The 72,089-nt window shown below is 41.6% G+C and overlaps 3 protein-coding genes across 4 annotated transcripts; 1 reads left to right on the top strand and 2 right to left on the bottom strand.

The window, feature by feature from the left end:
• Positions 1 to 3,416: 3,416 nt before the first annotated feature.
• On the bottom strand, positions 3,417 to 5,936 carry LOC122011491 (auxin efflux carrier component 2-like). The gene is made up of 6 exons (XM_042567883.1): positions 4,623 to 5,936; positions 4,320 to 4,557; positions 4,172 to 4,257; positions 3,930 to 4,087; positions 3,758 to 3,834; positions 3,417 to 3,665 (listed from the first exon to the last, which is right to left on the bottom strand). The coding sequence occupies exons 1-6, from the start codon at positions 5,887 to 5,889 to the stop codon at positions 3,599 to 3,601; spliced, it is 1,893 nt and encodes a 630-aa protein (XP_042423817.1). The 5' UTR covers positions 5,890 to 5,936; the 3' UTR covers positions 3,417 to 3,598.
• Positions 5,937 to 46,018: 40,082 nt separating this feature from the next.
• LOC122008936 (amino acid transporter AVT6E-like) lies at positions 46,019 to 48,089 on the bottom strand. The gene has a single exon (XM_042564863.1). It carries the CDS (start codon positions 47,897 to 47,899, stop codon positions 46,484 to 46,486), a length of 1,416 nt encoding a protein of 471 aa, XP_042420797.1. The 5' UTR covers positions 47,900 to 48,089; the 3' UTR covers positions 46,019 to 46,483.
• A 141-nt stretch (positions 48,090 to 48,230) lies between these two features.
• Positions 48,231 to 51,574, top strand: LOC122008937. Of its 2 annotated transcripts, none has more exons than XM_042564865.1 (3): positions 48,231 to 48,640; positions 49,354 to 49,430; positions 50,805 to 51,574. In XM_042564865.1, the coding sequence occupies exons 1-3, from the start codon at positions 48,443 to 48,445 to the stop codon at positions 51,355 to 51,357; spliced, it is 828 nt and encodes a 275-aa protein (XP_042420799.1). In that variant the 5' UTR covers positions 48,231 to 48,442; the 3' UTR covers positions 51,358 to 51,574. The 2 variants fall into 2 exon arrangements, with proteins under 2 accessions (XP_042420799.1, XP_042420798.1); XM_042564864.1 differs by having other exon boundaries at positions 49,354 to 49,454.
• Positions 51,575 to 72,089: the final 20,515 nt, after the last annotated feature.

Here is a 72,089-nt window from a genome sequence, read left to right as displayed (position 1 = left end):
GTCGTTAAAAATCGAGAGTCGCGCCGACCGGCTATAAATATCCGCGCCGTCGAGCTCCGACGTTAAAAATCGAGAGACGAGCCGGCGTCTATAAATCCCCGAGCGGAAGACCGACGAGCCCCGTCGTTAAAGATCGAGAGCCGCGCCGACCGGCTATAAATATCCGCGCCGTCGAGCTCCGACGTTAAATATCGAGAGACGAGCCGGCGTCTATAAATCCCCGAGCGGAAGACCGACGAGCTCCGTCGTTAAAGATCGAGAGTCGCACCGACCGGCTATAAATATCCGCGCCGACGAGCTCCGTCGTTAAAGATCGAGCGAATAAATTTGGCATGAGGGCCGAACGGCTCAAGGGATATCAGCAGCAGCGATAAGGCGACGACCGCCCGCTCGGACACACAGTCCAGTCAGTCGGACTCACTGCCTCCTTCGACTAGACTTGAAGGGGAGGTAAGTGATCAGGCGGTAAAAATGGGGGACCCACAAATGGGGTCCCGTCCGAGCAGAACCAGAGATTACTCAGCCAAAGGTTTGGGTTTCCGACGCCAAAACAGAAGAACCGGAGCCGAATGGCCGAGCGGAGGTGACCGCTCGGCCGGAATCGAATGGCCGAGCGGAGGTGTTCGCTCGGCCGGAATCGTGGCGAGGGAACAGTGGTTAGCCGAGCGGCCTATTCGCTCGGCTCGGGATATGATATGTCAGCAAAGGCATGATGATTAAACTGTACGCAAGATGGCACTATTAAAGGCCCCACCATCACGTAACGGAAAGGTTGATACTGTAGCAGTATTGTCTTATGGATGCCCTTCTGACAGGCCCACACCTAGGCATGGTCGAAAGCAGGTGATCGCTTCGATTGGTGTGCCCATGCTCCTTCGAGAGGTCTATATAAGGCCTCCATTTCTTCAACCGAAGGTACACAAGTCTATATTTTTGGAGCCGCTTTCTTATTCCCTCGCCTGACTTGAGCGTCGGAGGGCCGTCGCCGGGACACCCCCCCCCCCCCCGGCTCGGTTTTGTTGCAGGTTCGCCGGAGCACTCGAGGATCCAGCAGGGAGCGCCACATCCCCAGCGTCCATTGACCCAGGTTCGGACAGGATCATAATGTATGTAATATTTGATTACAAAGGTAATTACATTCTTTTGTTTGGTGTCCATTATTTTTTATAAGGAATGTAATTCATATTATTATAAAATGACAAAAATATCCTGTGACCTCTATCTGCATTCGCTACACCTCTGCCGGAGTTTGCGGCAGCCATCGGCAACCAGCTGTCGCCGCCACCGTCGGTCACCGCAGCAGGCCACCGTTTTCGCCAATCGGTGGCGATGGGCGACGACAGGTGGGCGACAGCAGGCGAGGACCAGCGGCCAATGGTGGCGGAGGCGGAGGCGGACGGCGATCAGCGGCGGCGGCCGGCGGGCGGCGATCGGCGACCGGCGGCCGGCGACTGGCGGCCGGCGATCGGCGACCGGCGACCGACGACCGGCGACCGGCGGCGGCGACCGATGAAGAAGGTCGGCGACCGGTGGCGGGCAAAGGTCGACAACAGACTAGGGGTATATTCGGCATTTAAACTTTGGTGAAACAATGACCTCGTAATGTAATCGGATTACATAACATTTGCTTTGTAATCCAGATTACAAATCTTCACTACCTTTTGTAATCCAGATTACATTACATTACAAGTTTTAAATCAAACCAAACAAAATAATCGACTTTGTAATGTAATCTGGATTACATTACAAGTTAAATTACAGACTATCAAACACAGCCTTAGTTTCATCACATCCTACTTTAAGCAATATGCCGAATTAAGTCCCCAGCAAGAAGGAAAGGTGCAGAAGCAAAGGCGACAGCGGCCAATGATAATGATCGGGGGTTTTAACTTGGATCTGGTACATGTTGGTGGCATCGACGTGTTTACATGGAGGGATTTTGTTTAATTTATTTTTTTTTGAAAAAAAAAGATTAATAATAATTTATTTATTTATTTTCCATGTGTAACAATTAAGAATAAAATATATTAACCATACACATCATAATTTGCTCATACACATCAAAGAACAATGTACAAATATATAAAAAAAAAACAAAATCGATTTATTATTAGTTTATTGCTGATTTCAAATATAAAGGAGACTACCAACTGTCTAATTATCATTGAGTCGAGCTGGCTGAGCTAGATTTAGTCTGGTTCAATTGAAAAAAGGTACTCGATAGTCAATCTAATCCGACCCCATATGGTCTCATTGTTTCAATAGGATGAGAATGACTTTCGATTATTGTATTATATCTAGGGTTTAGGACAATCACTGATTGAACGAGCTAGAGGATGTAATTTAAAATTGATGTGAGACAATTGCTGCTTAATCATCATCATACATTGTTACAAGTAGAGTTAAATTAGAGGACAACGTTTGCGTCTAAGATGACTCGAAGTTTAGTGAGAGACCATAATCGTCTGACTATAAAGAGCGAATAAATATGTATGGTTGAGCAATTAATTAAGATTCTAGATAGACCTAGAAGTCGTAAGAGTAGTCATGGTGCAGGGCAACATTACTCATGCATCCAAGATTCGATTTTCATACACGGCAATATTACACCAGCAATGTTCGCACTACTGGGACTGCTGGACTGTCGCGTAAAGAGTCTCTCACACTATTGAATTTATCCAGTGAAAGAAAGGGAGAAAGTTCACCTCCAAGATTAGTTAGACCCAAGACTCAAATACTTAAATTATCACAAAAAAAAAAAAGGTATACTATCATGAAATTAACATTTGACCAAAATAATTTTTTTTTAAAAAATGCCCGAGGGTAACTAGACAGAGTTCTAGATAGACTTAGAGGCCAATCTAGAAGGAAGAACAAACTAGAAAAGGATTAAAAAAAAAAAAGCAAGTGAACATGTCTAGATACAAGGCGAGCATTGAATTCTCCCTTTTCGTTGAGACAATGACTATAAGTTTTTTCGAGAAGCATATATGCGAATTGTCCAAATCATCTAAAGGGGCCCCTAAAGTTGTCCAAATCCATACCATTGTCTTGTTCGATGGGCTTCTTTTGGCAAGAAATAAAAATAAGATCATTTCTCGGACAATCAATAAAAAAGAGACACCTCTTGGCATATTACCCAAATAAGTATTCTTTTTTTTTTCATATATCTATATTTCATTATTTTATAAAAAAAGACCAATTTTTTTTTATTAATTTTAATAAAATAATCATTCCCCCTTTCTGTTTTTTTAATCATAAAACAATGACATTGATAATAAATGCATGCATCCCTTGCACAATTAGGGTTCCAAGCTCAATTAAATTTAGATTTTTTTTTTGTAAAAAAAATAAATCTTGAGTTGCCAATTCACACACTCACACTGTCACACATCCCAAAATAATTAATAAAAAAAACAAGGTTTATATATTAATATATATTCTAATACTCCTCACATGCATGCATCATCAGCTCTCACACTAATAATAATCGAGCAAATTAAATCCTAATCAAATTAATTAATCAGGACTACCTTAATTAATTAATCAATTAATCACTGTCACTTCCTTTCCTCTCTCGAAGCTATAATTAAGCTCTCTATACTCCGAGAAGAACGTAGTAGAGGATGGTGATGGGGAGGGCAATTAGCATGCCAAAGATAACCCTGAATGCCAACGTAATTAAGAAATATTAATATCGTAATTTAAAAAAAATGTTTTATTAATGAAAACAAAAATTAATTATATTATTACTTACGCAGTGCTAAGGATGTCAGCATGGCAATTGTACTCCTTGGCAAATACAAATGGAACAATGCCTTGAGGAAGAGCTGCCTGAATATATATATTTATCAAAAAAAAGGAAAAAAAAATTAATGAAAATAATTTACTGTAATTTTAAAATTTCAAATCTTAATTTTTTTCCGTACCTGCACGATGGCGACATGGAGCAGAACTCCTCGGAGCCCGACGGCGATGGCGGTGGCTGCGATCACCGCCGGTCCCGTTAGGAACCTCACCGCCATCGAGAACGCCGCCACCGCATTCCCGCACGCAATGATCTTCGGTTGCAATGCCATGAACAATCCTAAAAAAATCATTTTGATACAAAATTAGTATAAAAAAACTTTTTAGTGTTCTTCAGCAAATTAATTAAAAATGGATCTTTTACCTAAACTGAACATGGCCATTCCCAATCCTGCGTCCGACAGGATCGATATCGATCCCTTGATTATCGTCGGCATCTCGATGTTCCACCTGGATTTTTCACACATTTTTAGCTGATCGTGAGATCGCGTGGAGTTGATGAATGACCTGACCTGAAGGAGACGAGCGACCAGATGAGGCCGAGGAGGCTGGAGTAGGTGTTGGGGTTCCTGATCAGCTTCCGCCACACCATGATGAGGATGAGCCTCGTCATCACGCTCGCCGGAGGCATCCGGTGGCCGCCCTCCACCAGCCCAGGCTCCGCCGCCGCTTTCTTCGGCGCCGCCACGTACGGTGATCCGTTCGCTGGGAACTTGCCGGCCTTCAGGCCGTCTTCTACGTCCACGTCGCCTGATTGCGGAGGGTGGATTTATGAGATGAACGGCGAAGAAGAGGGGTGGCGGTTGGTGGTGTACCTTTGGGAGTTGGGATTTCTTGGAAGCGGGCGGCGATTTTGGAAGGGTCCATGATGCCGCCGGAGGCTGCTCTGTTCACGGCGTTCCTTAGATTCGCCTCCGATCCGGGGGAAGCGCTGGAGCTCCAGACGAACATGTGGAGCTCTTTGTTGTTGCTGGCGTTGTGGGGCGTGGCGGTGCCGCTTTCTTTGTTGTTCCTTTTTCCGCCGGAAACGCCGGTGGTGCCGTTGTTGGTGATTCCGGAGAGGACAGGGTTGGGAGCAGGGTACGCGGCGGCGGAGCTGAAGAAGTCTCCGCTCCGGCTCCTGCTCATGTTGTGCTTCCCGCCGCCGGCGGGCGGCTTTTGTTGGTCGTCCTCGGGGGCGGCGGCGGCGGCGCGCGGGCTGGTGACCTTGCTGGAGAACATGGCGTAGAAGTCGGTCTGGTTGAAGCTGGAGGCGCGCGGCGTGGGCTCGCGCGACGACTGCAGCGAGTAGATCTCGACGCCGGTGAGGTTGGAGGCGCGCGGCGTCATGCCGGCGGACGCCGCGGACCGGTTGTTGTAGTTGTTCTGCGACGACGCGGCAGCGGCGGCGGCGGCGGCGGAGCGCGCGGCGACGATGGAGGAGCTCGAGCGGCGGACGACGACGTGGAGCTTCCCGTCGCGGCCGATCTCGGTGTCGGTCTGCAGCAGCTCCCGGCCGTTCAGCGAAATCACGTCGGAGTCGACGCGGAAGGAGGTGATGGATCCGGCGATGTCGGCCGGAAACTGCTCTGCGATGAGCGCCTTCGCGCCGCGGTACTCGAAGAGGAAGAGCATGAGCGTGTACCACACCACGCTCTGCATCACCACGATCTGAACCATGAGGCCGCCGGAGAACTCGCCGTACATGGCGCTGAGGAGGGGGATGCCCATGACGAGGGTATTGGGGAGGGTGGCGAGGGAGAAAAGGGTGATGCTCCAATCAAGGCCGCCGCCAGCGCTGCCGGGGCGGAGGAAGCGGCTCGGGAGGAGGTTGTGCCAGAGGAAGAGGGCGAGGAGGATGACGAGCTTCTGAAGGGAGTCGGCGGCGATGAAGTGGAAGTTCATGGCGTAGATATTGTTGATGGAGATGAAGTGGAAGGACAGCAGGGGGACGGCGAAGACGGCGACGAACCGGTTGATGCCGGAGCACTGGTTGGGAGTGAAGATGTTCCACCACCGGACGGAGCCGTAGGCCAAGATCATGGCCACGTACAGCGGAACCACCGCCGCCAGCACATCGTAGATGTCCTTGCCGTTGATCATGGCCGCCAGCGAGGTGGAGAGAGCAGCGAGAGATGACTCTGTTCCAGACTTCCAGTTCTACAAACAGAACGTAAATATATATAATTTTTATTTTTAAAATATGATTAAAAAATTATTTCCAAAATAAATAAATAAACGATCCAGATTAAACTCGTCAGAATCGTGTGTCTCGTAGAGGCGATTTGCCGATTTCATGCAAATTTGCCTAAAGCTCCCTGCAGTTTAGCTTAATCTAATTGATGAAAAAAAATGAATTGCAATTCGAGCCTATAAATTTGAAATTATATCAATGATTATAAATTTGTCAAGTGTTTATTATTTTATCGTACGATGTTAATGCGATCGGTAAGAAGTAGAACAACGTAAAATGAGAAGAAAAAAAAAAAAAATCATAACTAGATAATTTCATTACATCCTGAATTGACCTAAACTAACTAACACTTCTCCAACCCCTCAAACATGATCACAATTAGTCATGAGATTTAGTGGTTAATGCATAAAGTGTTATCATGATAATATTTAGAGTTCAAATATTGACAAAGTTGAGGTAAATACATCCTTTATATATTAGTCATTATTCCAAAGCTAGTAATTGTATGTGATTTAGTATATTCACCTTTTGTCACCTTGATCACAAGTAGTCACTATTCCAAAAGCTAATAGCTGCCTGTGATTTAGCGTATTCATCTTTTGTCATCTTGATCACAAGTAGTCATATCACTCTCTTGTATAGGTCTAAACACTTCGGCTATACCCTAAATTGCCCTAAACTAGTACCCTTTAAACCCTCAAACTTGATCATTAATAGTTATTTGTAGGTCCACCCTAAATTGCCCTAAACTAGTACCCTTTTGATCCTGTCCGAGTGCTGAGTTGATGGACGCTGGGGACGTGACGCTCCTGTTGACTGGTCGAAGACTCTAAAGACGTAGATCCTCTATCGTCGTGAACCTGCAAACACAGTGCTGAGCTAGGGAGGGGTTCCCCGACAATGATCCTCCGACGCTCAAGTCAAATCTCCGACAGAAAGAAGTAGAGCGAAGAAGAAATGAGACTGTAGCTACAGTGAATAGTAGCGCATACCTCCATCGACGTCTGGGGGTCCTTATATAAGGCTCCCCAGAGGTGCGTGCATGCTCCCCGAGGCATGCACGCTCCTCAAAGCATACATGGAATGGATGTGTCAGGAAAGCGTGCAGGGCGTCATACTTTAATAGCACGAGCATATCTCTGACGGTACAGTGGAATTCACCCGTACGATTCTCTGTCTGATCAAGTCGCCGACCATGGCTCTTGTCGGCAGCACTATTTCCTAGGAAGATATCACCAACTGCTCCCTTTGTCCTTTACCGGGCCGAGCGTAGGAATCGCTCGGCTAGCACCTTTCCCGGGCCGAGCGGAGGAACCGCTCGGCTAGTACCTTTCCCAGGCCGAGCGGGGGCACGTCGGCTGACGACCTCCAGGCGGATGTCCGCTCGGTCGAAAGCCATGTCTACTGTTAGCCGAGCGGGATGACCGCTCGGCCTCCGTTTCTTCCCACTTTGCCTTATGAGCGTCGGAAACTCGGAGTCAAGCCTAGCTATCGAGATGCCGGGTCGACTAATCCTTCTGCTGATCAGGAAGGCAACCCTGCCCAGTCGAACGTCTGCCGGGTGTTGACCACTTTGACCTTTTGTCGGGCGGGCCCCCTCCTCTTACCACCGGATCAAATACCTTCCCTTTAAGTCTAGTCAAAGGAGGCTGAAAGTCTGACTGACTGGACAAATAGCCTGGCGAGTGATTGGTAGGTCGGCCATTAAATGAGTGGGACCCCGCTCGGTCTCCATAGGACTGATCTTTCTCCCCCGGTCGGCGATTCATGCCTTTGCACTTGGCTATTTTGGATACTTTTCCTTACCTCTGTCGGAGGGGCGTGGGTCGATCAGCTAATACTGACGCCGTCCAAATCTCCTCGTGATACGTGCAAATCCCCTCCATTAAGGTCGAGCACGCGCCCATTAAATGTCATCCTGTGGGATGACGCCACGTGTCGTTGGCATAGTCGCCGCATGTCCGAGGTGACAGCTGCTAATGTGGCGTTTGGCGGTTCGAATTCAACGGTCGGATGTGCGCTCCGATTCCTGTGACCTAAATCGGACGACCCTGATCAGCCGCGCTCATCTTTATAAAGCTTCAGCGTCGCAGCTTCTTCCTTCGCGTTCTGTTTCTGCTCTCTGACCACTTGCTCCGGCGACTCTGCTTGCTTCCTGCGTTCCGTCCCGGCTTTCCGGCGACCCCCAGCTTTCTCCTCCGTCAATCCATTTTCCTGTAACTTTTAACTTCTATTTCCTTGTCTTTTCTTCTGGCCTTTGTCGTTTTTCGGTGTTCCGTCGTCCCGTTTAGCGAGCCCCTTGTCGATCCTTCTTTGATTTTCCATCGAACCCCTTAGCAAATCCTTCTGTTTCTCTGTTTTCCAACTATGGCCAATTCCTCCCAGCCAGTCGACCCGACCCCTGGTCCCTGGTACACCACCATGGAGACCAGGTTTGATGCGGGCGACGTGGCACATCTCATCAACGCTTTTGACCTCCCGCCCAACCATGAGATTGTCTTGGCCGGACCGTCCAATTGGCCACATAATCCACCGATCGACACCATTTGCATCTTTCAGGACCAGTTCGTGGCCAGCCTCCGGTTTCCCATTCATCCGTTCATAACTGAAGTTTGTAAATTTTTTCGCATCTCACTCGCCCAGCTTGCTCCTAATTCCTTCCGATTGTTATGTGGGGTAGTCGTGTTATTCAAAGTGCACAACATCCCGCTGACCCCTCGGGTCTTCCATTACTTCTACTACCCCAAAAAATCCGAGCTGGGCACCTACCTATTCCAATCCCGCATCGACTTGGTCTTCTTCGATAGAATGTCTTCCTCCAACAAGCACTGGAAGGAGTATTTCTTCTATATTAGACTCCCCGAGCGGCCAAGCTTCCGCACTCAATGGCAGACCGCTCTGCCACCTCTGCCCGAGCTGAAGAGATACAAGACTCAACTGGATTACCTTCATGTTGCCAACATGTTGGCCGAGCTGAAGTTTGATATTCACAAATTGCTTCCAGAGGGCGTAATGTACATCTTCGGGCTGAGTTCGAGCCGAGTGCAGCTCCCGAGCAGCCTAGGTATAAAATTTCTTAAACCTTCTTCCTTTGACTCTAACTAATTCTGTTTTTCTTTTGCAACTGACATTATGATGCGCGCCCGAGCTGCCGGGATAATGAAGGCCAAGCAGGCCGAGATCGAGGTGGCTGCTGCCAAGGAGATGGAGCGGCTCGGCTTGACCCTGGTCGGCTCGCAAGAGGGCACAACTAGGGAACCTGCAACTGCTGGAGAAAATACGACTACGAGTGTTGGGACCGCCGAACGGACGCCCAGCGCGGGAGCGACCACCGAACCAGGCTCGGTTCGCGGTGTGCAACCCGTCATTCCTGCTGAGGGATCAGGATCCTCGGGCGACGAAGTTTCGCTCTCCCGCAAGAGACACCGAACGGAGGTGTCGTCCCGCTCCGCTACTTCAGCCATTCAAGCCTCTGCGGAGGGAGGCGTCCCGTCCTGAGCCCCCGTAATAGTGGAGGCTACTTCCTTCGATCGGACTCCATTCGTTGCTGAGCTGCAAGAGCCGCTCATCGTTCAGCCACTCACCTCCCTTCCTCCGGCCGAGCGGAAGATAAGCCGCTCATCCATCATCTTGTTCGTCCTGCCCAATCCTCCGGTTCGTCTGCCTCTGCCCAATCGGCACCGGGCGGAAGACGATTTGTCACCGCCACCCTTCATCTGTCGGCTGAGGATCTTCACCCGCCGGGGCGACTAGGCCGAATCTCCCCAACATCAAGTCTGCATACGGGGTCGGCTCGGCCGTGTTTGGGAGGAGGCGAGGGCGTGAGTGGCCATGAAGTCCCTGGGCGCGCTGGCCGACAGTCATCTGGAGATGTCCACAAGGGTTAGTTTTCTCAGTTTATCACTTCATAAATTATCTCTGATCGGCATTAATATTTGTTTACAGTACTGGGTGGAGAGCATTGCCATGTGCTAGCGGTTGGCATAGGTGGAAGATGAGCTGAAGAAACTTAAACTTTCTGAAGAAGGCTCTTCCTCCCGGGGACCGTCGTCCACTCGGCTGAAGGCCGAGTTGGAGAGGGCCCAACTTCTAGCGGAGGAGCAGCAGAAATCGGCCGAGCAGGCCAGTAGGCTGAGTCAGATTGAGGCTCAATTGAAGACTTACGACCGGAAACTCGATCTGGCCACTATAAAGAAACAACGCGCTGTTGCCGATGTAACGACCCAATTTTCCCTATTTTGAGTTCTAAATATCCTTAAAAATATTTAGAAATACTTTTAAAATATTCTAGAGATTTTTAGGAATTTTTAGAGTATTTTTACGTAATTTTTGGAGGTCGTTTAGTAGGGTTACAAAAAGAAAGAAGTTTTAAAAAAAACAAACGTTGAAGGTGAGATTCGAACCCATGACCTCGGGTAGGACGAACCCAAGCAAAACCGGCCCAACCAACTGAGCTACACGGTTTTGTTAACCTTATATGGTGAGAATTAAATTTATAGCATAGTTAATGATTAGAGAATAAATTGAGAAAAAGTGCGCGGCTGAGGGATTGAAGCCGAGACCCTTCGATTCAGTTAAAAGTCGGCTGACCAACTGGGCTAGCGGCTGGTGTTAATTAAGGAAAGAGTGAATAATACTTAAGCAGTAGTTAGATGATAAAAACCCTAGTTATAAGAAGAGGACTTAAGTTCCACCCGTGACCTAAAAAACTCTCGATTCCTCTCCTCTTCTCACGCGACGGCGCATCTCTCCACGGGGGAAACCGCAGCGAGCAAAGCTAGGGCATTGCGGTGGCCGGCGAGCACTCTTCTTCGAGAGGTCATCACACCACCGAGCTCCTCTCGTCAAGAAGAGGCGCGAGCACAAGAAGAAGCCGAGTATTTCAAGCCTCCGAGCCCTAGATCTTCTTCCTCTCCTTCGGTTGTAAGTCCAAGCAAATCCCGGTGAGTTGCTTCTCACCTGCAGTAGGAGTAGTTCCGAGCTTCGATTTGTTTTCCTTGCTTTCAGATTTGTTTGAAGTTTCCTTGTGTTTACTGCCGTGTACTTCAAAGAGGGGAAACTAATGGTATGAATTAGGCATGTTTGTTCTTTTTGATATAGGGCAACTGATCTGGAACAAGGGAAGAGTTGTGGTTTCGGGTTGCTTGTAGTGGTTGCTGCCATGACCATTAAATCCGAATTTGTTAGGTTGATTATGGTATCATCTTATTGTTGAGTAATTTGGATTTGGGTTTGTGCCATGCAATGGGTGTGGATAACTCTAATTTGGGAGTTCTGTTGGATTTTTAATGGCTTGGTTTCCTTGCTTTAGTTTTGTACAGCATTAGGATGAATAGAAAGGTAAAAGAAGTAAGTGTTTCTTGTTTTCTGTTGCTGTTGCTGGACATCAGATCTGTTTTAGAAGGGAATCACGATTCCTGCTGGGTTTCAGGAATTTGGAAGGATAGTAAGGTTGTTAAGAGTTTAATAGGAGTCTTTCTTTTAATCGCTAGAGAAATTATAGGTTTCACTTGCTATTGATATTGCTGGATTTTATTTAGTTGCCTTTCCTATTAGCAAGTGCAGAACCAGCAGTTTTCCTGGCCAAAATAGGGCACGAACAGCTATATATAAAGTGTATTTTGTGACATGATTAGTAAGATTAGATGTGCTTTCTTTTCCTTTGTTTTACAGTATGTATAGGAAGCTCAATGTTGCATTCTTTTGCTCTATTTTACAGCATGTGTTAGAAAGTCCAAGTTAGCTTTCTTTTGCTCTATTTTACAGCATGTTTAGTAAGTTCAAAGTTGCTTTCTTTTGCTCTATTTTATAGCATGATTAGTAAGCTCAAAGTTGTTTTCATTTGCTATTTTAATAAGCATGAACAACCATGTATTCCAGTGGAAAAATAAGAATCCTATTAAATACTTTTAGAAGTATTAACAAGTAAAAGAAAGAAAAAGAAAAGAAAGAGAAAGGCCAAGGCCTTAAGTAAATTCCAAAGTCCAGACTTTAGGGATTTTTGCACACAAGGTGTCTATTAAAATGCCAAGGCATTTAAAGAAGAAGTAATTAAGATTATAAGTATTTTACTTTTAAAGGGCATGTACCGGACACAAGGTCCAAGGGATGGGCTCCAAGATGCCCCTAGGCACAAGGCCTAGAAGTATCTTAGTAAGTTTCGGGATTAGCTACCTCGATTCTTATTAAGAATGCGCGCAAAGTGGTACGATGCCGGGCCCAAAAGAAGTTTATTATTATTTTAAAGTATTAAAGTATAAGTTTTGAAACAAATGAAACAAGCTTCAAATATATTTAGAATTAGAAAGTTTAGTTTCTTGTTATTTGAAGCATGTAGTAGTAGTTTTATTTGTTTCTTGCTATTAGATTATTCAGCATGTTTAGTTTTATTTGCTTTCAGCATGCCGTTATAGTTTTATTCTTATGAGCATGTTTAGCTTTACATGTTTAGTAGTTTTACATGTTTAGTAGTTTTACATGTTTAGTAGCTTTACATGTTTAGTAGCTTTACATGTTTAGTAGCTTTCCATGTTTAGTATGCTTCCCTTATTGGTTTATGAGCATATTTAGCTATACAATGATTAACATTTCAGTTAGCATGATTTCCTTTGCTATATATGAGCATGAGTAATTTTATATGTTAGCATTCAGTTTTAGCATGTTTTTATTTATATACATGCATATCGAGTTTTTTGTGAGTAGATAGCGCTCACTAAGCTTTATGCTTATAGACTGCATTTCCTCCTACTGCAGATAAAGGGAAAGAAAAGATACAGTGAAGGAAGGCGACAAGGAGATGCAAGAGGAGTGTGTGATGTGTGGACTATGGAGGTCCTTGAGACTTAGCTAAAGAACTCATTTAGTTTAAGAAATTGTTTAGTTTAATTTTTTATTAAGTTGATAAGAAAATTATGTAGTAAGAAGTATGTTTTCGGTTTTTCATTATCTGCATGATTTGAATTATTAAACTGCGTGGTTGTGGTTAGTTTTCATTTCTTATTAAACTGCGTGGTTGATTGAGATATATTTCCAGCCGCCTGTGGCTGAGTATATTATGCTTGTATTATGGAAAATGGTCACCGGTACAAGGGAGACTTTGCCAAAATTTTTCGGTAGGATTTTCCTAGAGATTTTTAATAAACCGGTTAAGTAGAGTTAGTAGATAAGTAACGGTCACCCTTAGAGAGTAGTAAGAAGGGTGGTCGTTACAACCGATCTGGAAGACAAGAACAAAGAATTCGCTAGTTGACCGAACTGCCGAAGATCTAAAGAAAGCCAAGGACTCCTTATTGACCGAGCGGGAGAGCCGTTCAGCAAAGGAGACTGAGCTTCAAGGCCAAGTTAAGCGCCTTGAAGAGGAATTGGAGGCTTCGCATGCTTCTCTGAAAACCTACCAGGAGGTCGAGCCAAGTCGATTTGCTGCCCTGAAACATCAATACCTCTGCTCGGAGCCATTTTTGGAGAAGGTGACCAACCGTATCGTTCAATCGTCCGAGCTGGCCATCGACGCCACGCTCGCCCAACTGAAGGCGAACGACCACCTCCCTGAAGCCTTCCCCGACAAGGATGTCGACCGAGTCTAGCTCCTGGAGGGTATTCCCGACGAGGCCTCTGACTGCATCGAGTGAGCGAGGCCAGTAGTGTTTTCTTTTTTGCAAGCCTTAACTGTAATTCTGCCGCCCGACAGCTCTTGTTAATGAAATCATTTTGCGCCCTCTTCATATGTTGTTTGCTTGCTAAGTATTTGGATGCGTAGTCCCGCTCGGCTGTGGCGCCCATGCCATTATTGAAGTATTCGTTTAGGATCATACCTCCGGGGTTTAGAGTCGCTGCTCGACTTCAATTTCAGTATATACGTTAGACAATTTTCTAAGGTCGGGGTTTAACGTTGCCACTCGACGATCTTCAAGGCGGGGTTTTTATAGTCGTCCCTTCGACTCTATGGTTTAACGTCGCCGCTCGACAGTCTTCAACGCGGGGTATTTATAGTCGCCGCTCCGATCTAGGGTTTAACGTCGCCGCTCGACGGTTTTCAGCGCGGGGTATTTATAGTCGCCGCTCCGACTTAAGGGTTTAACGTCGCTGCTCGACGGTCTTTAGTGCGGGGTATTTATAGTCGTCGCTCCGACTCTAGGGTTTAACGTCGTCGCTCGACGGTCTTTGGCGTAGGGTATTTATAGTCGCCGCTCCGACTCTAGGTTTAACGTCGCCGCTCGACGGTCTTCTGCGCGGAGTATTTATAGTCATCTCTCCGACTCTAAGGTTTAACGTCGTCGCTCGACGGTCTTCAGCACGGGGTATTTATAGTCGCCGCTCCGGCTCTAGGGTTTAACGTCGCCGCTTGACGGTCTTCAGCACGGGGTATTTATAGTCGTCGCTTCGACTCTAGGGTTTAACGTCACCGCTCGACGGTCTTCGGTGCGGGGTATTTATAGTCGCCGCTCTGACTCTAGAGTTTAACGTCGCCGCTCGACGGTCTTCGGCGCGGGGTATTTATAGTTGTCACTCCGACTCTAGGGTTTAACGTCGCCGTTCGACGGTCTTCAGCGCGAGATATTTATAGTCGTCGCTCCGACTCTAGGGTTTAATGTCGCCGTTCGACGGTCTTCAGAGCGGGGTATTTATAGTCGTCACTCCGACTCTAGGGTTTAACCTTGTCGTTCGACGCTCTTTAGCGCGGGGTATTTATAGTCGCCGCTCTGACTCTAGGGTTCAACGTCACCGCTTGACGATCTTCAAGGCGGGCCAGCCGCTCGACGATAACTTTGTAAACCTTTGGTTCAGATTTTAATCCTGCAGCCAAAGGACGCAGAAGAAACGAAGATTACATTGTATAAATTACATCAACGCACCTTTCACCCAGCTCGGTACGGCTGGAGGTGGTTTCCGCTCCATGGACGTTCGAGTTTCTACCTCTCTTCGTCCTCTAGATAATAAGCACCCGACCGGAGCTTTCCCACGACCTTGAAGGGTCCGGCCCAAGGAGCCTCCAGCTTGGTGGCATCTCTGACCAACTTCACCTTCTTCCATATGAAGTCGCCGACCTGAAAAGATCTAGGTATTACCCGCCTGTTGTAGTTTTGGCGCATCCTCTATCGGTAGGCCGTTAGCCAGATGGCTGCTTTGGCGCGTGCTTCATCCACCAAGTCTAGCTCCAGGAGTCTCCGCTCAGCATTCCCCTCGCTATATTGTTGCAGACGATCGGACTCAATTCCAACTTCAACAAGGACAACTGCTTCGCCTCCATAAACCAAATGGAACGGTGTCACTCCCGTCCCCTCCTTTGGGGTCGTGTGGATTACCCATAGCACGCCTAGAAGCTCGTCCGCCAGCTGCCTCCGACGTGGTCGAGCTGAACTCAAAAAATTCGCAGAACTCCCGATTGGCGACTTCATCTTGTTCATTACTCTGGGGATACGCCATGAAAGTGAAGGCCTGCTGAATCCCGTAGCCTTCGCACCACTCTTTGAGACGTTGCTCGATGAACTGTCTCCCATTGTCAGAGACGAGCCGACGCGGAATTCCGAAGCGGTATATGATGTGCTTCCAGATGAATTTCTGAATCATCTGCTCGATTATTCTTGTGATCGGCTCGTCTTCGACCCATTTGGAAAAGTAGCCTACCGCGACGAGCAGGAATTTTCGTTGGTCGGTCGTCATGGGGAAGGGCCCCACTATATTCATGCCCCACTGGTCGAACGGGCATGATATTGTGGACGTCATCATCTCTTCTGTTGGTCAGTGTGAGAGGTTGTAATACCTCTGGCAGGACAGGTAGGTGGTCACTGTTTGAGCGGCTTCTGTAAGGAGGGTTGGCCAAAAATATCTGGCAAGCAGTATCTTCCTGGCTAACGACCGACCGCCGGGTGTCCTCTGCAAGTTTCTTGATGCACCTCCTGTAGAATATAATCAATCTTTTCTGGCCCGACGCACTTGAGTATGGGCCGAGAGAAAGCTTTCTTGTACAGTTGTTCCCCGATCAGCGAGAATCTTCCCGCTCTCCTTCTCAGCAGGTGGGCTTCCTCCCGATCGGACGACATAATTCCCTATCGTAGGAACTCTATCAATACTGTCCTCCAATCGTTTGGGAAGGCGAGTCCTTCCATCCGATCAACGTGTGCCACCAGAGATACCTGCTCGATCGGCTGCAATATGACAACAGGCGATATGGAGCTAGCTAGCTTGGTCAGCTCGTCTGCCGCTTGATTTTTTGCTCGGGGTATCTTATGAATAATCACCTCCTGAAAGTGGGCTTTTAACCTGTCAAAGGCTTCGGCGTAGAGCTTGAGTCGGGTGTTGCTCATCTCAAATGTCCTAGCTGTTGGAGCAATCTGGGTACCCTAAGTTTTGATGTTTGGGCAAAGGTTTAAGTTAGGATTATTGTTGTATTTGATATGCATTGTGAGTGTGCAGGATACAGGTACAACAAGGAAAGTCCAAGTGTGATCTTGGCAAAGGAGGAAAGTCCAAGGATGAGTCTTGGCGGTGTAAGTCCGAGCATGTAGTCTTGGCAACGTAAGTCCATGTGTGATTTGGCAATGGATGAAGTCCCGGAGGTACGACCTCTTGGCAAAGGAAGACCCGACAACAATGACAAGGCCGATGAAAGCTCCAGAAGGCAAGACGTGAAGGATAGGGAGGCATCCGAGGGACGCAAGGCTGATGAAGGAGGCTAGAATGCTAGGTCTAGGTTGGTCGGGCGAGAACGAGTGCTGAGTGAATGTACTCGGGGTAAAATCCTAGAATTAGGGTTTATTGTAGCGTTACTATAGCAGTACTGCAACGTTTCTGTAGCAGTTGACTGGTGGTTTCATCAGTCTACTGGTGAAGTCGACTGGGGCAGTCGATGGGCAGCGAACAAAGAGTTGGTATCGAGCCGTTGGGCTACAACAGTCGAATTTCCACGAAGGGCAGTTGACTGCATGTTTTGGCAGTCGACTGGTAGGCAGGGTTTTCTAACTTGTGACCTATATAACCAAGCATTGGAAGCTTGGTTAAGGTTGACGAAATAGAGGTGGTTAACCCCTATTAGTAGTCTACCAGTGCCCTAGTTTCTCAAAAGTCCTTGGTGAGAGTTTGTGGCGAGTTTCTCCACCCACAAGGAGCTACACGAGCTAGCCGGAGGTTTTCCGGGGAGTCATCCACCGACAGATCGGGATCGTCCACCTTATGTACAGCCGTGGAGTAGGAGCTTCATCTCCGAACCACGTTAAACAACGTGTCATTGGGTTTGCTTCTTGTTTATTGTTTTCTAGGGTTAGCTTTGCTTTTGTTTGTTAGTATTTTTGTTTTTGCTGTGCACTAACAAGCGTAGGAAGCGACGATTTGAGTGAGACGCTATTCACCCCCTCTAGCGAACGTTAAGGTCCCAACAAGTGGTATCAGAGCATAAGTCAAGGGGGAGCTTCAAAGGTAAAAGGGAAGGTAATCCCTATTTTGAAGTTTAATCCAATCTCCAATTCTTATATGCTTGTTAGAAATAATGTAAATTATTTACCTAAGCATAATCATAGATTTAGGTATAATGATAGAAATAGGGTTAACATGGTAGATAACCCAAGGAAATCATACACTAAGGGTAGACCTAATAAGACCTAAACCACTATGCCTGAGGGAAGGAAAGTGGATGAAAACCTAAGCATTAATCCCAAGAAGGGGAGACACATGCCTAGGAAGGGTAGGTCTAGGAATGTCCATGATGGACATGTTGATTCTAGGGTTAGAACCCTAGAATTGGAAAATCAAGCCTTGAAGACAAAGCTTGAGGAAATGGAGAAAGTCTTAGAGAGGCTCATTATTGGACCTAAAGGACTTGACATGTATTTGGATGGTCAAAGACCCAAAAATATCAAATTAGGTCCCTCCAAGACCAAAAGGAGGTCAAGTACTAAGGTAGCACATGACATTGGTAAGGGAGGTGTGACCAAGGACAAGGGAGGGTCATCCAAGGACAATAAGAAGGAAAATGCTAGGGTGACATATAATTATGGCAAGGATGGGATGTTCAAGGTTAAGGACAAGAAGAAATTAACCAAAGACAATGTGTCTAAGGTTAAGAAGGTGAGTTTTGTAGGTCAAGTGTCACCCGAGGTGCACCGAAGTGACCTAGCCATAGTGGATGAGTCACCAAGGGAGGTGACTAAAGTTAAGATTCCTAAGGTTAGGAAGAGCCTTTGGGACCCATGGTAGATGGGTTATCAAATGTACCAAGTGGTTAGGAGACGGACTTAAGTCTCTAACATAGTGGGTTGACACAATTGGGATGTATTTCATGCATTGAAATGTGAATTGGGTTCATATTGCATGAAAATTAGTTTTTGATGTATAGATGCCATATAAACTAATGCTAGGAATGCATTATGGTTTAGTATGGGCAGATACATCAAGAGGAAGCCAAAACTAGGACTTTAGGTTAAGGTTTAATTGAAACATTTAGCTAGTTTTGAATTTTGTGGCAATCTTGGAATCTGTGATAAATATATTTTTATATCTATTTTTATCAAGTAGACATGGATAAAATAGACCTCTCCACAAAATTTGGAATTTTTTGGAGGTCTGTGGAATTTTTGGCGCATTTCTGAAAGTGAGTAAAAGGCTGATTTTTGCCCAAAAAGAGTACCAATCGACTGGTAACAGTGGTTTTGAGCACAGAATGTCACTGTAAGCTCATTTTGATGAGGCCAGTCAACTGGTAGCACTGTTCATGAGCACAGAATATTTCTGTAAGCTCATTTTGACGATGTCAGTCAACTGGTACTTATAGCAGTCAACTGGTACTTATAGCAGTCAACTGATACAGTATGAAAATGTTTTTCAGCATTAGAAAATGACCAAAAGAGTGGTGAACATGTATGTAATCTTATGGGGGATTAATAAATAATGTTTATGGTCATTAGAGGTCAAAGAGTCCAATAATTGGGATATTGTTGGAGCTCTTTTTGATGTATGGCAAAGGAGGAGAAATTTAGGTTTAAGTGCGAAACATGCATACCTTTGTAAGAAATCCTAGCTCAAGGGGGAGCTTAGGTGAAGGGGGAGCGATTGTCCATTTATTAGCAAAGAGGGAGAAGTTTATCTTTGCAAGAAATCCTAGCTCAAGGGGGAGCTTAGGTGAAGGGGGAGCCTAGGATTAGGTTCCATGATTTATGCATGTGTAGATTGTATATTTATTTGCATTATTATTGTTATATTGTTTCCCTAACTTAAACGGGTTGCCAAACATCAAAAAGAGAGAGATTGTTGAAGCAATCTGGGTACCCTAAGTTTTGATGTTTGGGCAAAAGTTTAAGTTAGGATTATTGTTGTATTTGATATGCATTGTGAGTGTGCAGGATACATGTACAACAAGGAAAGTCCAAGTGTGATCTTTGCAAAGGAGGGAAGTCCAAGGATGAGTCTTGTCGGTGTAAGTCCGAGCATGTAGTCTTGGCAACGTAAGTCCAAGTGTGATTTTGCAATGGATGAAGTCCCGGAGGCGCGACCTTTTGGCAAAGGAAGACCCGACAATAATGACAAGGCCGATGGAAGCTCCAGAAGGCAAGACGTGAAGGATGGGGAGGCATCTGAGGGACGCAAGACTGATGAAGGAGGCTAGAAGGCTAGGTCTAGGTTGGTCGGGCGAGAATGAGTGCTGAGTGAATGTACTCGGGGTAAAATCATAGAATTAGGGTTTACTGTAGTGTTATTGTAGCAGTACTGTAGCTTTACTGTAGTAGTCGACTGGTGGTTTCATCAGTCGACTGGTGCAGTCGACTGGGGCAGTCGACTGGTGCAGTCGACTGGGGCAGTCGACTGGGAGCAAACAGATAGTTGGTATCGAGCCGTTGGGATACAACGGTCGAATTTCCACGAAGGAAAGTTGATTGTATGTTTTGGCAGTCGACTGGTAGGCAGAGTGGTTTTCTAACTTGTGGCTTATATAACCAAACATTGGAAGCTTGGTTAAGGTTGACGAAATAAAAGTGGTTAACCCCTATTAGTAGTCTACCAGTGCCCTAGCTTTTCAAAAGTCCTTGGTGAGAGTTTGTGGCGAGGTTTCTCCACCCACAAGGAGCTACACGAGCTAGCCGGAGGTTTTCCGGGGAGTCATCCACCGACGGATCGGGATCGTCCACCTTACGCACAACCGTGGAGTAATTGCTTCATCTCCGAACCACGTTAAACAACGTGTCATTGAGTTTGCTTCTTGTTTATTGTTTTCTAGGGTTAGCTTTGCTTTTCTTTATTAGTATTTTTGTTTCCGTTGTGCACTAACAAGCGTAGGAAGCGACGATTTGGGTGAGACGCTATTCACCCCCTCTAGCGAACGTTAAGGTCCCAACACCAGCGAGTTGCTGAGCGACTAACTGGGAGTCCGAGTGAATCAAGACCCTGATCGCTCTTACATGTCGAGCGGCTTGTAGGCCTACCATGAGCGCCTCGTATTCGGCCAATACAGGCAGAGAGCTCAGATATGCTTTTAGCTCTTCAAATACCTTGTCGCACTCTTTGTCCCATTGGAATTTGGTAGCTCGGCGCAGTATCTTGAAAAAAGGGAGGCTCTGTCGGTAGACTTAGAGATAAATCAAGATAAAGCTGTTATCCGACCGGTGAGACACTAAGTTTCCTTCAAATTCCTTGGTGGCAGCATGTCTTGCAATGTCTTTACCTTACTAGGGTTTGCCTCGATGCCCCGCACGGTGACGATGTAGCCGAGGAATTTCCCACCTTTTGCGCCGAACAGACATTTGCTCGAGTTCAGCTTGATTTCATATGCACGGAGCGTCTGACAAGTTTCTTCTATATCTGCGTAGAGGTCGGCAGCTCAGAGAGACTTAATGAGTATATCATCGACATATACTTCCATGTTTCATCCGATCTGCTGTCGAAACACCTTATTCATGAGCCTTTGGTAAGTAGCCCCAGCATTCTTTAGTCCGAACGGCATTACGTTGTAGCAATAGGTGTCATCCGCTGTGATGAAGCTCACTTTCTCTTGGTCCTTCCGGGCGAGCGGCACTTGGTGATATCCCTGATACGCGTCCAACATGCATATCAGCTCGCACCCAGCCGTAGAGTCCACTACCTGATCGATCCTGGGCAATGGGTAGAAATCCTTTGGGCAGGCTTTGTTGAGGTCTCGAAAGTCGATGCAGACCCTCCACTTGTTACCGGGCTTTGAGACTAGCACCACATTCGCAAGCCAGCTTGGGAACTGGACCTCTCTGATATGGTCAGCCTCCAAAAGCTTTTCTACTTCAGCTCAGATGATCTGATTCTACTCGGCACTGAAATCCCTTTTCCTTTGCTTTACCGGCCTTACATCTGGTCGGGCGTGAAGCTCATGCTGCGCTATGCTCGGGGAAACGTCGGGTAGTTCATGCGTGGACCAGGTGAATACATCATAATTTCGCTGAAGACATCTAATCAACTCGGCCTTCTGCTCAGCTTGCAGGTTGACTGTTATGAAAGTCGTTGCCTCCGCTCGGTTAGGGTGTATCTGTACCTCTTCTTTCTCTTCATAAACTAGAGTAGAAGGTTTTTCGGTTATGACATTTACCTCATGTCGAGGAGCTTTCCAAGCGGACTTATCCTCTGCCTTCACCATCTCGACGTAGCAGTGCCGAGTAGCTAATTGATCTCCTTTGACTTCTCCGACCTGGTCTTTTACGGGGAACTTGATCTTCTAGCAATAGGTCGAGACTACCGCCCGGAATTTGTTGAGGGTCGGCCGGCCTAGAATGACGTTATAGGCTGACGGGGCGTCCACAACGATGAAGGTGGTGGTCCTGGTCCTTCGGAGCGGTTCCTCTCCAAGTGATATAGCCAACCTTGTCTGACCGATCGGCTGGACTTCGTTGTCGATGAACCCGTACAAAGGGGTTGTCATTGGTAGCAACTCGGCCCAGTCTATCTGGAGCTGGTCGAAGGGCTTCTTGAAGATGATATTGACTGAGCTTCCTGTGTCAATAAATATGCGATGAATAGTGTAGTTGGCGATTACCACACGGATGATGAGGGCGTCGTCGTGCGACACTTCGATCCCCTCAAGATCCCTAGTACCAAAGCTAATCTCGGGCTCGTTCGCCCTTTCTTGGCTGCATCCTACAGCATGGATCTCCAGTCATCTAGCATACAACTTTCGGGCTCGGTTGGAGTTTCCGTTGGTCGGACTACCAGCGATTATGTTGATTTCATCCCGAGCGGCGTTGCTCCGGTTTTCTTCCTCTCGAGCGGAGTGCCCAACTTGCCCACGTGAGGCTGGGGTGCGGTCGTCACTCCTTGCTTGATGATGATGCTGCCGCTCAGGGGACCGCCAGATCTCCTCGCGTCGTTTGGTACTCTTTCACCGATATCGCAGTTCGGGGGAAGGCGATCAACGACAATAAGTCCTAGGAGTCGACTGGGCGATTGCGGAGACTCTACGACAGTCTTGAGTGTTGTGGGTGGCGGATTGATGGAAGGCACAGAACATTGGAGTCCATACCTTTCCCTTGGGCCTTGGCCGTTCGGCCACCACGTGTTGGACGGCGTGTGTCCTTGCTTCATGCTGTGGGCGTGCCATATCGGCTCGGGGCCCTCTTGGAGGCTGATGCTGGTTAGCGGCCTCCATTCGGCGTGCACAGTCGGTTCTGATTGTGCTTCTTTCATTCGGGCCGCCTGAGCTTCCTTCACGTTGATATACTCGCTGGCGCATATAGTCGTAATCGCGGGGCGGCTTCCTGATGAGCGAGCGGAAGAAGTCCCCGTCAATGAGCCCTTGGGTGAAGGTGTGCATCATTGTTTCGGACGAGACCGTGGGGATGTCCATGATCGCCTGGTTAAAGCGTTGAATGTAGGTCCGAAGAGTCTCTCTCGACCCTTGTTTCATAGAGAACAAACTGACGTTGGTCTTCTGATAGCGCCTGCTGCTCGCGAAGTAGTGGAGGAAGGCCGTCCTGAAGTCCTTGAAGCTTTGAATCGACCCGTCCGACAACCTTCAAAACTAACGTTGTGCTGAGCCGGACAAAGTAGTGAGGAAGACTCGACACTTAACTCCATCCATGTACATCGAACTTGCCAAGGTAGTCGTCTGGGTCTGTTGATCCGTTGTACTCGCCGATCGCCAAGGGTGCGTAGTGCCTTGGCAGAGGGTCTTACAGAATTGCTTCGGAGAATTGACGGTTGATCTGCTCGGGTGATGAGTCAGCTCGGGGCACTTTGCCCTTTCTTGCATCCCGAGCGGGAGCTTTGTCTGAGGAAGACCGGTATCGATTCGCTTGTGCGATCTCAGAGGGCGTTTGGAACAAGGCCCAGTGGAATGGGATCCGCGTGGGTGGCGCGTGTGCTTGCGTACCGGTCGGACCTTTGTTTTGACTCCATATGGAGAGTTGTTCCAGACGATCCTCGTGCGCCGCTCGGCCTCCAGATGCTGAAGTTGCTTGTTGCACCAACCGCTCGGCTAGCGCATTCTGTTGTTGCTCTATCATCTTGGCCGCTCGCGCCTGCACGAGCACGTCAAGTTCCTCTTGAGAGAGTGTCACAGTGTGTTGGCGTCCAGCTTCTTTCATCTCCTTGACTCAGATTCAGGTGAGTTCCCATAGACGGCGCTAATTTGATCCTGTTCGAGTGCTGAGTCGATGGACGCTGGAGACGTGGCGTTCTTGTTGACTGATCGAAGACTCCAAAGACGTAGATCCTCTACTGCCGTGAACCTGCAAACACAGTGCCGAGCTGGGGAGGGGTTCCCCGGCGATGACCCTCCGACGCTCAAGTCAAATCTCCGGCAGAAAGAAGTAGAGCGAAGAAGAAAATGAGACTGTAGCTACAATGAATAATAGCGCATACCTCCATCGACGTCGGAGGGTCCTTATATAGAGCTCCCCAGAGGCGCGCGCACGCTCCCTCGAGGCGTGCACACTCTTCAAAGCATACCTAGAATAGATGTGTCAGGAAAGCATGTAGGACGCCATACTTTAATAACACAAGCATATCTCTGACGCGACAGTGGAAGTTTTCCCCGTACGATTCTCTGTCTGATCAAGCCGTCGACCATGCCTCTTGTCGGCGACACTAGTTCCTAGGAAAATATCGCCAACTGCTCCCTTTGTCCTTTACCGGGCCGAGCGTAGGAACCGCTCGGCTAGCGTCTTTCCGGGCCGAGCGGAGGAACCACTCGGCTAGTACCTTTCCCGGGCAGAGCGGGGGCACGTCGACTGACGACCTCCAGGCGGATGTCCGCTTGGCCAAAACCATGTCTACGGTTAGCCGAGCGAGATGGTGGTTCGGCCTCCGTTTCTTCCCGCTTTACCTTATGAGCATCGGAAACTCGGCGTTAGGCCAAACTGTCAAGATGCCGGGTCGGCTAATCCTTCTGCTGATCAAGAAGGTAACCCCGCCCAGTCGAACATCTACCAGATGTTGACCACTTTGACCTTCTGCCGGGCAGGCCCCCTCCTCTTACCATCGGATCACCTTTAAACCCTCAAACTTAATTAATCACCAGTAGCCATGCATGCCACTCTCTTGTGTAGGTCTAAACACCTTCACTATACCCTAAATTGCCCTAAACAAGCACCCTCCAAATTAAACCCTCAAACTTGATCACCAGTCGTTGTGCCTCCGCGGTTGTCGCATGGGGGTTCCCGGAAGAAGCTCCACCAATGGAGCTGACGCTATGCCTGGGCTGTCTCTCGCTGGTCGTCCATCTCATTAGCAAACCGACGTGTCACCTCTCTTCCTGTCCTCCTCGATCCCACAACTCCAACCCTAATTAATCCAATCTTAATCTAAACCCTAACCCTCAGTTTCTGACACCCAAGTCGCTCTGCAAATTAAGCATCTCATGCTATTCACAGGCAAGACAAAAGGACTAGATCCGACCTAATTCTGCCATTAATTTAACACACAGCAAGCTGCAGACAGAGTCAGACTCGAAGCAAAAAAAAAAAAAAACCATTAGTTTAATTTGCAGCTCCATGTGCTAATTAACTGGCTGCTGCAGTCAAAAACAATAACTAGTATTGAAAGAACATGCAGCTGAATTAAGCAAAGTTGATGGTGCAGGTTTTTCTTTCTTGGATCTTAATTAAGAATCTGTCAGTGGATGAGAAGTCCAAAGTGCTTGACTTAATTATTTGCTTTCAATTAAAAACCCTAATAAGTTTGGGCAAGTTGCAGAGATTGACATCCCCAAGTGACTTCGTTTAGGGTTTCCAAGTTGATTGGCTACCTTCTGTTGGATAAAGAATTGTCAACTCTCTCCTTTTTTTTTTTTAATAGTTTTTACCTTCATCTTAAAATATAAGCATTTTAAACTCTGTCATTGGCCCGGCCCATTCTCAATTCAAGTGGGCTTTCCTCATGGTGTAGTAACATAAGTGGGCCTTTATAAATGGGCTGAAAAGTAGCCCACTTCTCTTGGTTCAAATAGGTTCGAGGTTAGGTCCAATTCACTAGGACCTATTTGACTAACTCAATTCTAATTCACCTATTTGTGTCGATGGGTGGGTCGCGCTTGTACATGAATTTGGTAGAAGCTAATGTCATAGTGTAAAATTGGTGGAAGCTAAAGGGGACACTCTATAGCTGTGTTAGTTAATTGCTCTATTTACAACAAGTCGAAGCTCCTCATCGAATAGCTTAGAGTGCTGCTTAGGGTTTAGAGAATCTTCTTCAACTTAATTAGTATCACTTACCAAGGTGACCTTATTGACTAACATTTTCATGAAGATGAGAAAGTAAAGATAAAACTCACTAAAATTAAAATCAAATTCAAAGGAATGCCCATGTATCTATCATTGTCCTCGAAAAGCATGGCAAAGATCCTACAAATAAGGGTGTTCGAAATAATAAAAATAAAATATAATAAAGTCAATTTTCTTCTTTTTCTTTCATTATTTTTATTCCCTTCAGTTTTTGATGGACATGGCCTGCGGCACGTGCTGCCCATGTGACGTGCGGCAGCAGATTTTGACCGTTGGCCCCGGAAAGTAGAAATCAACGGCATAGCGGGCGCGTCCTGGTGCGTCATTGGACGCGTGTCGCGCTTCCCGGTGGATTGCATGGTGTCGGTGCAGCGACGGGGACAAATAGATCTTTTTGACCACGGTGACGGCGACAGCCGCCGCCGCTAGATTCGCTTTGCTGTCGGCAGATTCTGTCGTCAAACGTGATTTTGGAAATTAATTTTAAGGCATGATAATTAAATAAAAGAGCATTTAAATCTACAATGAAATTATAATTCAATTTTAGTACTTGCCGTAAATTTTAACCTTTTAGGGCGGGTCACCGAGAGCACGTATCTTTTGGATTACTTTTTTTTTTTTTTATTTTTTATTTTTTTTTTATTTTTTATGATTCAAAGAATGTCACTCATATTTATGATTGAATTGTGATCGTAATCCAGCTTCAAATTATTACAATCTCTTTTTAGGTTTATCGTCCCCAATAAATTATAGTTTTTATTTGGAGTGGGCAGCCGAAGATCATCCGGAGACCTCCGATAGTGGATAAGTGACCAGGTTACTGACCGCCGAGTAAGGGTATCCTCCGGACTGCCTCCGGCCGCTCACTCCGAATAAAAACTATAATCTAGTGGGGATGATGAACTCAAAAATGGATCGCAATCATTTGTGGTCAGATCGCGGTCACGATTCGACTGTAAATATAAGTGGCACATCTCCTTGACCACAAAAAAGTGATCCAGGAGATCCTGCCTCGATCACCGAACTCATTCGAAAAGAGAAAATAAATTTCACTTTGGCTTCTAAAGTTTTAGAAATTTCAATTTGGCATTCCTGATTTTTAAAATATACATTTTTCCCTAAGGACTTTTCAAATTTAATTCATTTCACCCTTAGAGGAATGGCTTCAGATTCATTGTCAAATGTCACACATATGGCTTAAGTAACAATTTTGACAAAAACAGGGTGCAAAGTGAAATAGTTGACCAGATGAATAAGTAAGGGGGTGTTTGGTTCTTTCCTAAGAATAGGAATCGGAATGAGAATCATTGTATTGTGGAATGGGAATGGGTATGAGCATGGATATTACTCTTAAAAGTAATGTTTGGTTAGTTGTATATCTTCTATCGGAATAAATCAAAGTTTCCTTTTTTACCCTTAAAGAAAAATAAGAGAAAAAATTAGATGTGAGAGAAAGATGAATGTGAGAGAAAAATATGATGAAAGAGAAAGTATTATGAGAGAGAAAGTGTGATAAGAAAGAATGAAGAGAGAGAAAGTGTGATGAGAGAAAATGAAAAAAGAGAGTGTGATTGGAGAGAGCATGATGAGAGAAAATATGATGTGAGAGAAAGTATGATAGGAGTAGGGATGACAATGGGGCGGGGCGGGGGCGGGTTTGCCATTCCCATCCCCACCGCCCCGTTCTCATTTTTTCGGGTTCGGGGATTCCCCATCCCCGGCCCATTTCTAAATTTAATTTATATTATTATTATTATTATTTAATAATAATTATTAATGATAATATTAATATTAATATCAATATCAATAATATTATTATTAATAATATTTTCAAAAATTTTACTATTATATTAACACTATTATTAATATTTTTTAAAAATCATATTATTATTTATTAATATTAATAATAATAATATTCGGGGCGGGTTCGGGGATGGGGATAGCATTCTCATGCCCGCCCCATCCCCGAAAAATCGGGGATCCCCATCCCCATTTCAGGTTTTCCCCGCGGGGCCCCAAACCCGCGGGAAAAATTGCCATCCCTAGATAGGAGAGGATGAAGAGAGAGAAAATATAGTGAGAAAAAATGAGGAGAGAGAGTGTCATGAGAGAGATTGAGGAGAGAGAAAGTATGGTGAGAGAAAAAGAATACAGTGAATATGATGGGAGAGATTGAGGAGAGAGAAAGTATGATGAGAGAGAAAGTGTGATAAGAGAGATTGAGGAGAGAGAAAGTATGATGAGAGAGAAAGTGTGATGAGAAAAAAAGAGTGTGATGGGAGAGATTGAGGAGAGAGAAAGTGTGATGAGAGAGAAAGTGTGATGAGGAAAAAAAAGGAAGAGAGTGCGATGGAAGGATTGAGGAGAGAGAAAGTATGATAAGAGAGAAAGTGTAATGAGAAAAAAAAAGAAAGAGAGTGTGATAGGAGAGATTAAGGAGAGAGAAAGTGTGTGATAAAATGATGAGAGAGAATAAGGAGAGATAAGTGATATGAAAGAAAAAAATAAATAAATATATTTTGATATTTGATATTAATGGAGAAAATTTTAGTTTTAAGTCAAGGGTATTTTTGAAATAAGGGAATATTTTGATTGATGAAAATAGGGTAATGACTCATTGAAGGGGGGTACATGGGAATGAGTTATTACCCAATTTCAAGGATTCATTCCCTTATTTGTATTCCTATTCCTATAATCCAAACATTAACAATGGGAATCAATGATTCTTATTTCCATTCCCCACTCCTATTACCCTAAATCAAACGTCCCCTAATTTTTTTTACTAAGATAGTTTTAGCATTAACTTATTTAATTGAAATACATTGCTAGGCTTTATTAGGATATAATTATAATAAACTGTAAGTATCCGATGTAGGTGAGAAAAAATCGGTTAAATCAAATTAACTGATAAAAGTTCGAAACATCATCGGTCGAATCGATTGATATATTTATATTTAAATCAGATACAACTCAATTATCTGATTCAATTGTTCAATATTAATCGATTGATGCAGATAAAAAAATGTTTAATTAATTTGATAAATTAATTGATTTTACATCCGTTCGATTTATTTAATTTTAATTTTAAAGTTTGTAAAAAAAAAATCAATTTAATCACTCTCTTCGTTTGCTTTCAAGCGAAATTAAAAAATGTTGCATCCACAATTTTTATTTTGAACACATTTTATAGTTTTATTGTCTTTATTTTATGTTACAGTCCTCGGAATATCTCTTATAATTTTACTTTTATTGTCATTCTCTAACACTTTCATTGTCAAAATGATAATAATAACTTAAAAGAATGATTTATTTATAAATTAGAAGAGCTAAAATGGCAATATCCTCTTACAATATTGATCCGCCTTATAATATAATGAAGATAATATTATAATATTGATTATTTTAGTTGGTATAATTTTAAATCTATAATATAATATAATTTGGATTATAATAGATAATAAAATTTTATAATCTGTATTACAAGGTCAACAACATATAAACTAATTATATTCTAAGCTTAATATTTGACTAAAATTTAAATATCAAATATATCCGGAAATATACCCGGCCCCTAGTCCATTTCCTGTACCAAATGGTCGTCAATATCACTCTCAGTAGAAGTCGTAGGATATTTTTTTTTGTCATTTTATTATAATATGAATTACATTCCTTATAAAAAATAATGGACGCCAAACAAAAGAATGTAATCACTCTTATAATCAAAGATTACATGCATAATATACAACTTTTTCACCAAACGTAGTAAAGTAATATTAATTACATTATGATATAGTGATAAAGATGGACCTAAAAAAGTGGGTCAAAGTAAGGAGGACTAGCTGGCGTGGAGGTCAAAGCCACGTAGACGGATAGACCTAGAAGCACTAACTAGCCTATGTCAGCGGAGCGAACCTCGCATTGCCAGTCGAACGTGAAGTGCCGATTGGATCTCCAGAGCGACCGTCTTTCGCAACTTGCAGACTAGTTTGGAGCTATGTACCCGACCCACCATTCCATCCGATCGGACCTAAGGGCCAATCGGACATAATAGATATCCTTGGTAAAATGAAGGGCTGAGTGAAGAACGAGTTGTTGACTGCATTCGGTAAGGCCAAGCTGGCGATCAACTAGCCGAGCGACAGCGGATCGGCCTACGGTGGGACCTAGATACCTGTCACATCGTACTCTTTTGAAAGTTTATGCAGAACAGGACAAAGAATATCTCACAAGCAAATCGTCCTTTAAAAGCTTCTAGCCTGCCAAATCATAGAGATTTGCCCGCTCGTTTAAGGAAAGGTATCAGGAGCACTTTATGATTTGTCCTTTCTTAAGAAAGCTTTGGAAAATGTGTTAATACTTTGAGATATGTGTATAACGCAACAGAGACACTATAAAACACTAAAAGAAGAAATAGTGTTACTAACAGGATTACCGACGAGACAAAAAACTCATCAATGATTTCTGACGGAAATAAATTTCCGTTGGTATATATAAGATTTCTGACGGAAATAAATTTCCGTTGGTATATATAGGATTTGTGACAGAATGAGCTTTTTTCGTCGATAATGGTCGAAAATTATTGACGACAATGTTATTTCCGTTGGAAATGGTTGTCGGAAGAAGCGATAACTTAGGGATTTAACGGCGGAATATCAATTCCGTTGGTAACGCCGATTAAAAAAGCTAGGGCATGCGACCAATCCTTTTTCCTTCATGCGTGCGGCCTTCTCCTCCGATCTCTCGAGCTCCGGTGATTCGGTAAGTTTCCCCTCTTTCTCCCTCTTCCCGACTCTTCCCGACGCCGACAATGATTGGCGATCGACACATCACGTGGCTGGTGTGTTGTGCCGGCAGCTAGCTCACAACTGTGGGGGCCACCAACACACGACTGCGACAGCCGCCAGCATGCGGCTAGCGGCTGCATCGGCCGTTAGCACACGACTGGTGGCTGTGTCGGCCGCTAGCATGCATCTGGTGGTTGTGTAGGCCGCCAAGTTATGGCTAGCGGCTGTTATGGTACTAATAGTGACCACCAGCATGCCAATGTGTAGGTTAGGCAGCCAGCGGCTTGTTCTTGTTGAATTTATCCTATCATGTATTTTTTTTTTAAATTTTAGCTAAATTTTATTTCTATTCTAGTATACTATGCTAGAGTCGATTGATGCTAGAGGAGGGGTGAATAGCTCGTCGCGCTTCGGTTGCTTGCTTTGATGATGTTGTTGCAGCGGAAAACACTCAAGCAACTCTCACAATGCTAACATAAGAGATTTACTTGATATCCACCTCAAGAAGAGATGACTAATCCAATAATCCACACACGACGTGCCCTCCACTATGAAAAATACTCCTTCTCGATAACTACCGGAGGTGGAGAAACCTCGTACAAGACTCACATAACAAGATACAACACGCGCAAGAAGGAAATACAAGTATACAAAAGAAAAACCTCTCTTTGCTTGACCTTGTCGTTGAAGAACACCTCTTGAATCTTGGAAGTACAACAACACTTGTCCCTAAGAGCATCCAAGAACAGGCGGTGAGTCTCGGAGAAGATCGCGTGAGTTGGAGAAGAAGAGTTGTTGCGTTTGAACGCTTCGTCGCCTTTATATCTGCCCCCAAGAGCATCCAACCCTAGCTTGCTCGAGTCAAGTCTAGGGCTCCCAAATCTAACATCTGGTCAACCGTGACCTGTTGGGACTCCTCATGCCTAACATCCGGTCAACCTTGACTTGCTAGGGCTCCTCGTGCCTAGCATCCGGTCAACCTTGACCTGTTGGGACTTTTTCACCAAGTGTCCGGTCAACCCTTTAACACACTTGGACTTTTCTCCTCGTGCTAAGTGTCCGGTTAACCTTGACCTACTTGCACTTACCGTCTTGTGCCGAGTGTCCAGTCCTCCATGACCCACTTGAACTTCCACCAGATGTCCGATCACCCTTGACACATCTGGATTTCCTCGTGCCAAGTATCCGGTCAATCTTTTAACCTACTTAGGCTTCCCAACAATAGGTGTCCAGTCAACTTTGACCCACCTGGATCTCTACGTGTCTGGATTCACTCACCAGGTCTTTCCATCTGCCTAGCTTTACTCACTAGGACTTTTCATCTGCCTAGCTTCACTCACCAGGACTTTCCATTTACCTGGCTTCACTCACCAGGACTTTCCATCTGTCTAGCTCCACTCACTAGGATTTTCACCTAACTTCACTCACTAGAATTTTTCCACTGCACGTCTTCACTCACCAAAGCTTTCACCTGCATAGCTTCACTCACTAGGTCTTTCACCTGGTTTCACTCACCAGGATTTTCTAACTGCTTAGATTCACTCACTAGGTCTTTCACATAGCTTCACTCATTAGGATTTTCAACTGTCTAACTCACTCACCAAGACTTTCCCTTGCTTAACCTCCAGTTAGGATTTTTTCAATCAAGTATCCGGTCAACCCTTTGATCTACTTGACTCTTCTTCACATCAGACTGGTCAAACCTTGATTAGAAGGGATTGCTCCAACAATCTCCCTAATCGGACGATTGCTTCTGCAATCTCCATATATTGTCAAACATCGAAACCCAAGCATCAAGACTCAAGCTTGAGCCAACTCAAACTTAGTCAACCTGGTCAACTTGACCCAAGGGATATTTCACCAACAATCTCTCACTTTTTAATGTTTGACAATACCTTTAAGTTAGGCTAATCCCATAGCCACAACTTTTTCTTCATGTCAATGCATGAATGAGGGATTTCTTCATTCTCTCCCTTTCCTAGAGAGCAAACTCCCCCGTTGGATAATAAAGCCATAATTTTGACCCTACATTATTTCCCAAACTTTTCTAGAGGGACAACGACCTAACTTAAACTCTACATTCTCTCCCTTGGCACACATAAAAAACTCTCCCCCTGAAGAGTTACTCAACGTTGTTCACAACCTACTATGTTGGTCACAACACCACAATGAAGGTCTCATACCCTTCATTGTATCTAATGCTCACCCTTGAGCATTAATCCACTTCATAATGCTCATCCTTGAGCATTCACAACTTAACAATGAAGATATCCACTCTCTATTATTTTTCAATGCTTAACCTTGAGCATTTACTCTAAAGAAGGTTAAACCACCTTCCATGGTGTTTGAAAAAAAATAATTTTCATGTCCTTAAAGAGTAACTCCCCTTAAAGACATGCTCCAAACTTCTATCATTGTACCAACAATGACTTGGAATCTCTAAACCTTTAGGAAACCCCAAAACTTGAAGTTTTGAGGTTTAACAGATTCAATATTGAAACCAACCTCATTTTAAACTTCAATCAAGTGTTCCTTAACCATTTCTCTTTGTTTTCATCATAAAAACTACCCTTAAATATATTCCAAGGGGTTAGAAGTGGTTAAAGGGACTAAAAGTGACTTAAAGTGCTGAAATCAGACTTTCCTAGCCAAAATCAGCCTTTTTAATCGATTGGGTTGTGGCTCAATCTATTGCCACTTACTCAATTTATCACCTGATCGATTTCGCGAGCTTTTGTTCACAGAAAATGTCTCTGAATTGATTGCCCGATCGATCCAAGCATGACTGAATCGATCGGTTGATCGATTTCGCGAGCCTCTGCTCGTGAGAAAACCCTATCTCAATCGATCACCCGATCGATTGAGACACTCCAATTGATTGGGTGATCGATTGCAGTACTAATTTCCTGAAAGTGAAATTCAACGAAATTAAGAAATGCCCCAAACATTCTACAAAATTTTAAAAATCATGAAAATTCTTATAGACATTATTTAGGGTAGGGGTGAGCAAAAGTTCGGTTAAACAGAATAAACCGATCAAATCGACCGAATTTAAAAATTCGGTTTGGTTTATTCGGAAAATCGATTTTTTTTCTCCAAAACATCGATTAATTCGGTTCAGGTTCGGTTTTGAATTTTTTTTATTTGGTTAAACCGAATTGATCGAATAGATCAAATTTTTGAACCAAATCAATTTTTTACGCCATAAATTTTAGACCAAACCAAATTTTTATTAAGCTAAACCAAATATATAAAAAAAATCAGTTTATTCAGTTTGTTCGGTTCGGTTTGTTCGATTTTATTGAAAATTCGGTTCAGTTTTTATCAAAAATCGATTCGGTTCAATTTGTTTGAAAAAAAATCGGTTCGGTTCAATTTGTTTGAAAAAAAATCGGTTCGGTTCGATTTTAACTGAATACTCACCCCTAATTTAGGGTATATACTATCATGGAAAATTAGTTTTATAAGAAAATACACCTTATTTTCAAAGATTGACACAAACTTGAAAACTTATAAAACTTCAATGTTTTTCCAAGTTTGTGTCTAACTTTTCAATAATGATTGCTATCAAAAAATAGCCTTCACCAAGTTTTTCCAAAGTATATATAAAATATTTTTCAAAACCAATTTCCAACCATATTCTTTGGTCTCAATGCACATGACTTGTATATTGGCTTTCCCAATGATTGGAGTACACATAACTATGTGTTATGATGAAATCAAAACTCAAATAGATGACTAAATCAACATCTTGAATCTTGTTCATCATCCTAACATTTCACTTGTATCTAATGTGCTCTAAAACACATACAAGTCACTTTATAGTTTTTATGAGATGTAGATTTTGATTTTACCCTAAACTAGAGATCATGCATATCTATCTAGGCATTTTAGAAATTAAGAACATCCATCTAGGATGTCACTTGTTAGTAAATGTCATTGTCCTTAATTACAAGGAAATTAAAATAATGCATGATGAATTATGTCATACATCAAAAAGAAATAATTTTCAAAAGAAAATATACTATTGCTACATGATGTATGTATGACATGACATGATATTTTTGTTTGTTTTTCATAATAAGAATGAATATAAAATATGATGTCATGTCATATGATGGACAAATAATCATGACAATTTAGCATAAATAAAATATATCTAGATATTCTATCTAAGTATCCTTAATCCTTAGCTAAACCTAGAATTAAATCTAATCCTAGATTACCTACATTTTCTCAAAAGAATGTCAAAACCCAACTTGACATTTCTTTTACTCTTGATTTTGCTGTGCTAATTAAAATTAAGTCCAATTCCTCAAATTTTGGCACGTTTTACTCATCCAAAGAGTAATCAATTAATCTTTTTCATTTTCAAAGGTTAACAAAAAGCTTGAAAATACTTCCAAATGCCAACTTTATCAAGGTTGGGTTAACCACCCTACTCATTTAGAGTTGACACTCTCTAAACCCAAAATCTATTGGTGCTCCTTGGATGCTCTAGGTACTCACTAGGGATGACTTCCCTAGATACCTTCCTAATGACCTTTCTATGCTTCTTAGAAGCCTTGGTCACTTTCTCTATAGTAACTCTAGGGATAGCTTCCCTTGTGACCTTCTTGTTAGTCCCTTGGAGGTCGGTAAGAGGGGAAGGGTGAATTGTCCTGCACAAACAAACTCAACCTTTTTTCGACTTATAACTTAATTAAGAACACTTGTAATAAAAGTTAAGAGACTAATTAAACAGACAGAGACACAAGGAGAATTACTTGGTTTGCAATCAGAAAATTGCTAATCCAAGGAAAATAAAGCGTACTTTATGAAGATCTCCTTCGGGCGGAGTGGTCTCTTACAATGGTAACATCTCACAATCAATAGTAGAATAGAGAGAAAGGAATTACAAGCTGTTATCTGAACTACTAAAATCAGAGCTATATTTATAGCACTGTTTCAAGCGCCTAGAAGGGATTCGGGCGCTTAGAGTGGGATATAATTCTATCCCCGAAGTGTCGGTCAGTGTACATATCGAACATGATAAAAGTTGAGTTCCGGACACCCGAACTCCGGGCGCCCGGAATGGATCCAGGCGCCTGGACCACCAAAGTCAACAATGTTGACTTTTTCGGTCCAGGCCCTCTGTTCCGGTTCCGCTCGCTTGGGTGATTTCGGTCATCCAGAATAGGGCTCACCCGAACTCAATTTTCGGCCTTCTCCTCGAGCAACCTTCCTCCCCGGTTTGTTGTCTCTCAAACGTCGTGTATGTTCTTCTCGTCTACCGGTATACTCTTTCGTGGCACCTCGCCCCTCGAACTCACTCAGCTCGTCGGCTCTCTCCCGTGCCATCCTTCACGCTAACCTCGTCTTCTGCTCGACTTCTTGTGCTCCTAAGCTCCTACACACTTAAACACAGGGATTAAACTAAACATGACCTAACCTAACTTGGTTGATCACATCAAAACAACCACGGGATCTCCGTGGTCCAACAATCTCCCCCTTTTTGATGTGAATCAACTCAAGTTAATTTAGGGTAAAAAATATTAAATTAAAGACATGGAATATTATGTAATAGATTGAAGATTGACAAATATACCTCCCTCTTAAACTTAACTTCTAATTCTCCCCCTTTGATCACATTAAAAAGAGGGATTCTAAATAAAATTTTAAAGGGGAAAAAAATTAAGAGAAACAATTTAAATGAAGTTCGCAATTAAAAAAAAATTCTAAATGAAGTTTGCAAGTTTTAAAAAAATATTTTAACAAATGTTAAACCATTGACAAATATTGAAAGTATTTAATTTAATTAACTATTTCATGCTTATCAGTTTGTCAATTAAATATTCAATTCAGAAATTGGCTTCCAAGTTGTGGCGAGGTACTAGGCCTTCTTGATTATTGGATCATCAACCATTTCTAGACAAAGCTTTTTAATGAATTCAAATATTTAATCTTCTATCTGAAAACCCTAAGTCTAATTTCACTTTTAATTTAAACAAATTTTTGGAACCCAATATAGGTTCCTTCCTACAGGGTTAATCAGGTATTTTCTAGGTATATAAGATTTTGTTACTTTTCTGATATGACCTTTGTGAAATCTATAGTACTAGTTTAATGCTCTATAGTTTCTTATCTTTAAATTAGAAACATTTGAACATGAAGAATTTTTTAAGTTTTCTATTTCTTCCTTTAATTTAGTATTTTCAAGTTTTACTTTTTCAAAATCTTCTATTAGGCATGATTTTGTTAAAATTCTTTTTATTTTTAAATTTTCAATTTTCAATTTATCATTTTTACTTTTTAACTTGCACATTAATTTGGCCATAGATTTAATACCAAAATAGAGTTGATCAGGAGGTAAGAGGCATACCTCACTTACCATATCAGACTCGAAGCCTGACTCTCCCCCTGCTTTACTGCATTCATCTGAAGTTGCTCCCCTTTCATCGATGTTGGCTTCTGAGGTGCTTTTCTCTTCATGACTCGTCATCAGTGCTAGTTCGACATATTCTTCTATTTCTAACTCAGATGATGAGCTGTCGTCCCAAGTAGCCTTTAGAGTCTTGTACTTGTTTTACTTTGGGATCTTGCCTTTTTCCTTTTTGAATTCTGGGCAGTCCTCTTTTATGTGTCCTTCCTTTTGACACTGGTAGCACTGAACCCTTCTTTTATTTGTTGGATTTTTCCTCTTCTGCATTTCTTTAAATTTGTTAGATCTAAAGAATTTTCTGAATTTCCTTACCATGTAAGCTTCTTGTTCTTCTTATAAGTCTGACTCGGGTTCATCCTTTTTGGTTGCATTTAGACATTTAGTGTCATAATTTGGCTTGACTCTTTTGTTGTACCTGCACATCTGGTTTCATGTAATTCTAAAGTAGAAAAGAGTTCTTCTATGGTACTTACTTCCAAGTCCTTTGAGATGTAGTAGGCGTCAATTATCGAGGTCCATTCTGGAGTCCTGGGAAAGGTATTGAGTGTGTAGCGTATCGAGTCTCGGTTGGTTACCGTTTCACCGAGGTTTTCGAATCCGGTGATTAGTTCTTTGACCTTTACGTGTAGATTGGCTACCTTCTCACCTCTTTCCAGACGTATACTTGTCAGTTTGTTCCAAAGTATGTCTCGTCTTGTGAACTTAGCTTCGGATGTGCCTTCGTGGAGTTCTAGGAATTTTTTCCAGAGTTCTTTGGTCAACGAGTAACTCCCAATGCGGTTGACTTCTTGAGGTGGCAGCACACTCAGCAAGTGATATTCCACTCTGTTATTTGCTACGGAATCATTTTGTTCTTTCTTCGTCCAAAGACTCTCCTTCTTCTTCTCTCCATTTTGATTCATAGGAACTACAAAACCATACTTGATTATTAAACAAATCTCAAAGTCAGTTTTTAGAAATACCTCCATTCGACGTTTCCAGTGTGCGAATTCTCCCTCGAATTTTGGTGGAACGATACTTGGTCCAGCCATTGGTTTCTTTGCTTTGGTTGGTGGTTAGTCCTTCTGAAGCGTCCTCGCTCTGATACCACTTGTTGGTCACTTGGAGGCCGGCAAGAGGGGAGGGCTAAATTATCCTGCACAAACAAACTCAATCCTTTCTCGACTTATAACTTAATTAAGAACACTTGTAATAAAAGTTAAGCGACTAATTAAATAGACAGAGACACAAGGAAAATAAAGCAAACTTTATGAAGATCTCCTTCGAGCGGAGTATCCTCTTATAACGTTAACAGCTCACAATCAATAGTAGAACAAAGAGAAAGGAATTACAAGTTGTTATCTGAACTACTGAAATCATATCTATATTTATAACATTGTTCCGGGTGCTTGGAAGGGTTTCGGGTGGCTGGAGTGGGATAGAATTCTATCCCCGATGCATCGGTCAATGTACACGTCGAATATGATAAAAGTTGAGTTCTGGGCCCCCGGACCACCAAAGTCAACAATGTTGACTTTTTCTGTCCAGACCCTTTGCTCCGGTTCTGCTTGCCTCAATCCGAGTCTTCCGCTCCGGCTTCGCTTACTTAGGTGATTTCGGCCATCCGGAATAGGGCTCACCCGAACTCAATTTTCGGCCTTCTCCTCGAGCATCCTTCCTCCCCGACTTCTCGTCCCTCGAACGTCACGTACATTCTTCTCGTCCATCGATGTACTCTTCCGCGGCACCTCGTCCCTCGGACGCACTGAGCCCGTCAGCTCTCTCCCGTGCCGTCCTTCTCACTAGCCACGTCTTCCGCTCGACTTCCTGTGCTCCTAAGCTCCTGGACACTTAGACACAGGGATTAAACCAAACATGACCTAACCTAACTTGGTTGATCACATCAAAACAACCATGGAGTCCAACACTTCTTGGTGACTCTCTTTGACTTCTTAGAAGTCTTAGTCACATTTGTTTTTTCAAAAGTACTCCTAGGGTTAACTTCCCGTATATTTTTAATTTGACCACTAGATGTAGGGTTGGTTCCATAACTATATGGAATACTATGATAAGATGTCACATCCTTTTTAACCTTAGGTTTGTACCCCAAACCTCTACGACTATTAGATGACCCTTGTTGTCCTAGACCTAGGTTATGATTCTTGGACCCTTGTGTTTCATTTGTGATTTTTCTAAGGGTCCTCTCCATTTTATCAAATCTTGATCTCAAGACTTGATTTTCTTTCCACAACTCCTCAACCTTAGTTTTTTCACTAAAGCCTTGATTTTTTCCTTTTCTTAGGCATATACTTAAAACCCTTAGAATTATTACCTAATTGGTTTCTACCCTCCTAACCCTAGGTTGAGTTGTTTTAGCATGATAAGCCACATGTTTTTCTTTAATTCTATCATGCGTTCTATATTCATGATAAATAACATTAAAATGATATAAACTAGACCTAACATGCTTTTTATCATGTGTCAAAGGAATTGGTTCAACAAACGATACATTGAGTTTCCTTTTAGAAGCTCCCCCTTGAATTGAGCTACCTCCTTTAATTTTGACCGGTTTCTTTCCCTTAGGACATTGACTCCGGTAATGTCCTCTTTGGTTACACAAGAAGCATACTATGTGCTCTTTGCTCTTCTTTGTCACGGGGGTGATCTCTTTGGGCCTCTCCTTGCCCTTAGGTGTCATTTGGCCCTTTTTTTTGGCCAATTTTGGACATTTGCTCTTATAGTGTCCTCTTTTCCTACACTCAAAGTAAATAATGTGATTTTTATTATTTAAACTTTAAATTGTTATACCTTTGCTTGTAGGGGTGGCATATGATCCTCCATTTAATTTTTCTTGATTTGTAGAGGTGGCACCGTCTTCTTCTTTATTTGACCCGAAAGTAGAAGCCTCTTCTTTCTCTAGTGTCAATGAATGACGCTCTCCCTCAATCCTAAAGGTGGAGGCCTCTTCATCTTCATCCTCTTGTACATGAAATAAAGAATATGCTCCCTCTTTGCTCTTTTAGTTGCACTCCTTTGAGGATGAAGCTTCTTGGACTTCTTCTTCGAAAATTGAGTATCTCTCAACTTCAGAGTCCTCTTCCTCTTGTTCTTGCTCCAATGAATCACCCTCTTTGGATTTCTCTTAGTTTGGTGTAGTGGAGGGTTCTTCATGAAGTTTGGCCAATTTGCTCCATAGTTCATTTACATCCTTGTATTCTCCAATTTTGTAAATCATTGTGCTTAGCAATAAACTAACTAATAATTTGGTTACCTTGTCATTCGCCTTGCACCTTTGAATTTTCTCCTTGCTCCATTTGCTTTTCTTGAGAATTTTTCCCTTTGAATCTTTTGGAGCTTAAAGTCTTCCATTAAAGCAAACCATTACTCTATCTCCATCATGAAGAAATTTTCGATTCTTGATTTCCAAGAATCGAAGCTTGTCATTGTGAATGGTGGAGGCACCCTTGTGTTGTATCCAAGTCCATCTTGGAACTCCATTTGAAGTTGAGCTCTTTGGAAGTCTTTGACTTTGATGATCTTGCTCTAACTTCTTCTCCCTCTATCTTGTTTCCCTTTCTGACGATGATTCCGGTGAAGAGCGACCTCGCTCTGATATCACTTGTTAGGGTCATTGATGCTAGAGGGGGGGATGAATAACTCGTAACGCTTCGGTTGCTTGTTTTGATGATGTTGTTGTAGCGGAAAATACTCAAGCAACTCTCACAATGTTAACACAAGGGATTTACTTGGTATCCACCTCAAGAAGATGTGACTAATCTAAGAATCCACAGATGACATACTCTCCACTATGAAAAATACTCCTTCTTGGTAACTACCGAAGGTAGAAAAACCTCGTATAAGACTCACACAACAAGATATAACACACGCAAGATGGAAATACAAGTATACAAAATAAAAACCTCTCCTTGTTTGACCTTGTTGTTGAAGAACGCCTCTTGAACCTTGGAAGTTCAACAACACTTGTCCCCAAGAGCTTCCAAGAACTGGCGGTGAGTCTCGGAGAAGATTGCGTGAGCTAGAGAAGAAGAGTTGCTGCGTTTGAACGCTTCGTCGCCTTTATATATGTGCTTCTAGGGCTTCCAATTGATTGAGGCTCCTCCCAATCAATTGTCACGTCAGATCCCAGCTATCTTGGCTGTCCAAAATTTACATCTTGCGCAACGGTCGTATTCCAATCGATTGAACAATCGATTGGGGAGGCTTGAATCGATGGACTGATCGATTTAGAGCGCCTCTATGCTCTTCGTAGGAAAAGCCTGAATCGATCAGCTGATCAATTCAGCTTTCTCGCATTACACACGATTTCCATCCCCCAATCGATCGGCTGATCGATTGGGGAGGTTTCTGTGTGCGCGATATAAGCTCCTAATCGATCGACTGGTCAATTGAGCTGCCATTTGTCGCAGCACTGTGCTCAATCGATCAGCTGATCAATTGGGCTTGGTCTAATTTGATCACTCGATCAAATTGACCAACCCTAGCTTGCCTAAGTCAAGTCTAGAGCTCCCAAACCCAACATCTGGTCAACCGTGACCTGTTGAGACTCCTTGTGCCTAGCATCTGGTCAACTTTGACCTGCTGGGACTCCTCATGCCTAACATCCAGTCAACCTTGACCTGCTGGGACTTCTTCACCAAGTATCCGGTCAACTCTTTGACCTAATTGACTCTTCTTCACATCAGACCGGTCAAACTTTGACCAAAAGGGATTTGCTCCAACAATCTCCCCAATAGGACGATTGCTCCTGCAATCTCCATATTCTATTTTTTTAAAAAAAAATTGGCAAGCAAAAATCTATTTCTTTTTTAAAAAATTATTTTAAAAGTCAAAACTTCATTTAAAAGCATACTAGCAAATTTAAAAAAATAATTAGACATATAATTTGTCATATAATCATCCAAATTATTAGAAGAACATTATTTTAAGTTGTAATTTTTACTAGAGATTTTTTAGAGTGACAAATTAAATCTACAATGTTATTTTACAACATAATTTAGATTATCAAATATCTCTAAAAAATCTTATCATAACTCTTCCTCTCACTAATTCGCTAGCTAGTATTTTTCTATTTAAAAAATAAATAAGTTTTGAATCATTAAAAAAACTGTTTTTTTGGCATACTGATTTTATATTAGAAATTTCTTGTTAATATATCTTGCTCTTATTATTTTCATATTTGGAAAAATGAACAAGTGTTTACGCCTAAAATAATAATAAAAAAGAAAGATAAATTTACCTTCTTTTTTTTTTTTTTTTGCTATAGCAAAGATATTTGGTATAGAAAGGAAAAAAACACATTTTTTTAAGAAAAATAAAATATGATATATTATTTAAATGAATTGGATGATTTATTGGGAGGAAATTAACTCCTTTCCTCGTATCTTTCTCAATTTTTGGATGATTTATTAATTTTTACCTTAAAAAAGACTCTCAATTTATTTTTACTAAACCTTTTCTATACAAACCTTATTGCTTTATTTATTTAAAAAAAACATTATTTTTTTCTAACCAAAAACTCCCACATTATAATTTTATAATTTTTTCAAGTAGAAGTTTTACCACTATAAAGTATTTTACTTATTTTAAAGCGCAATTTGGAAATCAAAAAAATACGAGGGCAAATTTAGGAAAAAAACAGATACCCTTTAAGGTGTTAGATGCAAATTTCCTTTTTTTTTAAGGAGAAAATTAAAATGAGGAAAGTACAATAATAAATAATAATAAATAGTAAGAGTAAGAGTTATCAATGAAAAACGCGGGACATCTCATTGCAGGTGTGAACACATGCGAAATGACATTGACTTTTACTTTTTCCATTATTTTAGAATATCCTCCAAATTTATGAACGTATCATTTTTGGCCTTCTTTTCTTTTTTTAATAATATTAATAATTGCCCCTATAAATACAACAAACACCACTGATACATGAGGGTCGAAAAGGGAGGGGAGGCCATTCGCTTGAATTGGGTGTGGCAATAAAGCAGAGGAAGTGAAGAGAATAGCAGTGGTAAGAAGGAGAAGAAGAAGACGTTGAATCGCAATAAGATGGCATGGTGGAATAAGAAAGTCATGTGCCCGGTGAAGCGGGCATGGATTGCGATAGCCGCCGGCCACGCCAAGCCACCGGAGCACGGTAATCTCATGCTTCTTGCTTGTTGAGATCTGTTTTGATGAATACTTTTAAATTTGAATGTTGCTTTCTTCTTTTGATTGCTATCACTCTTTTTGGTTCCACTACTTCATGCTTTTTCAGATTGTGGAGCATTTCTTATTGGTGTATGATAAACTCTCTCTTTTTTTGTTTTAAAAAAAGGATAAATTTGTGTTTTTTTTTATTAATGGATGTCAATTTCATTGCTTCAACTTCATTTGGTCAAAGTTTTAGGAGAATTCCTCAATTTTTTTTGTTCTTTTTTTATTTATTTATTTGTTGAATTAATAGTTGAATACGTTCTTCATTTGGTAAGGATTAAGCTCTTTGGAAGGTGCTAAATACTTTTGTTATTATTATTGTTGTTGTTGATTTTAGCATGGGAATATACTGAAAAAATTAGAATGTTGAATTTTGTGTAGACGACGGGATTAGTAAACTTCATGATGAAGTTCAAACATGTCAATACGAGGATGTGCAAGTGATGTGGGAGATGCTAAATAGGTCAAAGATGGAGATGCCGCGGAGAGACAAATCGCCTAAGAGACACAGTTGGAGGTTGCCTTGCTCGTCGAGGCGAACATCCTCTTGCGATTCTATGTAGCATCATCATCGTCGTCGTCATCAACAAAAACATGAGCACGAGAAGCAAAAATTTTGCTATTGGTCCTTACATTTTTGATGCATGAATAAGGTCCTAAAACCTTATATGTAGATGTACATTTTGTAGTCGAGAACCTCTCCCCTAATAAGGTGGCGGAAGAAGTGTTCGAAGTAGTGATCTTATTGAGATCACGAAATCTATTTCGATGTGGAAGTAGAGTTTAACCAACTCATTTATCGTTTTCGAACTATATAACTTACCTTAATGATGATTATGGAAGCATAAAAACTATTGAAATTGGTAGCATCGACCCCTAACTATATCGATCCGGGTAAGCTTTTTCTTAGTTACATTGCATGGAGGGCTTCGACAAAAGACTCAGAGATGACTTTCTTTGCCTCTTTTGTAAGCTCTTCAAGTTGCTACGAAAGCTAAGAATTGGTCATTTTCCAATTCGGTGGATCGCTACTCGCTGGTCACCAACAGAGCTCGTTTCTCTAGTACAGCTACACGATCTTCTCCGAACTCACCCCCTCCTCTTGACATCGCTACGAGACCTTCGGCTGCTCGCTAGACTCAACTACACTTTCTACCTTAACTATGAGGGTGCTCTCCCCTCCATCCTTCAGTTGTTCAACTGGTCATCTCCACTGCTTCCCTATGAAATGCAGGAGCAGCTTGCTTTGTTACTCAAAGTTGCTAGTTTATCGCGGGTTCCTTTCGGGTAGGCAGCCTCCTCATTAGGTCTCCTCTTAGGATGTTGGCTTCGATGGTGCACCTTGGGCAGTCAGAGATCTCTGTCTAAGTTACTAGCGGACGAACACTCATCAACTTCCCATCAAAGTCATGACAATTGAATTTGAACACACAACAGAAAGGAAAACAAAAGGTCGAACTACTTTCAACATATGGCGAAAAGATATCAAAGCTCAACGCATACTCTGAAATGAATCGAAAAGACAATACCACTCTAAACTGCCTCTTAAAAGGCATTAGCAAATGGACAAAAGGCATTAAGGGTGGATGTTTAGTGAAAAATAAAAATTAAGATCAATGTATAGTACAAACATCAGTATTTCTTCTGATGGATTGCCCTGTGTTCAACAGGTTGAAACACTGATGCAGAAAGGTTCAGCAGTAGATAATCTCAAGTCCAGAGGGATCAGGTAGTTTCGAAGGTAAATGACTAAACCGTATCTAGTCGAGGAAGATTTTCTAGCTGAACAACATTAGTAATGGAGATCTATAATGAAAACGACAAGGCTACTATGACCTTGCCCAATTTCTAGCTCTTCATTGGTAAAGTTACCTGTCTCTATTCTGGTAAAGAATCCTATTAGCTGTCTTTTTCGTTGATCTTTTCGATTCTTATACACATTCAGAGAACCATGGTCAAACAATTCCAGCTTTCACTTAGTTTTTTGTTGCTTTGGAGTTGCTAGTAGCTTCTGCTCCATAGGTTTCACAAAAGATGAACAGATCACCTATTTTCTTCCTAATTGCATCCTCATGGTCATGAAGGATGGATGAGCTCTGAGCAGCTCCAAATGCAACCATTTCAGTGTTGAGCCATGACCGACTATGCCAATCTAACTTTGGCTCTAGTCGAATAATTCAGGATCGAACATGGACCTAGCTGATTTCAATTAACACTTAATAACCTTCCTTTCTCACCTACCATGGGGTTGATTTCGCTCAGTACAAACCGAGATGAATGTTTATCTATGAAACAAGTTTCTTGGTGCCTACTTTGTTTTAATTTAGGTCCTTGGGCAGAACGATATGTTTCATCATAGGAGATTTGATACCATGGTCTGTTCTATGAAAAGCGGCATTTGAAAAAACTTGTAAGAATAGCGAATGAAGGACGAACTTGACTGATATAGCAGTAAAAGGATAGGTCTGGCTCATCAGATCACTAGAAACTAGAAAAAAATTCGCGGGAGACACTCAGGAAAAAAAAAGGAAACTAGAAAAGGATAGGTCTGGCTCTTTTTGTCGTACAAATGCTTAAGCTTGTTGATGATAAATGACTTCAAGTGGTGTCCCCATATCTTACGCTTGAATCTAAAGCGAGCAAAACAACCCATAGACTAATCCTAATTCAACCTTGTAAGTAGATACAGTTGTATTCAAGTAGTCAACCAAATATGAGGTTAAATGCAGAAACATTAACTTCGAAGTATGATAACTATCGTTAATGTCATATAGATGTTTCCCATTTCAGATACAAATGACCATCTATCATCGTATGGTTCTCAAACTACCAACTTTTTCTGCTGATTTGGCTGACCTACCACAAACAACATAGTTCATAACTGAAAAAGAAACAACAAAGAATCTAAAGTAATAAGGTATCTGGACAAATTTATTGATTTAGATGTCAAAATTATTGGTTATATAGCATCCACATGTTAACAACAGGGGAAAGAAGAGCCACAAAGTTATGAGATTAAGGTAAATGTTAGGTGTACATAACTCTATGCATAAATCTTAGGAGAAAGACAGACTCAGCAAGGTTAACACTGAATCGAAAATAAAATACCTCAATCAGCACAACTAAACATGTTTATTCCTCAATGAATGGAATGCTTGAAATGATTCTTATCTATACACACTAATGCATTTTGCTTATGTACCTGTCTCTACCAAATCTGGTGGTGCATATCTTCTCTTTAGCAAACAACGTCTTATGCTCCTGCTAATCAAGCCTGTGTATGGCAGAAGACACAAGACAAAAACTCATATTTTCTCCGCTAAAAACAATTTTTGTTTTAATCTTTGATCATAAACCATATAAATTATCCACCAATTTGGTGTTGTTGCTGAAGAATTTGCCACTGCAAATTTGTGTTACTATAGCTGACATGAAACATGAATCAGTCAGATGAGTTCTGGAGGCTATAGATATTTCCAACAAGTCCTAAAATGCCGGCGATTACTGCCAAAACTAACATCAACCATGATATGTACTTCTCTCTTAGCTTTAAATTCTTTTCTTGTTTATCTAATCTCAATGCAATCAGAGCTGGAAATATAAACCCCAATGACATCCCTGTTGTAGCACCTGTGAACTTGAAAGCTACCCAGATACTTGGTATCATAGTCGAGCCAAGATAAATAACGATAAGTAGAACAGCAGTCAAAGCAAACATCCTTTTCCTACTCCCAGCAGATGATGTTGTGAACACAAGAGAATCTACTGTCTGTCTGAGTGAAAAATGAATGACAGGAAAAACAAGGATTAGATGAAGAACATATCCAATCCTCACTACATAATTTAAGATCGAACTGAACTGAATGCCAAGATCCTTATCGAAATTTGTCAACACATCAGACTCGGTATCATCTCCAAATAACAGATACCCTGATATGGCAGTTGAAGCATAGACCACAACACACAAAACGGTGGTAATCCTACTGACCATATACATTTTCTTTGGTGTTCTTCCCTTGAGCTCATTGTAGATTGGCTGAATATTAAAATGGCAAACATATGCATTGGTCATGATTGGAACGACCACGAGAAGATCCAAAATTGCAGCTTTTGATCGAAAATCCGGCCACATCCTCGGAGTGGTTATCCGGCCTTCAGCGAGCTTAACCAATGCAATGATGCACGACACAATCACGAAAACGACAGCAAGAGCTACGGATGCACCTGAAGTGAGGCTAAGCGAATCAATCTTTTCCAAAGCACAAAGAGGAGCCAAGAAGACGAGCAGGACCACCAGGATGACCAGTTTCCGTTGATCCCAATCGACGTTTCCGAACAACTGGTCGAGGACGCCGACGTGCTTGGCGGAGCCCGACATCACGTCCCCAATAATTATCAAATAGACGACGAGGACACCGGCGTTGTTGACGATGATGCAGATCTCGGAAACGATCTTGAAAGGGCGACCGAGGGCGGAGAGGACGATGTCCCCGTATGAAGGCGATTTGCGAAGGACAGCGAAGCGGATGAGGAGCTCAATGCTGATCTCGGATAGGACGCCCATGAAGACGATGGAGAGGAAGCCGGGGAGGAGGCCGAGGACCTTCATGGCGGCCGGGAGAGCCATTATCCCGGCTCCGATCACCGAGGTGGTGAGGTTGAAGACAGCACCGGGAATGCCGGATCCAGCAGCGGCTGTCGCGGCGAAACCATCCCCTGCGCCGATGAGGGGAAGGTCGTCGGCGAACTCCTCCTCCAAAAGATCCTTCTTTGGAGGCTGCTGTAATTGATTTAGGGATCCGGATTGGAGCTCGACTGAGGAAGAAATCGGAAGGGCAGAGTATGCGCTGTTCTTCATAATTCGAATAGAGAAATTTGAGATGGCGATGAAGAACTCGAATCTGAAGCAAAAAGATCGAAGCTTTGGTTCGATGCTGCGATGGATCGATGAGAGAAACGGATAGATCTCAAGGATTTTCCCTTGAACACGAACGCGTCAACGTTTGATATCGTACGACTTAGTCAAAGAATTTTAAGAGAACATTAATCTCTTAATCTTCGTAGATCAATTTAATGATATGGTTATTTAAGATAAAAAAAATTATTTAATTATTTTTTCAAAATATCTTTTTCTGCATCTTATGGAAAATATAAGAAGTAGAAGGGGTAAAATGAGAAAAAGCGACTGCATTTGATGGCGATGCGAGAACCAACCCGGCCGGTGTGAGGCTGCGGCAGTGCCACCCATCGCCGGCGAGAACCACGCTTGGAGTTGGAGGCGAATCAGGTGATACGCGACAGTGATGCGATTTTTGCAGCAGTCGCTCGCCGGGCGACGAGATCGATAGAGCCGTTTCTTTTCCTTTTCGTCCCAAGTGCGCTCTGCCCGTCCCCTTTCTAGATGCCGAGAAGTCATTGTGAGATGGGAGAAGAAAGAGCGGCCGATGGCGGGCCCGGCTCAGTAGAGTCGACTGCAGCGAGCTCTACCTGCTCGGCTTCTGCGGCGGCGGCGTCGCCGGGCGGGGGCAAGAGGGGGAGAGACCCCGACGACGAGGTCTACCTCGACAACTTCCATTTGCACAAGCGTTATCTCAGCGAGGTAGAACCCTAAAATTTCTTCTTCTTCTTTTCCTTTTTCTTTACTTGTGTCTCGTTTTCGTCAGATTCAAGAATTCTGCTTTCTTCTCTTTCGAAATGTCGAATATTTGGAAAACGATTGACCTTTGTGCCTTTCGACCACTCACTAGGCACTTCATGACCAAAAGATTGTGCAATATGTGAGCTTTTCGATGCTTGGATTTCTCCCTGATCTTCATTAACCATCCTCGGAAATCATCCTGAAAAGAGAATGCCAACCGAAATTCTCTCTTGCCATGGTTTCCTACTGTATTTTCTGCAAGAAAAGATAAAAATGAAGCATAGTTACACAGTTTCAGCAGATAGCCCCTGCATTTCTATGATTGCAAAAGAAGTACTGTATGGTTCACACTGCCAAAAATTAGTAATGGATACCATCACGAATTGCCTATGCCAGATCATGGGGAAGCAGGTTTGATTTTAATGTACATAAATCCACCCGATGACTGTACTTGATCTGCAAAGACTAAATAATGTCTTAAAATCTTCCCTGGGCAGCATTCTTTTCCATTGAGAATATTGATTACTAGTTAGCAATCTGTTTTGTTTCTCTCCCACTGTTGTAGTTATTTTATTCTTGTATTAATACCGTCCTATATAAGATTTCTCTCCTAGTTCAATTACAAATTAAGGATTTAACTATTCATGCTTACTCCTACCTTCTTGAAATTTCAGATAATGGCTTCCAGCCTTAATGGGTTATCAGTCGGGGACTCCCTTGCGGCTGACAATCTTGTGGAATCCCCTGCAAGGTCTGAAAGTGTTTCTTACCTCAGGTACTCTTCTTATTTTCAGCAAACATGAGATGTTCCTTGGATGACTAGTCCTATCGACATATTTTGCCTTTACTTTCTTTTTTCCTTTTAAGAAGCTAAAGTTCCTATTTCCAATGCCAAATGATTGGAAGCAAAGTTTAAAGAGTTGATCACAAAATGATACATAGTTTCTGAGGCCAACTAGTTTCCAACATCATGGATTGTTGAGAAACGCCCAAATGTTACTTGGTAATTGTCTGACTATTGCCTTCACATATGGAAGATAGTTACATCTCTGAAAGACATATAGATGGTGCAATCACCAAGTTGGTTTGGAGATTTTCTACAAGGGACATGAGATCCAGAATGCCAGATTAGGCACACTTTTGTTTGAATGAAGCCAATCTTCTGATAACACTGCTTCATGTTATATTATTGATCTTCCTATGAAATCGGAACCAGCTGCAATTTTGGTCGTATGATCACTGTGAAAGAAATGTTGTGTGGGATGGGATGCCTTCTTAGTTACCTTGATTAGCATGCTTTGCCTCTGGTTTCTAACTTTATGCACATCTTCGAAGATTTCAGCTTCAAATTTTTTTCAAAACATGAATGAGGTCAAATTTTTTATTTGGCTCCTCCATAATAAGCTCCTAATTGTTGGTTGTTTGGGGCCACTGACATATGGTGCCTTTATAAGACATTTATTTTATTTCATAGTTAAGTTTGGTTCCAGCTAACATGACACTGGAATGTCATACTTTGGAAGAAAAACCATAGAACCTTACTTTGGTATAATATCTAATATGGAATTGTTTGCATAACTATATCAACGGATTTATGACTGATGCTCAAATTGTGGCCTTGGTGAAATTATTCAGGTGATAAAGAATACAGTAGAAAAATGTTGATGTCAAAAGGGTAACAAATTTACTTAATGGAAAGATAACAAGTTTTTTTGCCTGTAAGATACTTGTTTAGGGGATTCAATCACCATGGTAGAAGCAATATCTTTATGATTTTGTCTTGTGCTCTTTTGAAACTTTGTGATCCCTTTCAGTGTCCAATTTATCTCATTTAACAAAGTTATTTGAATCTGAATGAGACTATCAGTAATCTCGCGATATGTTAGCCTTACTAAGGTTGTCTTGCAGAAGAAAATTGCTATATTTGATAAGTTGCATAGTAATAGGATATAATTTAAATTTTAATGTTCAATTTGTCATGGAAATTTTGGTTATTGTTGCTAGATCATTTATCTCGTGCATCTTACTAGAATTGCCTTAAACGAAAGGAAAATGTTATCTCTTTTTCCCATTTCCGACATTTTTTGGAAGTAAAGTTAATCGTTTTTTTCCCTTCTTTGGTCAGGGATGAGATTGCCTTACAGTACTCCCCCATGTCTGAAGACTTGGATGACTGCCGTTACTGCGAGAACCCATCGAGTAGCACAATTCCTCAGTCTGATGCGATGAGCACTCCCACTAGTCCAGTCTCACCACATAGGTATCAAAATCCATTTACTACCATAACTACGGCCGTCCAATACCCGTTGAATACATACCACACTGTTGCTCCTGCGTGCTCCCATCCACGCCAACGTGGATCCGACTCTGAAGGCAGGTTCCCTTCGTCGCCAAATGACATGTGCCACACAACAGACTTGCGACGAGCTGCACTTTTAAGGTCAGTGCAGATGAGAACGCAACCGCATTGTCAAGCAGTGTACGAGTTATCATTCAATAGCGGTCAGGAGAACATGCAGAGTGCCGACGAGGTTGAAGACCGCTCTTTCTCCTGCGAAAAAGGCCTGGATGATGAGGAGGCAGGATATCAAAGCACAGAGAATGAAGTAGAATATATCGAAGATTACTCCTCGTTGGAACATGTTACAGATTCCAAGCTAGCTCCAAAACAGGATTGAGGTTGTGAAGAGAGATATATATCTCTTAACTGCTAATTCTCAGGATATTCCTCCACTTTTTTTTTTTTTCTTTTCATGAACTGTTGAGGGTTGAGACAGCATTTTGATGGTAAAATGAATCTTGAACCCCTTGATTGCACTTTATAACACAACTCTATGGCCACATCTGAATTGTCTTCAGAGCATGAGAATGCTAATAAATATTATTATGGTTTTAGTGGCATTTCATGTGTATTTGTATTTGATTTTTTTTTTTTGAGGTCATAAAAAATGGTCTTTAGTTATAATCTTAGTATAGAAAATGTAATATCTCCCATTATTAGAGATTGTTGTGGTTGAATTATAACATATATAGTAGTTTTGGGCATGTGCCAATGCAGGTTGTCTTATAAGTGTGGTGCAATGATAAAACACTCAAAGGAACAATAAAAGAAATCAGAGTTTGAAATGGGACGATTATCTTGAAAGGTAGCTTTTGACTGTGCATAAATTGTACTCTAGATTTATTTGATACATAAATTAAGAGGAAAATCATCTCCTTTCAAAATTAGTAGGATGAAATTTGAACATGGAAAATCATCCACTTTCAAAATTAATTGGATGAAATTTGAAAATCTAGATTAGACAAACAAAATTGAGCAATAAGGTGCCTTGGTTCAATTAAAAAAATTCTTATTATTTGATCATTTATTTACTATTTTGACAAATAATGGAGAAAAACATTGTAACTATTTTTTATTTTTTTGTCTCCACATTATAAAAGAAAATAATATTAACAAACTGTGAGTGTAATTACTTTTTTATAATTTCAGTTGTGTTTTTTGAAAAAAGAAATAATATATTTTAAAAATGATCTACTAGAATAAACTTTGTCTATGCCTTGAGTCTATCATGATTTACATCACATGTATGACTTCCATTGTATGACCATAAAAGAAAATGATAAATTATCTTAGAACTACTGAAATAAAAAGATGAAGTACTTCAAGATTAAATACAGATATGATATTTTAACATGCATATTAAAAATTGATGAAACCACATGACATGTTTTATATACAAATATTAGACAAATATCTTAAAAGATATATAAGAAATCTGAAATCAAGGAAGCCACGCCACAATTTAATGCAAGAAATGTTCTTGCTATTTCCAATTCCCAATTTGTAAGAAATCTTCAACATTTTGTCAGCAAATCCAATCTGATTAACTGTCTTGCAGTCATCACAAGCGAAGATTTAAGTTCATAATCACGTTGGAAAGAATTTTTGCAAGTACAGAAGAAGCATTCTCAAGTCTAAAACTATCTCGTTCTGTTTGCCGTTGGGGCCTTGTTGAGATTGGCAAGCTCGTCTATCAGCTTCTTCTCTTTGGAATCTCGACTTGCACCCTGACCAACTGATCTCCCCTGTTGCTTGGCTTTCCGAGGTAAGGAACACCTTCGTTGGCCATTACAAGAGTTGTGCCTGGCTGTGTTCCTGCTGGAATCTTCAGGTCCACTATACCATCCACTGTGGGAACCTTCATGGTTGTCCCCAAGATGGCATCGACATACGATACCTTGCATGTGTATAGAATGTTGGTTCTGTCCCTCTTGAGCACAGGGTCGGATAGCACTTCGATGAATACGTAGAGGTCGCCGGGAGGACCACCTCTCTTTCCAGCATTCCCCTCCGAGCGGACCCTCAGGTGACTACCGGAGTCTATTGAAAATTTGGTTGGGTTGATTTTCACCCAAAACATCCATTTTGGGATTACTCACATTCTAATGGTGGATGAACTGAACTACTCATTTTGGCCCAAACAATGATCAACCATCTGACTTTGGAATCAGTTTGTAAAAACAATTTTGTTTGAAAGTTCATTTCCACCTAAAATGTAAATTTTGAATCTAACAAGTGTCTAAAGAAGTTGATTTGTGAATCAATCTGTTTGGAGCAGATTTGCACAAAATAGTTGACATCTAAACCTCTGAATCAGATGGTCACAACCTTTTTACACAAAATTTTATGCGAGTTGATTTCCATAAAAAAAATGCATTTAAGAAATACTCACATGCATTAGGTATCTAAACAACTCATTTTGGTCCATTGGTCAATAGTGGATTTTGGATGGTAACATTTTGATTTAAAACCTTATGTGAAGCATGGATATGCAAAATTTAATAATAATTGCCTGTAAGCAGTGTTTAAACGATTCCTTCCTTTTACCCTAAATGAAAATCCTTGCTTGGGGCAAATCTGCAAAAATGGATAATTTAGGAATAAGCTTGTGATAAAATTTTCCCTTGAGAACTTACATGTGAGCTCATTTCCAACAAAAAAAAAAAAAATGTTCTAATAAATGTCTATTTTCTAGAGATGGCGAAAAACTTATTTTTATCTAAGGAAGCGGATTCTAAAATCAGTTTGTGATTGATTGATTGGACGGATAAGTACAATGGAGGGTGATCCGGTGGTAAGGTGGGCCCCGTCCTGTAGGGGGTCAGTGCCACGTGAAAGGTCAAAGTCAAGGCGGTCAATGCCCCCAGGCTAACGTCCGACCAGGCGCCCCCTCAGCCGATCGGACTAAGGAATGGTCGGTCCGACGTTATCATAGCTCAATCTCGTGCCAAGCTTCCGACGCTCAAAGACCCAGTATCATCAAAGCAGGCGCCGGCTGGCAGGTCATGTGCCGAGCGACTGGAAGATCAGATCACAACCAGGGAAGCGGAAACACGACCAAACACGCCTAGACAGTGGAGGTAGTCAAGCGACCACCCCGCTCGGCCCAAACAACGGGAGTAGCCGAGCGGTCATCCGCTCGGCCCACTAGCAAACAAAAACAGGATCAATTGATATCCTCCTCGAGACCCGTGTCGTCGACAGACAGCATGGTCGGCGGCATGATCAGACAGAGAATCGTACGATGGAAGTTTCCACTATTTGGTCAGAATATACTTGGGTCATTGAGGTATAGCGTTAGAGGTACTTTCTCCGGCATGTCCTTTCAGGGAAGGCTTTGAAAAACGTGCACGCATTGAGAAGCGCGCACGCATACTCCCGGGGTCCTATATAAGGAGCCTCAATCTTCGTCGGAGGTATGAACAATCTACTGTAGCTACTGTTACTCCGCTACTTTTATTTCGCTACTTTACTTTCTTGTTGTCATCACCGAAGAGCTGACTTGAGCATCGGAGGGTCATCGTCTGGGAACCGCTCCCTGGCTCGGCACTAATGCTTTGTGCTTGCAGACTTGTCTCGTCGGAGATCCATGTAGTCAACAGGAGCGCCACGTCCCCAGCGTCCATTGCCTCGACTCTCGGACAGGATAAGAGGGTGTTATGATATAACAACAACAACCAAGTTTTATCCTATTGGATGGGAATGGAGGGTCTTATGGTAAAGGAAAAAAATGGTATTGCGCTCTATTGTAAAATTTGAATATAAAAGGTGAACTACACTGCAAGATGACTCTACAGAGATTTAGCGCATATTACAATTCAGCTTGGCCCTTTCTACCACTTTGCCCAATCAGAAACTATAGAAGAAAAAAAGTAAGATAATCATTAAGTTCCTTTTTCTCAAGGTACTTTCTTCAAAATTCTAATTAATAATCAATATATCTTTTCTCTCATTTCTTTGCTATATATATTCTTCTCTTTGTATTACTTTCCATTGCTTCATTTCATGTATAGAAGAGCCAAGATCCATTAAATCATAGATGATATTTACATCCCATGCCTACAATTTAATGTCTTTCAGCCCATTCAAGTTTGTGAACTAAATTTTTTGTTAATCCCCTTCTACCTTTTACAAAATCAACTTTAATCAATTCAATTGGTCCAAATATAAAATCAATCAGTCGTCGAAAACATGTTCATATCATTTCAACTCATGTCATTTCCCCACATAGTGGAGCTACACCATCTTTGATTATGCTACTTAAAACACAAAGAGTTTTGACCAATCTTCAAGTTGGAGACTAATTAATCCATAAAAGGTGAATCTGAAGACTTAAACACATTATTTATTCTACTCACTTGTTTACATCAGGATGATAACTCCTTGCAAGCTTTCGGTAAGCTGCCAAGCAAAAAGATATCAAGTGAACAGATGTAGTCAGATGGTTACATAAAAGCAAAAATATTTATTTTTGTGAAAAAAAGATAAGACATACTTGCTGACATTTATCACAAGCATTTCAGGGTCATGCTTTTGTAGACACATTTACACAGTTTAGATTTTTCTCATTACATAAGTATATAAATAAAATTAATTTGATCCTAATTAATGAAGTTAATTTCCTTTCTGATTTGTTTCCAACTCTTTAATTATTTCAGTCCATTTAATTTCACAACACTTTATTCAGCATCTTTATTAGTAATTGCCTTTAATACCAAGATGTTTCCTTTCTTCATAATCCATATATATTGCAGTCAATACAATGATGGGTAGGAAAACTCAAATTGGAAGTATTTTATTAGGCTAATGTCAATAGAATTCATGTTTCTTAAATTTCAAGCAAAACTAGTGGAAGTGCTTTAGCTGGCCAACTCCCTCAATAATCCACCCTTATTACATCATCTTGGTTGTGATGAGTAAATCAAATAGGTTTTGTCTTGCTGAATTTTCTATAATAATTAATAAGGAATATTGCATCCCTTAGTAATGCAACACCAAGAACAACTTATCATCAAAGAGTTAAAATATTATCAAGTGAAAGTGAAAGATAATCTTACATGGAATTCTGAATATTCATAGTAAAAATGTGGCCTAGATATCTCAAAAATTCTTTCACAACATTTCTTAAAAAAACAAAATAATTTATCAAATTTAAAACAGTTAAAATTTGAACAACAAAAACTTTTAAAGTAGTGTTTATAACTCGAACTGCATTACTTAATTTTCTCCTTATATTCCTGAGGAACATCAAAACCATGATCAATCACATGTATAAGGACATTCCAATGCAAGAAGCTCTCGTAATCCGGGGTCTTGAAGAAGGATTCATTGTGCACGGCCTTACCCTGCTTTTGCAAAAGGTTGTTTCCAGGATTCGAACCCGTGACCTTTAGGTCACAAAGCAACAACTTTACCGTTACGTCAAGGCTCCCCTTCGTTGTATATGAAATTAAATTAAGAAAGCTCTAGTTATGAAGAATTGGAGATATACGTTGCAAATTTACTTAAGAAGGATGCAAGATTTGTTTATGGAACTGAAACCTATGTTGAACTTCATTATTCTGCAGTTTGCTATACAAACTTATCTGCGTGTTCTCTTCATCCTTTTCCCTTCATAATATCATCAGATGAGAAAAAATAAAAATTGTCATGCAACACATGAGCATTTCACTAATTTAATATAAAGTTAACCACATACTGTGAGACTTCTGTCACACTTTAGTAATTACTCTTTATCGTCCATATAACTTTAAGAACATGACTTTACATTCTCTAAAATTTTACAAACGTTACTCACTTTTGTAAGCATAGTTAGAATTATGACAGTTTTTTTTCTGGCTCTTTACACTTGCATATGTCGGTTTGGATTTCACACTATATATATGACTGAATGCTTCAGGAAGGTAAATGTCAATGCTAATATGCACCAGAAATTTGCCATGCTAATAGACAACCCCAAAGGTCATTTTGTAGTAGCTATTAATAATAATTCCTACAACTTCAGAAAGAAAACAGACAAGTACGTTTTGTAACAGACCTGTAAATGGAGTAAACTGCATCAGAAGACTACGGGTATAATAGGTCGTTTGTAAGTAGGATCTCATGCTAATATGATTTTCCTCTGATTATATAATAGGTCGTTGGTGTAGCAAACTGTAGGATAATGAAGTTTTGTAACTCACTAAGAGACATTTTGTTGCAGCCTCAAGTAAATGATTAACATCTTGATCCAAAGAAAAATATAAATGCTTAACATCTTGGTCCTATGCATGCAGATTGGGACAAAAGTTGCATTAGAAGCAATCAGAGATATGACTCTGTGAAGTATACTTGCCACTTATCATTTCTGATGTACTTGCATTTCTTGATACACCAAGGATAGAGTAGTAATCCTACAAATGTTGATTCAACATGGAACAAACCATCAGCAAAGAAAACAAATTTAAACAATGAGAAACAAAATCCACTTACAACATCAGATCTGACGATGAATCGTGCTCCCTATTATGCTAACTTAAAAGTGGCCCAGCACTAAACCAAGGAGAGGAAGAAACTTGAGCAAGGAAAATTGGACTTAACGAAGCCATGTGATTCCTAGTACTGCAAATATAGAAATTTGTCTAATAGAAAGACTAGATAAAAATATCAGACCTCAAAGATAACATAAACATAGAAGCAATTTCCTTATTATGCTTAACAGAAATATCGTTTTCATAATTAGGGTTCTGTTTTCTTACTGTATTAGTTAGTTAAACACACTAAAAATGAATTACTTTCATGCAGTAAGAAAGTTTTCTGTAGGAGTTCAAAAGTTTCTACCAAGTCATGAGTAGCGCACTCATGATCATGGGATTACCTAATAGTAATGCAGAACTTACCTCTATATGTAGTTTCAACATCTGAATACTATGACTCATTGTATGGTATTTGAATCATTCTTGCTCCCTTATTTTCCAACTTCAGTCACTTTGGTATGGATTCAGCTGTACTATTGGGTGATTGGTCATTCAAATACAAACAATTGCAACTAGGGAGTGGTCTTGTCCCAAAGACATTGGTGATCCATAGACGGCAACAGGTTTATTCTGCCAGCATATCATGGAAGAATGAGTTGTGCTTGTTGGTTCCGGTAAATTCCGGAGTATGCAAACTGATCGTCGAGGCTAGTGTTCGACACTATCTCCGTAAACGATATTGCTCCGCTACGGTGCTTAACGGATTGTTGCAATTCGTTCCCAAGATACAACGACGACAATCGTCTAGGAATCGTAGCACTCCGACTTCCGAGACCAGCGAACCTTCTCGTAGGCTTCTTGGACTCTTGAATGCACAAGATGAGTGAGTGAATACTTGAGGAAGAGAAGATTAAGTTGAGTGATTTGATTCCAATCTGGAGGGTTCTATTTATACAGAAGGAAGAGGCTTTAGGGAGGGGTGTGACCTTTGGGTGGATTAATCTGGGCCGTCCGGACTGAAGAGTTATAACCCTTCACATAGCCCCTTTAATCTCATCCATCAGATCTAAGAGTTGTGACCCTCAGATCTATCAGCCATCGGATCTGGATCCATTGATCCGATGCTTCAGATCATGTCTCATCCCAAGCCGTCAGATCGTGACTCATTGTGATCCAACGCTCTAGATCGCATCACAAGCGATCCACCATACTTCTTTGATCAACGTTGATCAACGGCTGCCATCCGTTCGCCCAACCAACTGTCCAGTCATCTCCGTGCAAAGTGCGCCTACAAAGCGCCCAAAGCGCCCATTGCGCACGTGCGCACGTGCGCACGTGGCGGGCTCACAGGTGCGAGCACCTGCTCGCCCCTGAGCAGAGAGTACCTAGTACTTTTCTGAGTTTAACTCCAATAACTCAACATCATTAATAAGTAAGGAATGCACATCGGAAATTTCCGATGTGGGACTATTCTCCCTTGCATTTCCTTAATGAATAACCAACGTTATTTTGGGCCGACTTTGAACATTAATTTCTCATTCACCCTTAATCAGTTTTGAGCAAATTAATAGTCTAAATCTATCTACGCGAAACGTAGATTTCAATTTTGAAGTCAATTACGACTTTCAACAATTGATGGCTTCCGATTTTTCCTCCTCAAAATCGTATTGGTCCATTTAGGCCCCAATATCCAACAATCCCCCACATGAATGGAAATTAATGTAATGCGTGTATGCATGCTGACACTTTACAAGAGTCCAATCGATAAGTCACTGCATCGGGAGAGGTAGCTTGTGGCTTTGAACCTTCCGTAGTGGAATGCTATCGAGTATACTAGGCTGCGCAGTGAACGTGATGTCTTGAACTGCTTAGCTGTTTGTGTATACTAAGACAATAACACCCACACAGAGACCTATCTCACCTACTTTAGGTTCTCATGGTTGGTTCCGTTTTGGCCATGGACACCATCTTGGATTCATGAGTGTTTCATTGAAGCGGCCTGTCTTCACACTCACATAGGTGACACTTCTATCAAGAGTATCCTACCATACTCCACCTTATAAGGTATAGAAGTCACTAAAAGCATAAGCTTAACCTCACTACATGAGGTAGGACAGCACAAATTCATCCTAGGATTGGGATAGAGATAAACTATCTCCTGTGCTGAACCACAACTTCTGAAACTTTGTTGTCCCATTGAACCAAGATCTTGGGATCTCCAGTCAACAAGGTTGGGTTTTCCACTTCAGTCGTTTTCAGTTGTAGATTTTTTAATCCCATTCCTCTTGATGAGCAGTATACTTGATCTCGACTCAACCCTTTCGTAAGAGGATCTGCCAAATTATCTTTGGACTTAACATAGTCGATTGCAATCACTCCATTCGAGATCAACTGCCTAATGGTATTATGTCTACGACGTATATTTCTTGACTTCCCATTATACATACTACTCTGTGCCCTTCCAATCGCCGATTGACTATTACAGTGGATCAGTACGGCAGGTACAGGTTTTTCCCACGCAGCCATTCAGCTTCCTCAGCAGCTTTGTCTAGTGCTATAAACTCGGATTCCATAGTTGACCGAGCAATGCACGTCTGCTTAGTGGATTTCCAAGATACTGCTCCCCCACCGATCGTGAATACATATCCACTAGTGGATTTGGAGTCTTTTGTATCTGATATCCAATTAGCATCACAATATCCCTCCAACACAGCGGGATATTTTCCATAATGTAATCCATAGTTCATAGTATATTTCAAATATCTAAGAACTCGCATCAATGCCTTCCAATGGGCGTCGTTTGGATTACTGGTGAAACGACTCAGCTTGTTGACCGTACAGGCAATATCCGGACGTGTGCAGTTTGTAAGATACATCAAACTGCCTATTATCCGAGAGTATTCCAACTGCGATATGGTCTCACCATGGTTTTTCGCTAAGTGTTGACTTAGATCCATAGGTGTTTTTACAGTAGAAAGATCGTACGCATTGAATCTTTTCAATACTGATTCTACATAATGGGATTGTGTTAGAACTATCCCCTCTGATGTCCTGAGAATTTTAATTCCCAATATAACATCTGCTTGACCCATATCTTTCATATCGAAATTTTTGGTCAACATTTTCTTTGTAGTCATGATTACATCATGATTACTGCCCATTATTAGCATGTCGTCTACGTATAGACAGACGATTATATAGCCTTTGGGTGTGTCTTTGACATAAATGCATTTGTCACATTCATTTATTCTGAATTCGTTTGACAGCATTACTTTGTCAAATTTTTCGTGCCATTGTTTAGGCGCTTGCTTAAGTCCGTATAACGACTTAACAAGTCGACACACCTTTTTCTCATTTCTTGGAGCTATGAACCCTTCGGGTTGCTCCATATAAATTTCTTCTTCCAACTCACCATTTAAGAACGCAGTCTTAATATCCATTTGATGTATTTCAAGGTCATACAGTGCTGCAATGGCTATTAGCACTCGTATGGACGTAATCCTTGTCACTGGTGAGTAGGTGTCGAAGTAATTAAGGCCTTCCTCTTGCTTGTACCCTTTGGCTACAAGTCTGGCCTTATACTTGTCAATTGATCCATCAGCTTTATACTTACGTTTTAGTATCCACTTACAACCTAATGGTTTATTACCAGAAGGAAGGTTTACTAATTCCCAAGTATGATTATTCATGATAGACTCAATCTCACTATTGACAGCTTCTTTCCACATTCGAGCATCGGGACTAGAGAGAGCCTCACTTAATGTTCTTGGTTCCATTTCTGACATGAAAGTCATGTAATCTGGCCCGAACGATTTCTCAACTCTAGCCCGTTTGCTACGACGTGGCTCTTTGTTTTGATCGTCAATAGTTCTTTTATAACAGCTAAGTTCGGTAACGACATTCTCGTTTGAACTTCCGTTGTTATCATTTTCAACATTTCCCTTCTTATTTGGGAATACGTTTTCAAAGAATATTGCATTCCGAGATTCTATGGTTGTTCCCACATGAATATCAGGAATGTCTGATTTGTGAACTAGGAAACGATATGCACTACTATTATGGGCATATCCGACAAATACCGCATCGAACGTTTTAGGTCCGATCTTTACTTGCTTTGGTTTATGTACTTCGACCTTTGCCAAGCACCCCCACACTTTCAGGTATTTGTACGATGGCTCGCGGCCTTTCCATAGTTCATAAGGAGTTTTATCACTTTTCTTATGAGGATTTTGTTGAGAATGTGATTTGCCGATAATATTGCTTCCCCACAAGTTTTGAGTAAGCTCGAATTTATCAACAAGGCATTCATCATCTCTTTTAGTGTCCGATTTTTACGTTCGGCAACACCGTTCGATTGAGGTGAGTAAGGTGCCGTTGTTTGATGAATAATGCCAGATTCTGAACAAAATTCATTAAACGGTGCACCATATTCTCCACCTCTATCGCTACGAATTATTTTAATTCGTTTGTCAAGTTGATTTTCAACTTCTGTTTTATAAGTTCTAAATGCCTCTAGGGCTTCGTCTTTACTTCTTAAAAGAAAGACATAACAGAACTTTGTGCAGTCATCGATAAAAGTAATAAAATACTTTTTACCTCCTCTAGTTTGCACAAATTTCAATTCGCATAGATCACTATGTGTTAACTCTAGAGGAGTCGTTGACCTTTCCACCGAATGAAAAGGTAGTTTCGTCATTTTTGCTTCCACGCACACTTCACATTTGTGTGTTCCGTCAACATTGACGTTTGGTAATAAATTTAATTTAACGAGACGTTTAAGAGTATTATTATGCACATGTCCGAGTCGATCATGCCACAAATTAAAACACTCAACAACATAGCTGGAAGCATTTATTTTATTACCATCAATATTTCGGAGTACAGGCATTACAACCATTTTGAATAGACCCTTTTCTAGGTACCCCTTTCCTACGAAGATATTATTCTTCGTAAGTACAAAGTTGTCTGACTGGAACACTAGCCTAAATCCGGCCTTAACTAGTGCCGCTCCAGAAACTAGGTTGTTACTGATGTCGGGAACATGGAGTACATCAATGAGTGTTAGCTCCTTTCCGGACGTCATCTTCAGAACAACTTTTCCGAGTCCGACAATTGGCGACGTCGTGGAATTACCCATATAGAGCTTCCTGCCATTTATCGGAGTATACTTGGAGAACATCGCCTTATCGGAACAGATATGACGAGTTGCTCCTGTATCAATGAACCACTGCTTCGGGTTGATATCCACCAAGTTGGCTTCAAATACAACCGCAGTGAGATCCAAGTCCTCAAGAGAGGTTGCGACGTGGTTCGCAGCATCCTTTGGCCCCTTGGTTGGCTTCTTCGGGCGTCTGCAGTCCTTGGACAGGTGTCCTGCCTTTCCACAGTTGTAGCAGGATCCCTTGAACTTCTTCGCTTGTGCCTTCTTCTTGAACTGTTTCGGCTTTTTAGCGTTCGGCTCGACCAGGTTGGACATATCGTCTATAGTCCGCTTGGTTCCTCTGCAGTCGGATAACTTTCGATTATCCTCCTCTATTCGTAGCCTCAGGATCAGGTCTTGCGGCCTCTATCTTTGCTTGTGCTTTAGGTAATTCTTGAAATCCTTCCATGACGGAGGGAGCTTCTCAATTACCGCAGCAACTGCGAATGACTCGTTCAGCTTCATTCCTTCGGCGTCCAGATCATGCAGTATTAATTGCATATCTTGGACTTGAGATGAGACGCTCTTTGAGTCCACCATCTTGAAATCCAGAAACCGGCCGACGATGAATTTCTTCAGTCCGGCATTTTCGGTCTTGTATTTCTTCTCAAGCGATTCCCACAAAGATTTCGCTGTCTCCAATGAACAATACACGTTATACAACGTGTTGTCCAAGGCGTTGAGAATGTAGTTGCGACACAGAAAATCTCCGTGCGTCCACGTATCGCAAGCAGCCTTGCTACCGTCCATAGCGACTGGCGGGTCTTCACGCAAAAACCGTACAAGGTTTAGCGTTGTTAAGTAGAACAGCATCTTCTGCTGCCATCTTTTGAAGTCGGCTCCGGTGAATTTCTCCGGCTTTTCTCCGTGCGGAATGGATGTCGGAACGGCGGTCGGAACGGCCGTTGGAACGTCGTTGGTAGCCATATCAGTTTGTACGGAATATCGTTTACGACTGTTGGTTCCGGTAAATTCCGGAGTATGCAAACTGATCGTCGAGGCTAGTGTTCGACACTATCTCCGTAAACGATATTGCTCCGCTACGGTGCTTAACGGATTGTTGCAATTCGTTCCCAAGATACAACGACGACAATCGTCTCGGAATCGTAGCACTCCGACTTCCGAGACCAGCGAACCTTCTCGTAGGCTTCTTGGACTCTTGAATGCACAAGATGAGTGAGTGAATACTTGAGGAAGAGAAGATTAAGTTGAGTGATTTGATTCCAATCTGGAGGGTTCTATTTATATAGAAGGAAGAGGCTTTAGGGAGGGGTGTGACCTTTGGGTGGATTAATCTGGGCCGTCCGGACTGAAGAGTTATAACCCTTCACATAACCCCTTTAATCTCATCCATCAGATCTAAGAGTTGTGACCCTCAGATCTATCAGCCATCGGATCTGGATCCATTGATCCGATGCTTCAGATCATGTCTCATCCCAAGCCGTCAGATCGTGACTCATTGTGATCCAACGCTCTAGATCGCATCACAAGCGATCCACCATACTTCTTTGATCAACGTTGATCAACGGCTGCCATCCGTTCGCCCAACCAACTGTCCAGTCATCTCCCTTTGCCCACGAGGATGCCACATAGGCACTGCCATGTCAGGTACTAGCCTGACACGTCACCCGAGTGCCATGTAGGCACTGCAATGTCACCTGGAGCATAAATTTAAGCTCCTCAATGCTCCTCGCGACGATGCAAAGTGCAAAGTGCAAAGTGCAAAGTGCAAAGTGCGCCTACAAAGCGCCCATTGCGCACGTGCGCACGTGGCGCGTGGCGGGCTCACAGGTGCGAGCACCTGCTCGCCCCTGAGCAGAGAGTACCTGGTACTTTTCTGAGTTTAACTCCAATAACTCAACATCATTAATAAGTAAGGAATGCACATCGGAAATTTCCGATGTGGGACTATTCTCCCTTGCATTTCCTTAATGAATAACCAACGTTATTTTGGGTCGACTTTGAACATTAATTTCTCATTCACCCTTAATCGGTTTTGAGCAAATTAATAGTCTAAATCTATCTACGCGAAACGTAGATTTCAATTTTGAAGTCAATTACGACTTTCAACAATTGATGGCTTCCGATTTTTCCTCCTCAAAATTGTATTGGTCCATTTAGGCCCCAATATCCAACAGTGCTTTGTTCAGAGAAGAAAGAATATGGAAGAATGAGTTGTGTTTTGTTCAGAGAAGAAAGAACATGATCTTTTACAAGTGAGAGAAAGGAATTGGAAATTTAAGAAGACTGAAACACACGCACACTAGCCCTTTGTTATATCCATATACCCCCCCATTATTGTATAAGACAACATAACTACTTTGACCACTGAGATGGTAAGAGCACTACTACCAACAGTAATGATATATAGCTAACGAATTACTGCCGCTGCTCCACATCTCAACTGCTAGATCATGCTGCTGCCATTTCAAGCCGCCATCTGCATTTCTTGGTTCTGTTGAAGAAGCTGATGATTCCTACCAGTTTCACCACTTTCCTTGTGTCCTTTTGTATTGTCCTGTCATCAGTTGTGTCCACTGCATCCACATCAGCAGCTACCTTTCCTAATATATAAGGAAATCTGTACAACCATTTGGAAGACAGTTTAGGATCATGCATTCTAGCTCCAAGTCTGCATTGGTTAATTCGGGTAGCTCTGATTGTTGAAGTGGTGGTTGTCCATGGAAGGGTTCTAGTAATGCTACAACAACAATAACAACCATCAAACATTATCCCACAACGTGGGTAGGTTATATGGATCCTTCTACAACAACCATGATATGTGAAAAATTAGATGCAATTTACAAAGGTTGATCACTTGATCCCTCTATTTGTTGCACGAGCTATAGGATCAGGTGATGAGTTACCCAGAGTACAGATGAACGCAATGAAGGGGAGTCATGTCCCTAAAAATTGATTATTTCAGATCGCAATGAAGGGGTGGTCTCATCCCTAAAAATTGACAATTCATGATGTCAATAGGTTTTTTTGTCAACCTATTGTGGGAGAGAGAGTTGTCTCCATGGGGTGCCTAATAGACTAAAGGATGGCAGCTTTGTTATAATAGGACAAGGGGTAAATTCTAGGCAAGCGCATGTTCTTGGGGAAAAAAATTCCTCCCATCCCCCGGCCACTCGACGGTCGGCTATAAATTGACCTTGTAATTTATTTCATTTCACATAACCTAGGGACGGGTTGTGAGGGGCATCTGGGTGAGCGCAATCACCTTTTTATTTTTTGCTATAATGTGGGAGAGAGAGTTGTGCCTTACTCGGAGAAGAGAGAATACGATATTCCTAAGTGAGAGACAGGAATTGGAAAATTAAGAAGATTGCAAAGCTATATGGACACACACACATACACGTAATACAACCTCTTCTCCATCGCTAACCTTCATTGTATCCATGTACCTCACTATTCTACAACACAGCATAACTACTTTGACCACTAACATTTATAAGAGTACTACTAACATTAACAATAACATAACTACCTAATTACTTCCACTTCATGCTGCTTCCAGTTCCAGCCACCAACTGCACTCTTGGTTACATTGATGTCGCTCATATTTCCCACCAGTTTCACCACTTTTTCCTTTTTAAAACTCAATTTATCCTGTCACCATTTGTGTCCACATCAGGAGCAGCCATATCATACCTTTTACAAACTAATCGACTAACCTAATTCTAGACTTAATCTTGTCAATTGTTATAAATGTCAAAATACATTAAATTGAGAATCATAAAGTGAAGTTGTCAATACTCTGAGAATGTTTGCTTTCATATGAAGAAACAAAAATGCATAGATGTAACCTAAGCCCAACATCCCAACAATGTATTGAAGTTATTTCTACAAATATTAGGATCAAGTTGGGAATGAAACAAATTCTGACTCAAGTAGAATAAAATCAGTAGTAGACTAGGTCAGGTTTAGCCATGACCAACCCATGCTATTTAGTACTGTTTATAATCATTTCCTGAATTTTTAAGCCATGTTGTGAGTAATGTAACTTTGTTAACCATGAAGAATGACACTTCAATCTCCCAATGATTTCGATTTTCTAGACACTATCCATCTTCTATTAAATAAATTCCATGGCCATATTGTATAAAATCCACACAACGTAATAATTCAGTAGCAAATGTTACCAATATTCATCCTCTATTTAATAACAAATGTTGTACAAAATACTAAACAAATAGTGTTAGGATGGATACTAAAACCTTAACTTTTTGTATGAATATTTATTTTGAAATAAGGATCATATTGGTCAAATATCTGTATTTAGTAAAATGCAATTGTCCATTGTAGATAATATGGTGTGTGGTGTCACACAGAAGATCATGTTATCAGTTCCTTATAAATTATAAATAGTAGCTCACAACCAGGATGGATTGGGATAAATCATTGGAATAGTTGTAGTATAATTTGGTATTAGTTTATCTTTACTATAAAATTACACTAGTACACTATGTGTGTATTGAGCATGACCATTTGAGGTTGTTTCTTTTTATACCGACTGCATAAAAGAGCATAACTTCTGTTATTATGGATGTGCGTACTCTTAATCCGGATATAATAACAAGCACATATACTTAGTATTTATTTCTTTAATTTATCAATGGGTGAGATTTATTCGTTAAATCAATAGCCTGATAAGTTGGGAAATAATATTATTTATATGGTGTGTTATTGATTATAGAAGGAAACTGTATCCTAGTTATCTAGGTTGATGTGTTGAGACCTTGACGTCCGCTAGAGGGGGGTGAATAGCGTCTCACCCAAATCGATCGCTTCTTATAATGTTAGTGCACAGCGGAAATACAAAAACAAATACTAACAAGAGAAAGCAAACCTAACACGTTGATTTAACGTGGTTCGGAGATAAAGCTCCTACTCCACGGCTGTCCGTAAGGTGGACGATCCCGATCCATCAGTGGATGACTCCCCAGAAAACCTCCGGCTAGCTCAAGCTCCTTGTCGGTGGAGAAACCTCGCCACAAACACTTGAATACAAGCACACCGATCACACGAGGGCTTGGGAGACTCTAATAGGCTTTAACCAAGTCTATTTCGTCAACCATGCCCAAGCACCTCGAGCTCTATTAAATAGAGCTCGAGAGGAAAACACTAAGCTGTTTTCCCGCTACCAGTCGACTGGTGTATGCACCAGTCAACTGGTCCTTGAAGCCAACCGTTACCCAACGTTCGACTACCAGTCGACTGCTACAGTGTACTAGTCGACTGCTACAGTAATCAGTCGAGTGCTACAATACTGCTACAGTGTCACAATAGTGCTGCTACAGTGTCGCTACAGTACTACTACAGTAAATCCTAAAACACATAGAATTTTGCCCTGAGTACAATCACTCAGCACTCGTCCTCGCCCGACCAACCTAAACCTAGCCTTCTAGCCTCCTCCATCAGCCTCGCGTCCCTCGGATGTCTCCCCATCCTTCACGTCTTGCCTTCTGGAGCTTCCTTCGGCCTTGTCCATATTGTCGGGTCTTCCTTTGCCAAGAGGCTCCTCACCTCCGGGGCTTCATCCATTGTCAAGTCACATTTGGACTTACGTTGCCAAGACTACATGCTTGGACTTACACCGCCAAGACTCATCCTTGGACTTTTCTCCTTTGCCAAGATCACACTTGGACTTTCCTTGTTGTACCTGTATCCTGCACACTCACAATGCATATCAAATACAACAATAAACCTAACTTAAATCTTTGCCCAAACATCAAAACTTAGGGCACCTAGATTGCTCCAACATGATGATGTCCCCATGAGGAGCTCATAAGGATTGTCATGTAAACCCTGCAGGTGGACTTAGTCCGACATAACAATGAAGTTGAGTGGTACTACTCTTGGAGCTAGATATTAATTAAGTGAGTTGTCAGTAACTCATTTAATTAATAAACATTTGATATCTTAAACACAGGGAGATTAATGCACTCATGATAAGAAGGAGCACATAATGTAATATGGGATTGATGCGGTAGTTCAATAATAACTCTTTAGTGGTATGAGTTATTATTGATGAACTTGAGTTGGGTGTTCGGGTCGAACACAGGAAGCTCAAGCTCACCAAGAGGTCAAAATCAATTCCTCCTCTCGGTCTCTGTTGTAGCCTTCATATATAAAGCCTTATATCCACCCAAGCACATCTTCTAGTCCATGTTAGGGTCGGCCAAGCACATCTTGGTGTCCAAGATGTGGCCGACCAAGCCTTGCTTGGTGCCCAAGCAAGGGGCCGGCCGTAAGGGAATTGAAAGGGAGTTTTAGTTTTTAAAATCTTTCCTTTTATATCCATCCTTAAAGGGATTTAAAAGAGAGATTTTAATTGTAAAAATCTTTCCTTTATAGCCATCCACATGGTTTCAAAAAAGAGTTTTAAATTTTAAAATATTTTCTTTTATAGCTATCTACAAAGGATTAAAAGAGAGATTTTAATTTTGTTAAAATCTTTTCTTTTTTGTAGTTATCTATAATGTTTAAAAGAGAGATTTTAATTTTGATAAGACTTTCCTTTTTGTAACCATGATTTAAAAGAGAATATTTAATTTTAATCTTTCTTTTTTTGTAGTCATCTACAATGTTTAAAAGAGAGAGATTAATTTTAAAACTTTCCTTTTGTAACTATCACAATAGGAAATTTAAAAGAGAAAGATTTTAATTATTATTAAAATTTCCTTTTTTTTCCATGATTGGAATTAAAAGGAAGTTTTAATTATGTTTAAAACTTTCCCTTTTAGCCATTACCAAGGATTATAAAAGAGGATAGATGGTGTCTTAGAGGAATAATAATGATCTACATGATTCCTCTCTTGTTATATCCTTGGTGGTCGGCTCCTCTCTTTTCTTCTAAAGCTTAGGGTCGGCGGCACACTTTTGATTCCATTGGTGGCCGGTTGCTTGAAGGAGAAGAAGAAGAGGAGGGACTCTACCTTATATATCTTTGGTGGTCGATTGTTCTTTGATTCCTTGGTGGTCGGCCCTTCTCTTTTTCCCTTCTCCCTTTGTTTTCTTCTCTTAAGGCCGGCGGCACATCAAGCTCCATCTTCTTGTAGCCGGTTTGCTTGGAAGGGAAGAAGAAGAGAAGAAAGTTTCCTATTTTGGCATTCCTTGGCAGCCGGAATTTCTTGGAGGAGAAGAAGTGGTTCGGATGGATTTCATCTTAGTAGATCGTCGTCCACACGACCTCCAAGAGGAGGAGAGGAATACAGCAGAAGATCAAGAGGTTTTTTGTTTACAAAGAAAGGTATAACTAGTTCTTAATTCCGCAGCAAAACTAGTTTTTCTTTGTATGGATCCTAAAATACCAACACAAGAGTCTAGCGATTTCGTGTTTCATTTTTTGTGTTTCGATTTAGTGTTTTGATCTAGTGCTTCTATTGAGGTCTCTGTAGTTAAACCTAGGGTTACTGTAAAAATTTTAAATATCCAATTTCTTTGAAAGACTTTCTACTTTGTCTAGGAAGTGGTGGATGATCTTATACCCAAGAAGGTCGAGTGTCTCGCCATGTTTAACCTGGAAGTTAATCCTTGAAATAGATATTTAATCAACTTCTGTAACATGGGATGAACTTGGATTAATAATTTTAAGTATCGTTTGCAATCCAAGTTTTAACTACTGAAGAACACATGAGTTGAACATGAGGTAAAAATGTTAAGTTCCGTTTCCAATTCAAGTTTAACTCATGAGGAACACATAGGTTGTTAGAAAAGATTTATGCTGGTACAAATTTATACAGGAGAAGTAGAACGAAATTCCAAATAGCGACCAACAAATAGTTCAATAACAAATGTTACTGGTGTCAGCTGTTTGCTAAGAAAGCTACATCATCCCATATTCAAGAATTGGAGGATCAAGAAGATAAGAGAAAACATTATTTAATGAAAGTAAATACCGAGATCAATGCCTAGATAAAGACTAAGAAGAGATAATGGACTTTAAAATGGAATTTTAAAGGCCAAGGTGCAAGAAAGAATATATGCAATTAACATATCCGTGACAAGCTGAAACAAAAATGAAATAAAGCTAGCATGCATGTCTCATCCTTAATCAGTATAATCTGAAATTAGGAATTTCATGAAAACACAAGAATCATAGGAAACCTAGTAAAAGACATCAATAAATGCATTAGAGATGACTATCATGATCTTTGATCAAACAACCTATAGAAAGATGGACTAAAATGCTTACCCAGTTTGAGGCATGGAAACCATTTTTGCAAAGTAAAATGCAATAGCTCCCAGAGATGCATTTCTAGATATAACTCTATGATGTACTCCAAAATAAGCTGTTGGGCTTCCTCTGTATGGTATAATTGCCATTAGACTGGCGCAACTTATTGAAAAAGAAATATCCAATTCAACCTCCTGTTTTCTATCTGCAATAGCAAACAGGAGTTACATTTTATCTTACACTTAAAAAAGTATAAAATTGTTGAATCTGATAAAACTACTAACTCCAAAATAATCTCTCGATACCTTCTCAAGTAGGGAATATGATGGAAAAACATTGAACGTGTGTTTAAAAATGGCATTTCCTTTCGAACTTCAACAATTTCATCTAGCAACTCCGTTGTAATACATGACCAATAAAGTTCCTCATAAACCATCAACACAATCACCATGGCTACTTAATTGTACTAAATCCTAAAAAGACAGTAGGTAATATCTCAGTCCAACCTCCATGGCAAAAGGTGAAACCGTTACCTTGGCGGCCCATCCAAGGTGGTCGTACACTTTCTGGAAGGTTGTAAATCACAGGGGATTTCGACCAGTAGTAGTAGCACATGCAGGGGCTAAGACAACCAGCAAGGTATTCCCCACCCGTTGAAAATCAACCCCAGGCTTATCTATGATGACACCCGCGCTAGCCCGTGGGGGCAATATCTTAGTACAACCTCAATTCTCAGTCAGGTATTCAGATGAACTCAATGGGAACAAAATTAAATATTCAATTTTTCATAAATATACATTGGGAGAGAAAAAAAATACAAACTCACGAGATTTGATTAATAAGGCGAAATGCATTAAAGTGGATTCTTCTATTCCCTTCTGCGTCCATAACTCTGTGGAGTGATTTCCCAATAATAAAATAATAATAATAAAAGAATCTTTAGCGCACTTTCCCAAAAAAAAATAATCAGTCGACGGCTCTAAATCTCCGATTGAGCAACAAAACGATCCTACAAAACACACCTAACCAACCGAAAACAGGTCACAGTCCAATCTGTAATCATTAGATACCCTCTCGAAATGCGAAAAACACTGCAATCCTAACCCTCTGTTTGGATGGGGTGAGGTAAGGTTCATTAATGGAAGGGGATGGAAGGGGAAGGGAGGGAAAGGAAGGGAAAGTAATATATTTATCTTGCCCTTGTTTGGAAGGGAGGGAAAGTTTATGTG

The sequence above is a fragment of the Zingiber officinale genome, chromosome 8A (genome assembly GCF_018446385.1).
Source record: "Zingiber officinale cultivar Zhangliang chromosome 8A, Zo_v1.1, whole genome shotgun sequence".
In the NCBI taxonomy this organism is placed as follows: domain Eukaryota; kingdom Viridiplantae; phylum Streptophyta; class Magnoliopsida; order Zingiberales; family Zingiberaceae; genus Zingiber; species Zingiber officinale.
This window is presented reverse-complemented; position numbering and strand designations above follow the sequence as displayed.

Coding starts and splice junctions, on each gene's coding strand:
- LOC122011491 (XM_042567883.1), bottom strand. CDS start 5,889: ATGATCAACGGCAAGGACATCTACGATGTGCTGGCGGCGGTGGTTCCG. Junction 4,258..4,319: donor TGGTCGCTCGTCTCCTTCAG/GTCAGGTCATTC, acceptor TGAAAAATCCAG/GTGGAACATCGAGATGCCGA. Junction 3,835..3,929: donor TCCATGTCGCCATCGTGCAG/GTACGGAAAAAA, acceptor ATATATATTCAG/GCAGCTCTTCCTCAAGGCAT.
- LOC122008936 (XM_042564863.1), bottom strand. CDS start 47,899: ATGAAGAACAGCGCATACTCTGCCCTTCCGATTTCTTCCTCAGTCGAG.
- LOC122008937 (XM_042564864.1), top strand. CDS start 48,443: ATGCCGAGAAGTCATTGTGAGATGGGAGAAGAAAGAGCGGCCGATGGC. Junction 48,641..49,353: donor ACAAGCGTTATCTCAGCGAG/GTAGAACCCTAA, acceptor TTGAAATTTCAG/ATAATGGCTTCCAGCCTTAA. Junction 49,455..50,804: donor GAAAGTGTTTCTTACCTCAG/GTACTCTTCTTA, acceptor TTCTTTGGTCAG/GGATGAGATTGCCTTACAGT.